This window comes from Micropterus salmoides, unplaced genomic scaffold, assembly GCF_014851395.1.
Source record: "Micropterus salmoides isolate LMB-PRFRI ecotype aquatic unplaced genomic scaffold, ASM1485139v1 Ms_hic_scaffold_2, whole genome shotgun sequence".
NCBI classification, from domain to species: domain Eukaryota; kingdom Metazoa; phylum Chordata; class Actinopteri; order Centrarchiformes; family Centrarchidae; genus Micropterus; species Micropterus salmoides.
The window spans coordinates 38886684-38958772 of record NW_024041150.1 but is presented as its reverse complement, the minus strand read 5'-3'; the positions used below and the strand labels follow the sequence as shown (position 1 = coordinate 38958772).

General features: G+C 39.8%; 3 protein-coding genes and 1 long non-coding RNA gene across 9 annotated transcripts; 3 read left to right on the top strand and 1 right to left on the bottom strand.

Annotated features, from left to right (window-relative positions):
- Positions 1–5014: 5014 nt before the first annotated feature.
- LOC119912520 lies at positions 5015–7820 on the bottom strand. Of its 2 annotated transcripts, XR_005446174.1 has the most exons (3): positions 7682–7815; positions 7091–7172; positions 5015–5938 (listed from the first exon to the last, which is right to left on the bottom strand). It is a non-coding gene; the product is annotated as an uncharacterized LOC119912520 (long non-coding RNA). The 2 variants fall into 2 exon arrangements; XR_005446175.1 differs by lacking the exon at positions 7091–7172 and having other exon boundaries at positions 7682–7820.
- A 178-nt stretch (positions 7821–7998) lies between these two features.
- Positions 7999–17670, top strand: LOC119912519 (butyrophilin subfamily 3 member A2-like). Of its 5 annotated transcripts, XM_038731746.1 has the most exons (10): positions 8169–8199; positions 8954–11036; positions 11384–11725; positions 13911–14198; positions 14283–14414; positions 14702–14856; positions 16032–16175; positions 16453–16560; positions 16629–16635; positions 16809–17670. In XM_038731746.1, the coding sequence occupies exons 2-10, from the start codon at positions 10874–10876 to the stop codon at positions 16886–16888; spliced, it is 1419 nt and encodes a 472-aa protein (XP_038587674.1). In that variant the 5' UTR covers positions 8169–8199; positions 8954–10873; the 3' UTR covers positions 16889–17670. The 5 variants fall into 5 exon arrangements, with proteins under 5 accessions (XP_038587673.1, XP_038587672.1, XP_038587674.1 ...); XM_038731745.1 differs by lacking the exon at positions 16629–16635 and having other exon boundaries at positions 7999–8199; positions 8954–9056; positions 16828–17670; XM_038731744.1 differs by lacking the exon at positions 16629–16635 and having other exon boundaries at positions 7999–8199; positions 8954–9071; positions 16828–17670.
- Positions 17671–24583: 6913 nt separating this feature from the next.
- On the top strand, positions 24584–43422 carry LOC119913301. The gene is made up of 17 exons (XM_038732701.1): positions 24584–24615; positions 27756–27965; positions 28076–28141; positions 28310–28409; positions 28583–28706; positions 33255–33498; positions 33664–33820; positions 34034–34124; positions 34463–34525; positions 34820–35022; positions 35373–35504; positions 35940–36127; positions 36354–36505; positions 36641–36886; positions 37017–37179; positions 38782–38874; positions 43284–43422. Exons 2-16 carry the CDS (start codon positions 27945–27947, stop codon positions 38872–38874), a joined length of 2043 nt encoding a protein of 680 aa, XP_038588629.1. The 5' UTR covers positions 24584–24615; positions 27756–27944; the 3' UTR covers positions 43284–43422.
- An 8640-nt stretch (positions 43423–52062) lies between these two features.
- LOC119911956 lies at positions 52063–63842 on the top strand. The gene is made up of 18 exons (XM_038730929.1): positions 52063–52108; positions 52394–52479; positions 52669–52869; positions 53031–53096; positions 53263–53356; positions 53513–53642; positions 55220–55463; positions 55629–55785; positions 55972–56068; positions 56456–56518; positions 56951–57153; positions 57507–57638; positions 58077–58264; positions 58486–58637; positions 58785–59030; positions 59162–59324; positions 60534–60626; positions 63232–63842. Exons 1-17 carry the CDS (start codon positions 52063–52065, stop codon positions 60624–60626), a joined length of 2361 nt encoding a protein of 786 aa, XP_038586857.1. The 3' UTR covers positions 63232–63842.
- Positions 63843–72089: the final 8247 nt, after the last annotated feature.

Sequence of the window (72089 nt, the reverse complement as noted above, 5' to 3'; positions counted from 1 at the left end):
GGTCAGTGACCTACTTACTATCCACCCAACCACACCTCCACCACCGGACTTTCATGGCCATTTATGTCCCACACACACTGATTTCTACCTGTGACAGTAGGTGTGAAATGACCAAAAAATGCGTTGGACTACTACGCCAAACGACTCAGAAATTGGCGCCTTTTGATGATACCAGGCTGGCGTGATAAGCACTGCTTACTGTAGTGCAACAGTGATCCAGAATGGTCGGACATTTTGTAAACTGTATTTGGAAAGTTCTTGACTTTGATTCCCCTCATTAAAGTGGACAAGGACATTAACAAGGGAGTCCAGGTTTGTCTGCTCCACACACAGTATCTGATCGGCAAGCATGTGCTGAGCCTCCTGCAGTTTGGCATTATAAATAAATATTCCTGATCAGAAGAACAGTGCTGCTGAATCACCAGTTTGTTGCACAGTGAGTGTAAATATTCCGCGCTGGCAGACACACACAAGAGCCCTGGCAACTCTCCTACTACCCATCAGTGAAATATCTCAACAATTATTTAATAGATTGCAAGGAAATTTGGTACACATATCCATGTTTTTTAATGATTAAAATCATGCTGATTAACAATTAAAATGTTCTCCAATACTTTGGTTTATGACCAAACACCTATTAACATTGAGCCTCAGCTGTACTGTGTGGTTTGTGCTAAAATATTAGCCTGCTAACACGCTAAGCTAAGATGGTGAACATGGTAAACACTATACCTGTTTAGCATCAACGTGTTAATGTTGTCACTGTGATCATATTAGCATGTTGAGTACAGTCTAAAAGATGCTCTATTATGGTCATATAGTGTTGTTCTCTTTTTGACAAACCTCAACAAAAATAAGGCCAAATAAAAGTTCATACAATTTACATTAGTATTTCATGTTGTGTGTTTTACAGGCCGGTGACACCTGACTGAGGATATGATCTTTTCAAAGTTTTACAAGGAGGGAAGTCATACTGTACAGTCACACTCAGTAATGTTATAGTAACTGTACCCTTTTAAATTTATCTTTTTTTTTTCTTATGACACACACATATATATATATATATATATATATATATATATATTTTATATATATATTTGTATATAAGTACAAATGTGTTCTTTTTTTACATTTGACAATGCACATTTGGTTGTCTCTCCATCAGTACTACAATGATGTAAATTTGACAATTTGACAAACAAGCACTGCATTCACAGACAGAAAGTAATTAGCACTGTTTGTAATACATTGGTGGGTCTTCTGATGTTCTTCAGCATAGTGCATTACTTGGCACTTCGCTGTTGTTCCTCTTAGTGATTTCTTTTATGCACGTACATTTCTCACTAGTGACACTCACAATGCTGTGTGACAGTATACTGTTCAGAGTGGATTTTTATTTTAGGAACAATTCAGCAAGTGACTGAAAGCTCAGTCAAAATGATATTTGTGTACCTCTCTGTACTTGCACTCTACATCAGAAATATATATTTTAAATACAGCTCTGCTAATGTTGTATAATCCTTGTTATGAGTTGGTGGTTCATTCATTATTCGATCAGCGTCAGACACTGAACCACCAGACCACTGGCTGAATGCAAAATGTTTGTACTTTCATTGCCTTCAGAACAAAAACAGAAGAATTAAGTACGCTGTTTTCAGATCTGGTACATTTAACAGCATCATTCTGACTATATATTCAGGATGACAAACAGAAGAGTTTGTTACACAATATAATCAAAAGCAGTTTTAGGGAGGCTGTCAACATTTGCAATAATTAGCCAAGGTCCCATCTAAATGTAGCTCAATTTGTTTTATTTTTTTCCATCCACTAGTAATATGTGAATATTATAAGTTAAAATGATCAAGATAAACAGCTGGTTCTCCAGTGAGCCAAATGTAAAAATGTTTTGGCAATGTTTCTACTTTAAATTGCTGGCATTTTAACTGAAAAAAACAAACAAAAAACTGACAAACAGGTATATGTACTGACTATTGAACAATTTAAAGCAGTCAAGCTGTTTATAGTATCTGGAAAGAGTCGTGTGGTTCATCTTCCTCCTCCTCCTCTGAGGTCTTTAGCTTGGTTAAAGCATCAGCGTGTATTTTTTTTAAGACGAGGCGGTTTATTAGAGTGTGACAGTTAAACCACATTGTTCTATCTGTTCTGTTTGTTCACACGTCGCTGTTAATAAGAACGGAGCTGCTGCAGATCTTAAATACACTCACTGTGGTCAACTAGATGCTGTGACCTCAAGCAGACACCCTGAGTTTAAAGACAAATAAGTTTCCATTCGCATATTAAACCACTGACATCCTTCACATGGTCCCTCAGCGATGCTTCATTTGGGGCCCGGTTACAGCAGCAAGCAAGACTTCACAACACATTCAGTTCACTTGTAAACCCACAACGCTTTTACAGTGCAGTTTCCTTTACCCTCCTCCGTAACTCTGTCTTCAGGTATATACAAGAATTAAAAAAGTTTTATGCATTAAGATAATGCACAGGATTTAAATTACACTGTGCACTATACAGAAATACTGGACAGTATCAAACTTGCTGGCATGTTTGTGATGTGTGAGTGTACATTATGCATGTTGTGGAGAATTTTTTGCAGCTTCATTTGAAAACCTGTATTAGTATAATACCGTGCCCACTGATTTGTTTACTTGGATTGCTGTCAGTTCTCCAGATTATTACTTTGACTTGTCTGGCAGTGAGGTTGATCATGCCAATAAACTGGAAGCATGTAAAACCAACAGTTTTAACAGTTTTAAATGGTAACTCCACCGATTTCACACAGCAAAGTTTTAACAGGTGTACTACTACATGTCTGAAAATAGCTGTATGAAGCCTTCTGTGGCTCCATCATTCTCACTGTGACAGTTACTCAGTAGCTTTTTTAATAAACTTGTTTATTTTAATATTTTGTGAAAACTGTAATGTTTTGAATGAGTTCTTTAAAAATATTACTGAATGACACTAAGGAGTTAATATTTAATATTTAAGAATTTAATATTACTCTAAATATTGAATCTCTACACTAACTAGGAATGTTGGAAGTCATTGATTTTACTTTTAAACTGCCATCCATCCATCGTCAACCGCTTATCCTGCATACAGGGTCACGGGCTTTACTCAGTATATTTTTTAAATATTAGTTCAAAGTGAAACAAGCACTTGTGTGCTTAATATATAATCTTGAAATAAAAAGAACTCTCAATTTCAAATTCAATGCTTTATTTGAACAAGCAAATAATTAAGGTGGCATTGGCCTCTTTTTCAACACCAACACTGACATCATCATCATCATCGGTGACACAGAAAGGCCTCACATGTTAAAACTAATTAGCAACCATAACCACACGTTGTGGCGAACTGTGATTGGTCGGCTTGGTAGCATCACATTTCTTTAACAGTCCGCTGTAAATAAGCGAGAGAATAACCAACCAAAAGGTCTGCATCCCCCTCGCTTAGAGACACCATTTCTCTGTTTGGGACTGTCCCTCTGATCCAGGATGCATCCCACTGAAGCACCAGAGCTGCATTTCATTGGAGGTGCTGAAGTTAATGTGTGGATTTGTGGTGAGAATTATGCCTGATAAGAAGTGTTTGCAGTTAGTTTTCCACCACAGATGAAGCGCAGCACGCTTGTCTCATCCAGTTCAGTCCCAAGCAGTTCTGTGTCTTTCAGGTGGTTTAAAGGGGATAACCAGAGCAATACCGCAGGCTAATGCACAGCAGAGTAGGTCTATAGGGCAGGTAGATCATCTTAAAAGATTAAGATTAAGACTTTATTCTCAATAGATTCCGACTTTATTCTCATATATATTGAGTTTTTTCCTTGAAAAAATTGCATTATTCTTGGCATGTCACAGAACACAGATATGTGGCAGAGACTGAAAGTTGCTGAAACACAGGAGTTAAATTCCAGGAGTTTGTAATTCAATTCTCATTCAAAATGATTTATTATTGACGAGAAAATGTGCCACATGCACATTTAAAAAGGTTATTTTAATCAAAAATACCTACGTGTGGTGACTCAGCAGGGAAGATATTAAATGAGAAACACAAAATGCCTGAGAGCCTTACTGCATGATATATTATATTTTTAGATTCTGATTTGTCACATGCTGCCTGAATTTTGTGTTTCCCTTTATATAAATAAAGACATTGGTAATAAAAAATGTAACCAAAAATCAGGAAGTGCAGTGTTTAACATTCAAAATGTTCTGGGTGATGGCACAAAATGTGAAGATTTTTGGGCAAAACTTTCTAATATTTCAAGATCAGTCTACTATCTTGACTGGCTGCTCTCTCTTACAGCCATTGACATCACTAATGCCACCTTATATCCCCCGCGACAAAGCACAAAGCCAGCACACAGCTGCACTAAATCAAAATCAGTACAGTACACTGACCTTTAGACGAATCCCCATTTGTTATTGTCTAAAGGACGGACAAGCCCCCATTTGTTATGACCTTGTTCAAGCGGCCACAACAAAAGGTAGATATGGCGAGGCTTAGGTAGACACACCATGGTGAGACTTAACAAATTTGTTTATTTAAACCAAAGTTATCCAAGTTAAGAATTGTGCTAGATTAAAAGTGTTAAAGTATGGGGTATGAAGATCAGTGGTTTCAGTAGCCAGGGCAGGATGATGGATGGGAGTGTGTGAGGGTGTTGTAATACAAGAAACAAGAAAAACACCACTAAAGCAACGTATCCAAAAACCAAACCAAAGGTTGAACCTGTGCAGAGAAACACAGAGGAATCAGTTGACAGGGAGGTTTGTCACCTCAGCCCAGCAGCAGCTTGCTGAAGAATGAGAACGAGGAGTTACAAAAACTCTACAGGGCCATGTGCCCAGAGGTACTGCAATCAGCCTTTGCTCTTCACCTACAAGGAAGAGAGAGAGATTTGCTACACCAAAACATGGCCACACAAGGCGTCACACCTCTAATCATTGTTTCTGTCACAGTTTTTATCCACCCTCAAAATAACCACAGTTCAGAGTTGAAGATTGATGCACCTTTAATTATTCATATTCAAGGTTGAATCTGAAACTGAAAATACAAACCAGGATCTTGGAGCAATTTTATTTAGTTTAAGAGTCTGATAGTTTACATTAGGATGCTCACACCATCTGGCCAATATAGATGCAGTGTAGACTGATGACCACTAGATGGCAGAGCAGTCTGACCAGAGTGGAGTCGGTGGGAGGAGGAGCTGTGGAGGAGAGCGCATCCAGTGAAAGTTTTGTTTGTTTGTTGTTGATTGTTTTAGCTGAATTGAATCATAATAACTGAATGAGGTTTAAATTAAAACACATCTGCAATAATCAGGTCATTTATGCAGCACCTTCCAAACACTACAGTCTTTCAAAATGCTTTACAGACACAGAGATACAAAAACAGATACAAAGAAACTTTATAGTATAAAGGTAGATAATTATTGACCAATACATATTAAAATCAAAACCCCTTTCATGCATAGTGGTTCAACAGTGGACATCTATTCAAAAGCATTTTATTTGAATGGGCAGAGGTTCTGATAGTCTAGTTGCACATCAGCCACTACAGTGGACACTAGTGTCATGTCACACACTGCCACCCTCTGGTAAGCTGTTGTAAGTGCAACTTAAATTTGTCAAAACCAAGATGGCCTACGGGGTTCAGAAACGCTGAGCAGCTCAGGTAAATCTTGCCACTCCTCCAATTATAGGAGACCCCTGCACGTAGATAAAATTTGGTAAGATCTACTAACAACTAAGGAGTAATACAATTGTTAAACTACGATTACTCATCTGTACACTAAATGGGACATACATCGCTGGCTGTATTTCAGTAATAGTCAATAGTAGTGGTGGTGATGATGAATGGCTGCCAGAAATAGGAGAATCCCCAAATGCTAGCAGCAGTGATGGTGGAGCTGAGGATGCTGAGAAAGAGAGAGAGGCTGAGGCGTCAGAAGTGAGGTTCAATATTTTTGCATTGCATTAAACAGTATTAGAATATGTGAAAATATGTGAACACATTTGTTAAACAGTATTAAAAATATAGTTTTCACATACTATATCATTTTATTCCTTGGTTTGTTAAATACATTTCTTCAGTTAAAACCTTATGTGCATGCTGTCCAGAAGTAATAGTAAACATATTAAAATAAAAGACTAGCTTGTAGAACTGTCAGAGCTGTAGCACCAACGTTATACCAGGACGTTAGATGAAAATAAATAAATAAATAAACCTGGACCGGGAGAAATACGTTAGTAACAGCAGTTGATTACATGCACTATAATATTGTGCATTTATTCATGAAAAAGCAAGAGTCACGTTTTTTTTAAGCGCATTTGTTTGGTGCAGTACAGTTGGTAGGCTAATATAGGTTAACCTAAGAAATGATTGTGTGGGCAGAGTTGTTACTGTCAGCGCTATATTTTTTCATATAAAATTGATCTTTAATGTGGTTTCCACCGTAATGAACCAAGCTGTTTCCCCTTTCTACCAGCAGGTGGCAGGATTTAACTGAAGGCCTGTACTGTGTCTTTATTAACTGTTTTGAATCCAGATTACGGATACAGATGTATTTATCTTTGCTCATTTCATTTGGTTTGTGATATTTATGTTTTATTTGCAGCTTAGTTATCATCTTCATCATTCACCGAGAGTTAAACCTGCATGCCCTTCTGCTCTAACCTGGTCCTGCTGTCAGCTTCTCAGCATCTCTGACAGCAAACTCACATCAGAAATGTCCTAATGTCACCATCTGGCCAAAAGAATGATTTACCAGTGTGCTATATACTGTGTAAATGTTTCTTCTCCACATTCCAGTGTGTATAAAATACAACACTCCCATTGTGTCATAATAATAATAATAATGCTTATTTGTAGAGCACTTTTCAAAAACAAGTTACAAAGTGCTTTAACAAGTGTAAAGAATAATACAAAAAAAAACAAGATAAGAGCATGAAAAATTTATATAAAATTAGTAAAATACAATAAAATAAAAGGGATAAAATAAAGTCAAATCAGATCGGGAAAGGCTCTCCTATAAAAGTATGTTTTAAAAGAGTTCACTGACTCAGCCGACCTGATTTCCTCGGGCAGGCTGTTCCAGAGCCTCGGGGCCCTGACAGCAAACGCTCTGTCCCCTTTAGTTTTCAGTCAAGACTCTGGAACAGACAACAGACCTCTGCCTGAGGATCTCAAGGGAAGAGAATCCATACAAGTCTTAAACATTTATTCAACATATATAGCACATACATACGGCATTGAATGGACAATCTATGGCTGCAGAACATTGACTGTGAATCCATAAGCTAAGAACATTTTATGATGTTCTGTTAAGAAAGTCCAAAAACATAATTACATTTTTTTTAAAACATGCTGTCAACGCTGAGAATGTCTTCTCGGGACGTCAGTCAGGCCTCTGAGGCCATATTATAATGTTCTGGCTGATATTGTACAACTGTATGCTAACAAATACAAACAAAGATATCAGACTCTTAAACTCAAATTCATCCTCAGCACTGCTCCAGTGATTATAGTTTATTTCTGTTTACCATTTTTATAATTACTTCTATATCAATGTATATTGTCTGCTATATAGCAGAAGGGAATTACAAACTCGATTTTACTATATAACCTGTTATATTGTGACAAAATAAATCTACCCACCTACCTTAAAGAAGAATAAAGTGAATGTTTTGGAAAGGCCAAGTCAACAGTCCTGACCTTCAAGTCAATGAGCAGGACTGTTCAAAAGTTACTCGAAATGTTTTGTTGCAGTTATTGCTGACATACTCAACTCAGTGGGTGATGGTTGACATGGCCTCGAGCGACAGCTGAAAGTTTACTGGATGTTTTGCAGGCAGAAATCTTCAGTTGCCTGGTAACAGGCTCAAAGTCCAGCTGTTCATAAACACTCACAAGTGAAAGTCCCAACCCCCATACTGTGTTTAAAGTTTAACTGATAAATTAATATATACTTTTGGCAGCTTTAGATTTGAATTAACAGGTACATCAGGTCTCAAAATTGGAGTCAATATAGTCTTTTCATTTATTGGAGATGTGTCCTTACTGATTTAAACTAAATCTGTAAAGCTGCAAACTGTATATGATCACCAGAGCAAAGTTAAGCTCACAGCTTATCGGGGATTTGAACACTTTGGCTGGGCAGCCTGGCACATCATGCAGCAGGTACGTTGTCTTCTGAATTTATTTTTGCCCATTCTCCATGTTTTAATGTTTATAATAGAGTAATAAAGTTATTTTATAGCTTTTGTGTCAGTGGAAATGTAGATAGCAACATGGCAGAGAAAGAATAATACTGTTTTTATTCCACCAAACAAACATATTGTCACATGTAACATCTGTGTTGACAAAAGATTTTATTTATTTAAATAAAAATAAAACTAAATCCACATGTGAGTATTCAGACCATTGTCACCTGAGGATGTCCAATACCAATGCTTTCAGAAAAAGTGTAGTTATTTGTCGCCAAAGGTACCATTCAGTGTCTAACAGAGAGGCACAGGGTTAATATTTCTGACAGGAAAATGTAGATTGTTTCGCTTCTGTTGTTTTTTATACACAATACATAACATACCAACAACATACAGGCCCTGACAAAGTTAATGCATGGATGGATAATTCTGACTAACAGACATGAACTTACCTAATAAAGTCTATATATCAAGATTCAAAAAAGCTATTTTGATTGGTTTAAAATTGCATTTTTAAGTCAGCCAAGGCACATTAAATCACAAAACATTTTAATATTAAAGGAGCACTGAATTGTACTTTTCTACTGTATCTTCAGCTTCACCAGATAAGTAAAGGTAAAAATAAAAAAAAAAGGTCTACTGAGTGCCTGCTCAGGAATGAAATGGATGAATTACTTATTTTGCCTAAAGCATTATTTTAATACACTGTATCACTGGTCCATTTTCAGAGCTACAGGATGCTTCACCAGACAGATGGACTGTCCCTTCAATCTCCTGTCAGACCCCTCAGTGTTCTGGTTTTCCATCTTCTCCTGACACACTCCTGTAGAGGCAACTCCTACACAGGTGCTATCAGAAGCTCCAATTTAGGCTTTTTTATCCAATATAATTACACACACAGTATCATTACATCATTTAGGCAGTTTATGCTATTAAAGGGAAGTTATTATAATCCAATACACCTTTTGTTAAATTCAGCAAAAATTTCCTCAAGATTCACTAGCTCTCCATTTTGTGGAGCTTTGAAAAAAAAAAAACAAAGAAAGTGGTGTGGACCTTCCCCACAACATTATTTCACCTAATTCATAGCTTTCACGTGATGTCACATTCCAAGAAAAAATGCTCCCTTGGAGGGCAAAAAAGACGTTATTTTCCGCTGCCCGCCACCCAAGAAGCAAGTGATACACTGTTACTTTAAGTTTGTCAAAGTTGCGTCGCCAAAATGCCGGATGGTTGTGCTTTTGGGTGCACTAATCGATGACGATTCAAGCCTGAGCTGTGTTAGGTGAGGGATTCCCTAGAAGGTAAACATCATCACAGTCGAGCGCTGGCAGGGACCTGGTGGTTTTTAATGGTGGAAATATGCTGTAACACCAAAATCTATGACCTATCAGATTCTGTGACTATGTTTTCCTAACCATAACCAAGTACTTTTGGTACCTAAACCCAACCAAACTGTAATCGCTTCACATCGTCCACAAAGCCTCAGGCGCTTAACTTGCCATTTGGGTCACAGAATCTGATAGGTCACAGATTTTGGTGTCACAACGGCAGCAGGTGTTGTATCCATATATATACATATATGTTTTTCTTGAGTTGAGAAGTGATCCAAAGAAAATTTATGTCGGTCTTTTGTTTTGCCCTCCAGGTCACCGCGCATGTCACGTGACTGAAAACTATGATTTAGCATCAGTTAGTACTCGAGCACAGGAGCAGTGAGAGAGAGATGTACAACTTCAGTTGCTCAACAGCCCGGGGTCTCCGTTGTTCATAATGTGCCACACATTTTCAATGGGAGACAGGTCTGGACTGCAGGCAGGCCGGTTTAGTACCCGTGCCCTTTTACTACGAAGCCACGCTGTTGTAACACGTGCAGAATCTGGCCTGGCATTGTCTTGCTGAAATAAACAGGGACGTCCCTGAAAAAGACGTTGCTTGGATGGCAGCATAAGTTGCTCCAAAACCTGTATGTACCTTTCAACATTAATAGTGCCTTCACAGATGTGCAAGTTCCCCATGCCATGGGTACTAACACACCCCCATACCACCACAGATGCTGGCTTTTGAACTTTGCTGTTAACAATCCGGATGGTCCTTTTCCTCTTTGGCCCGGAGGATATGACGTCCATAATTTCCAAAAACAATTTGAAATGTGGACTCGTCAGACCTCAGCACGCTCTCCCACTTTGCGTCAGTCCATCTCAGATGAGCTCGGGCCCAGAGAAGCCGGCGGCGTTTCTGGGTGTTGTTGATATGTGGCTTTCGCTTTGCATGGTGGAGTTTTAACTTGCACTTGTTGATGTAGCGACAAACTGTGTTAACTGACAATGGTTTTCTGAAGTGTTCCTGAGCCCATGTGGTAATATCCTTTACACATTGATTTCAGTTTTTAATGCTGCCTGAGGGATCGAAGGTCACAGGCATTCAATGTTGGTTTTCGGCCTTGCAGCTTACGTGCAGAGATTTCTCCAGATTCTCTAAATCTTTTGATGATATTATGGACCGTGGATGATGAAATCCCTAATTTCCTTATAACTGTACGTTGAGAAACGTTGTTCTTAAACTGTTGGGCTATTTGCTCACGCAGTTGTTCACATAGTGGTGAACCTCACCCCATCCTAGCTTGTGAATGACTGAGCCTTTCAGGGATGCTCCTTTTATACCCAATCATGACACTCACCTGTTTCCAATTAACCTGTTCACCTGTGAAATGTTCCAAACAGGTGTTTTATGAGCATTCCTCAACTTTCCCAGTCTTTTGTTGCCCCTGTCCCAGCTTTTTTGGAACATGTTGCAGGCATCAAATTCAAAGTGAGTGAATATTTGCAAAACACAATAAAGTTTATCAGTTTGAACATTAAATATCTTGTCTTTATAGTGTATTCAATTGAATATAGTTTGAAAAGGATTTGCAAATGAATGTATTCTGGTTTTATTTACGTTTAACACAATGTCCCAATTTCATTGGAATTGGGGTTGTATATGGATGAAAAAAAACATCCTGCTTGAGTCTTGACAATCCTCTCTCCTTTTTATAGGTTTTAGTCACTGTGTGGTAATTACTGCTGTCATGATCGACACTGCCGCACTTTTATGATACCTTATGGAATTGAGATAACTTCTATTTGGATCATTAAAACAGACATTTGTCTTTCCAGGTCAGCCTCAGCTGATTGGTCCATCTCAGCCAATTGTGGCAACACTTGGTGATGACATCATTTTGCCATGTCATCTGAAACCTGCAGAAGATGCTTCTGGTTTGACGTTGGAGTGGACGAGACCTGACCTGAACCCCAGATTTGTCCACGTGTGGCGTTCTGGTCAGGAGCTTGTGGGTAAAAAACATCAATCCTTCGAGGGAAGAACGTCACTCTTCATCGATGAGCTGAAGTTTGGAAACATCTTGCTGAAACTCTCCAAACTGAAACTCAAGGATGAGGGAACATACAGATGTTTTAGTCCAGCACAGGGGCTGCAATCTTTTGTTCAGCTGATTGTTGGTAAGTCTATAATGTTTTTGTTCACTTTGCATGTTTCAGTCTTAAAACCTTCAAAAAATGATTTTAGTAGGATTAACACTGTTTCACTAAGCTAAGGCAAAGTTAATAACCTAGGATTTATACTGAAATAAATGCCATTTGAAATCCAGTGACTCTAGCCACCTTTCAGGACATTTAATTAATTTTGATAGTTTTTAATGCACTGGAACTTTCACTTCCAGTAATCAGAATCAGAAATACTTTATTAATCCCTGAGGGGAAATTCTGTGTCACAGTAGCACACATTGCACAAAAGTCAAAGGAACATAAATAAATATAGGACGTTGGTATATAAAAAAGATTATATATATCAGAGTAAAAGAAAATATAAATGAATTGTTATGGTGAACAGTAATAATGAATAAATAGTAACAGCAGAATTGCAGCAGAGAGTATTACACATTAAGTATTAAAGCAGGTATTTTTGCACAAAACAGGGGTCACTGGTGCCAACCAGCTCCTTAGACTTTGTCACGTTGAGCTGCAGATGGTTCCGCTCACACCATGTGACAAAGACCCGCCACAGCTCTGTACTCAGCCTCGTCCCCCTTGCTGATACATCCAACCAGTCATCAGAAAACTTCTGAAAATGGCAGGACTCTGTGTCGTAGTTGGAATGCATGAAGTAGATGGGAAAGAGGAAGAGAGAGAGGATAGTCCTCTGCGGGGCCCTAGTGTTACTGACCACGCAGTCTGATACACAGGTGTTGCAGGCGCTCATACTGTGGTCTGCAAGTCAGGTAGTCAACAATCCAGGACACAAGGGGGGGCATCCACCTGCATTGCTGTCAGCTTCTCACCCAGCAGGGCCGGCCAGATGTTGTTGAAAGAACTGGATAAGTCAAAAAGTATGACCCTCACAGTGCTCGCCGGCTTGTCCAGCAGGAAGATGATGGCGTCTTCAACTCAACTTGGTAGGCAAACTGGAGTGGGTCCAGGAGAGGTCTGACCATGCTGTTCCAGAACAAGTCTCTCCAGGGTCTTCATAATGTGCGAGGCCAGTGCCACAGGTCTGTAGTCCTTGGACTACAGCGATGGCATGTGAAATTTCCAATGGAAGATAATATGACTGTAGTCCCATTGTGATCGGCATTACACCATCTGTTGTTAACTACAACGGCAAGCCCTCCGCCTTTATGCTTACCTCTCTCGGTGCAATCCCTGTCGGCCCAAACAGTCTGAAAGCCGTCGATGGAAAAGTCTCTGCGAAGCTTATTGAACTAGCCAGCTGGTCCCGGGTGTAAACAAAGCAACAATGTAGTTGCTGCGCAAAGGTGCTGTGGCTTACCAAAACTCTCCCAACTTGCATGATTACAGAGAGTCTAGTTTAAATTACAAACAGTCCAAAAATCACACACGTGAGATAAAAAGTAAAAAAGTTAGAAAATATGACAATGAACGACGGAGCAAATGCATGTTGGCGTATGCGCACTATATACACAACATTATTAAAGAAGACCTATTATTGCTTTTCCATATTTTATGACTTATCTACAATGTTACAGTGTTGGATGTTTAAGTTAAACATGGCCACAGATTCAACAGTGAGGTAAAAGTATTTAATATAAATCCCTGTGTGCCAAAACCTCATCTTACCTCCTGTTCTTTCTTCTGTTTTCAACAGCTTTTTCTAATAATGACAAAAAGTGCTACAGACACTGCACTTCAATTCACAAGGTTTATTTTAACGTAAAATAACCAAAAATAACATTTAATAATGGGATGGGTCAGTCAGCAACATCAGTAGTGTAAGTGTGGATGGGAGATCATGGTGTAAAGTGTTGGAGTGTCCAAATAAAGCAAACATGTAGCGAAAACCAAAAGGTGTAGCAGCTGGCAGGGAGGATGAGAGAGAGAGAGAGAGAGAGAAATGATCTTGGAGGTAAAGCTTTTATCTCCTGTGGAGCACTGGGACCAGGTGTTCCCAATCCAGGAGGGACCACTGCAATTAGCTCCTCAAACAGAAAACCATGGCAGTACTGAAACACACACCTTCAAGCCACATGGGCCGTAACAAATGCCATTTGAAATTCAATGACTCATTATAAAGCCATTAGGCTAATTAATTTTGATAATTATTTGATGCACTATAGGAGCTTTCACTTCCAGTAACAGCACTGTTAAATATTTATTTCCTCTTGCTCAGGTGCTGTCTCCTCACCAGTCATAACTTTAGCAGGAATTGTTAAAGCCACCAGTGGAGTGGTGTTACAGTGTGAGTCTGCAGGCTGGTATCCAGAGCCTGAGGTGTTTTGGCTGGACGGTGAGGGAAACCTCCTCTCTGCTGGACCTACAGAGACAGTCAGAGGTCCTGATGACCTCTATACTGTCAGCAGCAGAGTGACTGTGGAGAAGAGACACAGCAACAGCTTCACCTGTAGAGTCCAACAGAAGGACATCAACCAGACCAGAGACACTCACATCCAGGTTACAGGTAGACATTATTAATGATTTACTGTTTTAGTTTCAAATAGCTGAGGTCTTTACATAAATGTCAAGTTATTCGTTATCGTTTCAGATGATTTCTTTGAGGTCCAGTCCAGTTCTCTGTCCACCATTATTGGTTTGGCTGTTAGTTTGGCTGCTTGCATCCTGTTAATGTCTGCAGCGATTGTCTTTTTTGTGTACAATTGGAGACAAAATGAACTCAGTAAGTCACATTAATTTCTGTGCTTTGTGTCACGTTACGGTCACAGATTTCATGGGTAATAGAGAAATTAATTGTTTAACCAGGTAAATAAAATCTCATTTGATCAAAATGTCAGTATTTTAGATGTTATGGGGTTGATAAAAATGTGGTGGTTTCATCTACTTTTATTTCCAGTTTTTAGTTGTCTTATTTTTGTAGCCCATTTTAGACTGAAGTGTGTCATATGCTGTGATACTGTCCTATAATGCAATTAAATCTCTTTTACACCTTAATTCTATTTTACACAGAGACCAAGAGAAGCTGCTGTGATGGAGAAATGAAGAACCTCTCTAAAAATTACAAGTTTGTCGCTGAAGGAGAAAGAGAGCAACAGCAGCTCATGACAGTTGAAACAGTGCAAATGAAGTTTTTGAACAATGGAGAAGGAAAAAAGACCAAACATGTAAGAAACATGAATTTGATTTCCAGTTGAGGGAGATAAAGTCAAAAATAAAGTCTGTTTTGGGCAGGAAGGACAAAACGGCCCTGTTTCAGAAAGCGGGTTTAGTGAAAACTGAGTAAGTTGAGCCCGAGATGAGGAAAACTCTGGGTTTTCGGTTTTGAGAGACCAAGATCAAATAAACTCTACATCAGTAATCCTGACAATTTACGCTGTGAACCTAATCTCCTCGGGAGGAGGTTTACTTGAACAAACGCTGAGTTTCTCTCTGACTCCTCCTGCGGAGCCTGAAGCGGTTGTCTGACATTTCCTCATTCATACTGTTGATATCAAAGGACATATTAGAACACAGTTACGTCTTTAGAAACAATGAAGTCACAGTTAGATAGGCTGTTAGTTGTTTTTACCCAAACATGATCTTGAACCTGGTGCTTTTATGATCAATCTGTTATCGAAGTATGGACAGAGAGTTAGGCCTATCTTTGACAGTGATCCACAAACCGTAATCCAGGCGGAGATGGTGAAGATCCACAGGAAAGTGTAAACTGGCAGGTATACAGGCTGAGACAACAGGTATTCGCGACTTTTACAGGACATGAAACCACTATGATCCAGCTGAGACTGAACTAAACATAGGAATTAAATACTACAGTAAACAAGAGGGCGGAAACACAGAACAGGTGTAGAAAATAAAACAAAACCGTAAGCAAAACTGAGACACCAAACAACTGAAACTGGACTCAAGTGCTATTTTTATTGTCCTGTAAGAGATAACATGAGAAAGATTAGATTGTGTTGATGATTTCTCTTGACATGCTCACTTTGAGACATTCGGGTTTGTGTTATTTTCTAATTGCATGTTCTATTCATCAGTTAGTGTGTTGGTTGTTAACACTGAGAAATCCCGCTCCAGTACATTTACAATATAAAGGTGCTCAGAGTAAACAGGTTAAAGCTGAGCTTAGCTATGTACACATTAAAAGGTAATAAATCACATCCTCCAGCAAATCAGGAATGAGTTTCCATCCAGAGCAGGATAAGTGCTGCTCTAAATAAAAGTATTCTCGTCTCTCTCTATCTCTATTTTTCACTTCCAGTGGGGGAAGATCAAAAGTAAGAAAGAGCTACTTTTTTTGATTATTCTTGAATGAGCTGTGTGTGTGTTGTCTCCCTCTCAGAAAGTGCCAGACTCTGAGAGTTCTCAGTCTCGGCAGCAGGACGGTACCAGCTCAGCCGGTCAGAGCTCAACAGCAGGACATGTCATTGTGGATGAGGTTGACAAGTCGAGGAAATATATCGGTCTCAAAAACACGTCTAGTGAGGTAATGGTGTTTGTGTGTGTATTTTCACTGTGTGAGTGATATATAAGCATGCACAATATAGCATTGAGTTATCCAAGAGTAAACAGGGATATTCCAAAACTCTAAAACTAATGAACTGTTGTTTTACCCAGAATCCATTTTCTCTTGTTTTCATGTAAAGAGGGAGGTGACGTACCCTCATTTATAAACACAATGGATTTAACACGCACTGTAACATTCACTTGTTAGTCTCTCTTTCTATAATCTTCTCCTCTCGTGCCAAATTTCCCTCCTGTAGGACCAAGAACTGGGAGGCTGGACGTTAAAAGTACAAGTCAACGACAGAGCACCCATCTCATACACATTTAAGAAACCACTGAAACTCAGTCCTGGAAAAAAAGTCATTGTGAGTCTTTATTTGTTTCTCAGTTTATGTTGTTGCATCATCATCATTCTTTCTTCCTTCTGTCTCAGTTGTTGTTGAGTTTGAATTGTTTGCATTTTGTTGCTTTGTACCTAGTGACATGCGCAATGACAATGAAGGCGAATCCAGTCTAATCTAATCTAAAAAACTAGAGAAAATGATAACGAAATATTAATAATAAATTATAACTTTGAGGACTTAATGATTTAATGACTCTGCTTGTAAGTCTGTGGCCTTTGCATTTTACAGATGTGGGTTCAAGGATGTGGGACAAATTATCCTCCCTCTGACCTGGTGTGGGATGACCTGAAGTCCTGGAGCCCCAAAGACAAACTGCAGTTCTTCCTCATCAGCAACACTGAAGAGATCCAACATTTCTCAGTTCATAGTCAATGAAAGACAATAATTATCCAGCTGTCGTACTTTTTTATTTTATCTTACCTTTTTGATAACTACAATAATCACTCCATTTAGCTTATTTTATCACCAACATGAAAGGACCATGATAAAAAGTTACCATCACACGAAAATGCTGAACCGTAAATAGTGCTGTAATCCAGCAAACCTGAAAACACTGAACATTAAACATCAGGAACAGCACGACTCAGCACGACTAAAAACACATGTTGTAGTGACGTCCAGTAAACACGAGGTCACATCACGTCCTGATCTGGAATCAACAAAATGAGACCTTTTTTATTAATGTTGAATCAAATCTTATTACATTTTTCTTCCTCTGGTATTTTCAACAATTCAGAACACTTTTTTTCTGAAAGCTCTGAACTCAAGACAAAGACTAAAATAATTTAAACTCTACACCAAAGTGTGAGTTTATGTAACACAGAAACCTTTTTATTTGTTTTTGCTGGATTGAACATTTATATTAAAATGTAGAGATTTTTTTGTTATTCTTTGTTTCCTGTCAATTTAGGACTCTCCGTTCCATGTTTTTGTAATAAAGACATAAAATGCCATAAATTCTTGTTTGATTTAAAATATTTGGTTTGAGAAACATCAACAATCATCCAAATGTTTTTTTTTATTTTTTAGAAAACGTTTTAATATATAAATAAAGATACAAATTTGTATTTATGTGTAATGTTAAGTGATATTTGTACATCTTTGACATTTTGCTAAATTATTTGTGCCGGCAAACATTTGTTTATGGAAACTACACAGCCTTTGTTTCTTGGGTACACATTTTCTATTCAAAGAAATAAATACATTAAATAACTTACACACATATAACAGGTCACCTGGTCCGGATCGTCTTCTCTAACAAGTGATATTGTTTAAAGGGATAGTGTAGGATTTTTTAAATGGGGCTGTATGAGGTTCTTATCCATAGTCGGTCAGCGTGTCCCCAGTTTGAAGAAGTATAGAGTTGTACCAGCGTGGAAACTAAGCAATACACTGCTGTGGGCAGAGTCAGCAGCAAAATGTATTTTAGCCACCTAATATTTTAAAGGTCGCCACTCCACCAAAGCGCATAGGATAGCTACAGTGGCCAATGCAGGACAAAAGATGTCATCGTCTGAGACAGAGAGTAGCCAGTCAATAAATGGAATTTCTTTAGATGGGTTTATTAAGAAATTATTAATTAATTAATTAACTTACTTAAAAGTATTTGTTATTGCAAATATTATTGTTACTTGTCCACCAAATAACGGCAACATCAAGAAATATGCTAGCTCAGCCTCCTGTAATACATTATTTTGCTGTACTAAAATCATGCATTTTGTAACATCTTGGGAGGGTTGGCTCATCTAGACTAACAAACCAAAGTAAAGAAGAACATCTCAAAAACTATCACATCTGGTGCAAGTGATGATCATGGCCACTGACAGACAACATGGAAAATGTAAAAGTAAGAGTGTGTAACAGTGTCAGTGTTTCTGCACCACAGTAGTAGTAGTAGCTCACTATGTGAGCTCACAGCCAGACTCACCTTCTGCCTATGAATGTGTTCTCATATGTACTTTGATACTGACTGTATGAATGAGAAAATTAAACGCTGTGTCAGACAGTGTATATGTTCTGGCAGGTAACTGTCTCCACTACTGAATGTAGTGTATGCTGTCCAATGCAGTGAGGAATGCACAGACCTCTATATTGGGGAGACTAAACAACCACTACACAAACGCATGGCTCAACACAGAAGGGCCAACTCCTCAGGTCAAGACTCTGCTGTCTACTTACATCTGAAGGACAGAGGACACTCGTTTGAGGACCACCAGGTGCACATTTTAGACAGAGAAGATGGATGGTTTGAAAGAGGTGTCAAGGAAGCATCTACACCAGGGTTGAGAAGCCGTCATTGAACAGGGGAGGGGGTCTACGCCACCACTTATCCCCCACTTACAATGCTGTCCTTTCATCACTTCCCAGGAAACTCAACAAACGTAACCTATTGGCCTCAGGTGAAGATACCAACGATGGTCGTTCAGTCTTGGCCACAGGTAGTCTCAACGACTGTAACGACTGTCGTCACAGCAACAAGGAACACTAACGAACCAGCGGTATCGATGACCCGAGATAACGACCCCACTGAGGTTAAATAGCTGAGTTTCCCTGCCAGTCAGTCAGAACTGAAGAAGTCCTTTGGATGAGGGACGAAACGTCTTCCAGTAGCTTCAACCAAGTCCAGTTGCCCTTCATTTTAACCTTCGTTGAAATACTTTATTTTACACATTTTACAAATTATATAAACGTACAAATTTGTTTGGCTGGAGAACAGTGTGTGCCTTAGCTGGAGAACAAGCAACAGTCAGGAACCACACACACAAACACACAACACACACACACAGGTGAAGAAAACTTAAAACAGACTTAAAGTGACCACAACGCATCAACTGACAATTACAAATCAGAGAATTATCAGCTGAATCTGCAGCTCCTCTCAGATTTAAAGAGCTTTATAGTGAGTTCCATCTCATTGTTATCTGTCCGACAGCAACTTTACTGTTTCTGCTCTCATAGAGTCAGAAAAACAGCTGTAAAAAGCCACTGAACATTACCTGCTCAGCAGGAAAAACACAGTTAGAGACTAGCTGGTGAACATAGTGGAGCATTTAGCAGCTACAGAGACAGATATTTCCCTTTGTTCCCTCAAGGGTGGACAGGTGATCCACATATTTCTCTCTTTCTTGATTTCTCAAGACAGAACAAGTTCATGTTAAACTTATATAACAGTAAAGATTATAAAATCCAATATGTATTGTATAGGAAATCACAACTCAACCCTTCACGTCACACTAAATATACAAATCACAACTCTAGGTTGTATTTCAGTAACAGTTTTCAGTCACTTTCATCCACCATTGGTACGTGATTATTAGGAGTTGGTTCGTCAAGATAAGCAGCCATCAGAGCTAATTCACCATTGTGCCATTAAACCATTGCACCAGTCAAAAGCTCAAGATAATCTGATGTTTTTGTCTGCTACTATTTTTCATCTCTTCGATCGGGTGGAAGCTTCAGAGAACATTTAAGTCACATGCTTCAGGTACATCATGATTTATTTGCTGAGTCTGTTCCATTGTACTTTGTTGAATTTTGCTTTTTATCGATAAACCAACTTTTCTACCTCATCCAAGTGTTTCTTTAAACCTGCAAAGAACTGCACTGTACCTCCTCTTCAGGACCACAGACACATGCACTGAGAAGCTCACTGTGCGCATGCAGTCACTGTTGAGTCGTCATGACGATGCAAATAGATTGGAAATCAGGTGTCTTTCTTAATGGGAAAGACAGATTGTTGTATGTGTATCTTGATGGTCCTATCAAACATAGATCATAAACTGAGTGAGAGCATTTGGATACTGTATTTAAACATGACTAACAGAAAGATTCCTTGGCCGTATGGAAACAGGAAAACAGCATTTAGTCTCTAGTAAGACTGAAAATGTTAATATTTTCAGGCACACAGAAACACAGATTCAATACCTCTCACATAACCATTTTATGACCAGCAGATTTTGCAGTTTACAGACTGAAATAGAATACTTATTATTTATTTATTCATCATTCTGTATTTATACTGTATACCACATCCACCTACCTCATGTACATAACACCACACATAATACTTATTTCTTCCAGCATTCTATGTACAATCTAGAGGCAAATTCCTCGTATGTGTACACATACCTGGCAATAAAGCTGATTCTGATTCTGATTCTGATTCTTGGTGGATTTAGGATTTCTTGGTTGTCACAGTGAGGAGGAGGTCCCTGTAAATATTTTACCATTAAAAGCTTCATAGTGCCTCAACCATTGCGTTATCACTACATACTGTGCAGAACATTATATACACTCGCTCCATATTTAAATGCTCCAAATACATTCACACACTGAGCCTAAGTGCTCAAACAGAAACTAACATTCACACACTGGCGGAGCAGCTGCCAGGGGCAATTCGGAGTCCAGAATCTCTCAAGGACACTTGGACATGCGGCCTGGGATTGAACTGCCAATTAACGGCCAACCCGCTCTACCTGCTGAGCCACAGCTGCCCCACGTCAGAGACTTCAAACCTGGAGGGGAAATCTCATCAGTCAACTCAAGTATGGGAACAAGTATTTCTTGTGCAGTTAACATTCTGCTAAACAATTACTTTGAAGGACATGCATTATAATTAACAACATTTTCAAGCCCAACATGCCGCCTTTTAATATACTGACATGCTCAGCCAAAAACATTGTGCAAATTGTTGATAAGCTTCCTGTCATATGCTTTATGTGAATCTTATGTGTTTAACAAAAACATTAAACCTAAATATGGGTTGTAATAAGCTACTTGAACAAAGAAATCTTGTCATTTGTTTTGGTGAGGACAGGCTTGTACATAATAACACCCATACCTATTGTTTTCTATGTAAATCTAGCAATTTCTCCAGAATGGCAACAGTTTAATCAGGTGAAAACATAAACTAATTCTGGCCTGGGCTAAGCCTTGAGACAAATTTTGTCTATGTCACTTTTCGTGACCCGACCAATCACAGCCTCAGTGGGGAGTGCCATTAAATAAAAGGTTGACATGCTACAGTAAACTTTCAAATGTTGAACATCTCGTTGTGATTGACCAGATGGTATTAACAAATTAGAGAACGACCACAATGAAAACCTATATAAATGATAAACATTGGTTGTGTATTTCTTAAATTGCTGTATTATGCTACTACACTAAATTATTCCTCCATGTTGTGGAAAGCACTCCAACATGTGAATAAGGGGATTACTAGCACTTGTTGTTTTCCACTTCAAACACTGTAAATATAAATGTTGCTATCTTATCGTTGACAGCCTTTTCAGAAGCTTATGGCTCAAGATGATGAGTGTCAGTGGTAAGTTAGCAGTCAGACAAGTTTTTACAGTTGCTCCATTCATTTCTGGAGCCTCCAGTGCCTTACTTGGTCACAGTGAGCAGTCTTTGGAATTGGAATAAGACTTTTTACAAAGTCACAAGCAGTCATATGTTGTTCAACTTTTCAGATACAGTATGGAAGCTAATGTGCGTCCAAACTCAGCTTCATAGATGCAGATTATTGACACCGAAGCTTTTCTCGCTGGTGTCCTTCTTTTTTATTTCTTAGCTTAGTTTACTGACTGTTTAATAAGACATGCAATCGGTTAAGCTAATAGTGAATTTTAAGAGTGATCACTGCTGGACCACAGGGGTCGTTACCGTTTGAATAACAAATGTAACCCTCCCTTTGTCTGCAGGTACGAAGACCTCTCTGTACTTCAAACGATCTTCAACTACATTGTCACATCGGATGTCCATTACTAAAATAAAATTCTAACTGACAATTTCTAATCAAAATTTGGGGAACAACATGTATATATTCTAATTTCTTTAATATGTCTTCTGTTTTCATCTTCTTTGCTGTGTTTAACTGGGCTGGTCGAAAAGTGCTGAAGGAAAATTAAGGGAGAATTCAAAACAGGTATCACTAGTGTTGACTCCACCCCCGCCTTACCCCGTCTTCTTTCCTGGGTTTAAACAGCAGGGAGGATGCACATTAATAGAGGGAGAAGGAGAGAGATCAGCAAATCTTTCCACCAGCTGCAGGACCATCACAGAATTCATCTACCTCATCCTGCAACAAACCTCCACGGGGTAAGATAATCTGCAAGCTCCAATGGCAATGACCAAATGTAGATGACCAAGGACAGCGTCAGCATGACGGCTGCAACAACTATCTTCTCAATTGATTCATTTTCAAATTTTCATTTGATTTATTAAAATGTCAGAAAAGATAATATTCAATACAATTTCCTAAAGCCCAAGGTGCTGTGTTCACAGAGGTGGTTTTGTCCCTACAGTTTGAAGACAAAACTCATATTCAATATACAATGCAAGAAAAGTGACATGTTCTCACGTTTTAAAAGCTGAAACCAGAGAATGTTTGAAATTTTAAATTTAAATTGCAGGTGACAATCAAATGTATAGATTAATCATCTGACTGTGTGAGCTCCATTCAGCATGACTTCAAAAAAGTGATGATGGACTTCAAACTATGTTATTTTAATATTCAATACAGCACAGCACAATGAGTCTACATCAGGGTTACAAATATAAAAGGAGGTGGCCTTTAAGTTACAAAAGGCTATACTATAATACTTTTTACACATAAGATATGAATTTCTTTTAATGTTACTGAAAGTCACAGTAAGAGCGAATTCTCATAAGTGAAATTAATTAATCATATTTTTTTGTTGAAATATTTGGATTATAGGGTTATTTGAAGACTTAAATAGTAGTGGTTACTGTAAGCTGGAAATCTTTTGTCTTTTGACTGCCAGCCATTTAAAGACGTCACCCTGGAAAATGTGAGAGACACTTTTCACATTTTATAAACCAAATGATTAATGGACAAAATAATTTTTTAATTGATAATGAAATCGTAATCATAAAATCAGTCAGAAATGGTTATAGACAATAAAATGAGCTCAGATGTGATGTCGTTTTCCAGTTGCAATATTCAAAGATTCAGTATGTAACTTTTAGTGGCATCTAGCGGTGAGAGTAATGAATTGCAACCAAATGCTCAGTCACTGCTCACCCCTCCCTTTCCAAACTCTGTCGACTCTTGAGCTAATACGTGTGGTGCTCAACTTGTCCAAATTTCACTTCTCTTGTTACTAATAATAAACCAGACTACTATTGTTTGTACGTACGTATTCAACATAGTGACGAAACGCGCTCTGTAGAGCAGTTTATTCATTTGGGCTACTGTAGAAACATGGTGGCACAATATGGTGACTCCCGTGTTAGAGGACCTGCGCATTCTAAGAAAATAAAAACATTACGGTTCATTATGTAAGGTCTTTATACACCACTGAAAACTAGTTATGGATATTATATTGCATTTCTGACAATAGATCCTCCAAATTATTTCACACTGGATCTTCAGTCTGCTGCTGTAGCTAGTAATAAAAATAATAAAAACAGAGAACATTTAGAAACATGACCCATCACATACATACATGGAAACAGCAAAAGTCATGAAAGTCCAAAATGTGAATGAACCCTGTCACTGGACTGAGCTTCATTTTCCACTTCCCAGGAACAGTGTTAAACTTTCAAAGTGGCTCTGACTTTGTTTCCAACTGTCTCTCTCTCTCCAGCTGATTGGGCTCCTCCAACATGCTCCGCCCCCTGCTCTACCTGTCCGCTCTCATCAGGCTTGCAGGTAACCGCACACACGGCAGCCATTTTGAAACACTGCTAATAAGACGTGTTGAGGAACAGAAGAACTAACAAAACAAAGTATTATTTTCCTGATATATCTTTGTTTCTAAGAAGAAGCAGTGACGATGTTAAATTAAAAATCTTGATTGGTTGGTAAACAAAACCTGTTTTATTCCTTCATGAAGTCAACTTTTGAATGTGCACCCTTCCCTGTTGTACGCTAGTTCTGACCTCTCATGTGTCTCCATCGACTTCAGGTGCTCTGGGATTTTCTGGTCCTACAGTGGTTGACATCAGCTCATGCCCATCACGTTTTATGGACAGAAGTACAAACAACTCTATGTGAGTAGGATGAAGCCTTGAGAATGTCTTCCTTTGTTTTCATCTTGTTCAAAAAACATTGTGGTGTTCCCTCTCTGTTGTTTCATGAATGTACAGTACACTATATACTTAATGGTCCAGTAAACTGTATAATTTGGGAGGATTATACAATTTTTGAAACCTAAAAAGCACAAATCTTGGTGCCACCAATGATGAATAAAATACATACACATCAAAAAGTAACATATGATCCATTATTATTAAATGATTCATACATAAAAAAGCAATAAATCCTCTTCAATAATGACATCTTGGTCTCTGACAGGAGGAAATATTTCATCATTGTCCCAGTCCATCTCCGAGGCCACTCTAGGAGGGCCAGAAAATTCACCTGCTTAGCCTGGTCTTGAGCAGACTAGCTACACAGGAAAAAAAAATCTCCATGGCTTTCATGAAACCCAAGCCATGGCTTAATTCAGCCAGGGTATCTGGAAAATCCCGGCTTAATCTGGTATCTTGGTTTTGTAAAATAGCCCTCAGCTGGGCACCCCAGATTGGATCACGATTGGTCAACTGCATGACAGCAGCATTTTTAAACCCACAGGTGAACAGTTCATGATCATTCCCTCTGGCTGCATGAATTTTACGCATAATCCATGCCAGACCATCCACAACAGCTGAGGGCTCTCTGCAGCTGCACACTGCTTCCACCAATTCTAAAAACAAGTTAAGATAAAACGATAATAACAACGGGTTCCCGTTTCACAATGACACTTGTTTTGTTTTATAAATCCAGCGCACCCCTTTCCTTCACAGCAGAGCCTCTCGTCCCTCCCTAAAAGCCCAAACTCCCTCTCAGCAGGCTGTGATGTTTAATTCAGCTGGAGCCAACATGACAGGGGATTATAACTGCTATAACTTCCTACGATGACGATGTTGATCTTATTTATTTCCTTTTAGCTCCTTTGAATTTTATCTTTACCGAGTACTCCATATTCCTTTTTTGATGTGTTTAGTGTACTAGTGTTTTATTGTGTATTTGAACACACAGTGGTATATTTGTTCTTTTGTTCGTTTATAGGCTACTTGTTCTTGGAAAGCATTTTGGGTCAACTCCTGACAAAGCTGACTGACTGACTGACTATTCAACATTAACAGCTTTAACCTATGACATTTTACACTATAGGCTAAAGGATAAGCGGCCATAGCTAATGGAAGAATGGATATTATTTATTCTAAACCAGGTGTGTTCAGTGTTCCTTTAACTGATCGGTGCTTGTAAAATATCCACTGTGTCAGCATTTTTTAATGTCATAGAGATTTATAGTTTTCTCACCGTTGGTTTAAGTCACCTCCCGACAAAACACCAAGGTTGTATTTCAGCATTCTGTAACGTAACTTTGTCAACTCGAGAAGTTCACTGTCACCTGCTCTGCTCCACTACACACACACACACCTACATACACACACACACGGAGCCCTCTCCGTGGCCCATCGTCACCCAAAGCTGTCACCTTAGGGGAAACGCAGTGCTGCTGTTGTCCTCTAAACGCTGCTTAAAGTTAATAATGTAGGATATTATATCTTATTTCATGGGCTATTTGGAATTCTGGAGTAATGCACATAGTAGTTAAGTTTATTTATAGTAATATTTCATAGTAGTAAAAAGAAAGTAGGCCTATTACTTTTTAAATGAGTAATGTTTCCTAAGTCAAAGAGTAATCCTGTTAAATAATTGTGATCTCAAAATGGACCAAAATAATTAGCAGCCCTACATGAATATTTAATTTAATTATAATAATATAAATAATAATAATGAAATTATAGAACATTTGTTGTGTGAAACTGCACCTCTGCCTTCTTTCTATACAGGCTAATGCTTCATTCAATACATCTTTTTATTTTTAACTTGAAAACGTGAAGATAATATAAGACAATATGACTTGTTTAGGACCGAAAGTTTAGGACTTGGTCTTGACGTGAGACTTGACTCGGACTTGCCGGTCGGTCTGGACTTGGGACTCAACTTGGCTAAGACTTGAGACTTAAGGCTTGTGCAGACTACACGACTTTCAGCGTCACTACACAACATGCCATCTTGTGACGGGAGTCTTGAAGTCGTTGTGGCGTTCACACTACATGACTGATCGGTGACATGGGGTCACACACTACATGAGCTGACAGCGGCTGTGTCACCCGACGCTGTTCTCCATACCACGTTTTGTCAAGAAAACACAGGTGAAATGTGAAATGGGAAAGACAAAACAGCTGTTGTTTGTTAAAAAGAAAACAATTGTAAAGACAAAGAATCTAGGTGAAAGGATGGATTAGCACACGCAGGTAGCAGGGATCGTCTGAGCTACAGAGAGAGCTGGAGATGAGTAAAAAGTGTTTTGCAGTGAAAAAGTAGCTACCTGCTCTGCCAGCTGCCTGCTTTCATTGGCTGGATGTGGATGTCAAGTCGGCCGACTCCTCCAGATATTTGGCATTATAGATATCTGGCAGACTTCTGCAATGTGTCAGAAATGTGTCGGGGAGCGGTTGTGACACATCGTTGAGGAGTTCACACATATCGACCGCTGATTTACTCCCAATCACAGCCTGATGGTCGTCAAGCTGGCTCGCCGAGCGGCGAATCGGGCTAAAAATCGTGTAGTGTGAACTAGGCTTTACAGGTCCTCTGTTAAACGATGACTTGGTTCCACCTCTGGTGAAGAGCGCAATGTGCTTATCAAGCTTTGTGAGTAGAGAAACAGCAACTTAGTGATTATGAATATTGGTTGTGACAACCTACTTTTGTTGGCCCTAGCCATTATTTAGTGTAAATAGATAGCCTTTGTTGCAGTATAAATTTGAATAGACCTTTTTTTTCTTTACTTTTTTTTTTTTGTTTAAATAGTCGTAGGTTTGCCTAGAGTCTTTTTGTTTGTTATTTTGGGCACTGCTCAACTCAGAGTAAATAAAAAACTGCTATTTGTAAAATCTTTTTGTTTTCTGACCTTACTTGGGAGTGGGAGGAGTTGAGAGCCATAATATATGCTGCGTCCAGGTTCACCCTATAGACCTTGGACATCCTTCACATATGAATCTAGAGGAAACGCAGCAGTTCTATATTTCTTCAGTATCAATGTTATGTTAATTGTTCTCTCTTATTTCAACAGGTTAACTCCTCCAATGTCTGTTTCAACAACTTTTTCAACAACAAACCCAGACAGGACTGTATTGAAGGCTTTCCCGTGGCAGGAACACGTGATCTAGTGATATATCCAGCAAGGACTTTGTATGAACAAACGTTCCATCAAAATGTGCCAACTATAAAGGGCAAACTAGAATGCACAATAGAAATCCAGATGTTTGCTCTTAGGAAAACGGTGAGTGTTGTTTTGTTCTATGTAGATTATGTGAAATTAAAAACTTTTTTAAAAGCTTTTGGGGAAAATGTCCTAATGGTGTCTATATCTCCTTTGTTGGTCCTTTATAGACTGCTTTGGTTCTTGGTAACTTTGGGACACAAGCAGCTATACAAATAAAAACCCCGAGTCCATCTGTGAGTATAACGTAGATCTAAATCTAATCTAAATAAAGGCATATATTGCTCTAAAAAACAAACACAATGTTTATGTTGACAAGAGGAAAAGGCAACACAAAGTATTTTTGTATAAATTAAGTTTTCTCTGCTCTGTGATAGGAACATTGGTTTATACTTGCCATCTAGGTGTTTGGTTTTCTGGTCGATGGTACCACAGTTGATACACTGAATATTCTCACATCACCGTTCTTAGCATACTTAGACATCAGCGGATGCAGACACTCAGGTAAGCAAATTCTCTGGCTCCATAAATCTACTTTGGGGCCCTTAAAGCTATATGGAAAACTAATATTTTATAATGCAGTAATTTTTGTGTGTATTTTTTTTGTGCTTACAGTTTGTAAACTAATGAGTGAACTATGAAATTAAACTAACAGTAAACCTTCCGTCACTTCACAGGTGTTTTGTATGAATATGGTAAAATGGTGAGGTCTGATCCAGATACCTGTCTAATCTGTGATGATACTGCTGTCCTCAGAGTCACTGGCTGTCCACCTGTGGAACGATGTCAAGACTACAACACGTAAATATGTTTCCTTTATATTTAGGGTTGTGATTATACAGGGACTTGATGAGGACTTTTTTATTCATGGAAGTGTTCGCCATTAGAGAGCTTTCACAGTAATGTGAAGCAGCAGCAGCAGATGTTGGGTTTGCGTCAGCAGTAACTCAACACTGCTCACATGGAGCAAAGAGGTCAGTAAATAGTGAGGCTGATATCTGTTACATAAAATTAAGAAAAGGAACGTAGAGGTGAAAATAAACCTCAGAGATTCAGTGATTCAGAGCTGAACACAGACAGACTTGAAATCAGAGCATTTTATGGTCTCCAGCAAAGCCACTTTGAAATTAATTGAGGGTTCAGCATAGTTTTCATATGGGACAGAAACTGTTGTCTGTTAACCGAGTTAATGCATTACAGTAACTAGATGACTTTCAAGACATTTCCCTGTAATAATGATAAAAATGGTGATGATCATGATGATAATAATAATCAAATGTTGATATTAGTGCTGAGGCCTTCGCATGGCTGCTGTTGGTTGACATGTGATCCATGGAAAATACACAAATTATGAAATAAATATGATAAGAGACTTTGACCGCCCCCTTGTGGCCCCAAAGCTCAGCAGTAGCTCATGATGACTATGCAGCTGCTCTATTCTGGGGCCTCATCTGTTTAATATCATCATAATATCTACATGCTTCCACTGGCACAATATATGTTACTGTAATTATGCAGATGACGCACAGGTTTACACGACCGTATCACCGGGGAACTATAATCCGATAGAAGAGCTGAACAAATCCAAGATTAGATGTGCTGGAATTTTCTTCCGTTAAACAAAGATAAAAACTGAACGAAAAGTTTTTTTGTGGCCTAGGGAGAATGATTAAAAGTTAGTGCCCAGCTCCAATCTGTAATGTTAAAATTTCAACGCCTACATTAAGTCATCCGACTATCGCCTGAAGAATGTATCAAGATTAAAAGGACTTATGTTTCAGCAGGATCTGGAGAAGCTTGCCCATGCATTTATCTTCAGTCAATTCGACCGTTTAAGAAACCACTGAGTGGTTTAGGGCCTCTGTCCCAGACGACCTCTCAGGGTCTGGGACAGAGGACAGGTCTGCTTTCTGTCCCCCACAGTCAAAACTGAACATGGAGAAGCAGCGTTCAGTTTTCGTAAACCATATATCTGGAAAAGGCTTTCAGTTCCTTAAAATCAAGGCTGAAGACTTTTCTTTTTGCTGCTGCCTTTAATTCACTTTAATTAAGTGATGCTTTTGATCTTACACAGCACTGTAACTTTTACACTCATGTTTTATCTTGTTATTTATTTTTTATTTAACTCTACCATTTATAAATATCTTTTCATATAATAAAGCACTTTGTATTACCTTTTGGTTCAGAACAGTAATTACCTTCGCACCTCTAAAACGAGAGACAAGTACATCGGAGGGGGACAAAAAAGTCAAATGTAGCAAAGGAAAACTCCCGCACACTGTCTAACTTGCAAAGAATATATTGACACAATGTTTCATTACTAGACCTTCATCAGACAAATGGTGTTACATAGTGAGAAGCCATCTTTTATAGGAGATGACTTATTTGGTCTACACCAGTCACCTTCTTCCTCATCAAATAAGGTAGCCATTACAAAACATTCATTCCATGAAAGAATCTAGATATCTGTATAGGTAGCCTACTGAATGTACATCAAAATAAGATCATAAATGCACTCATACATCCACATACTGGCAAATCTTACTGGTGCCTTATATATCAATACACAAATAACTTAGAGGAAATGGCAAATAAACATAACACTAGATAAATGCATACGACATATGACCCCAAAAAACACAATAGAACCAAAAAACAACAATTACATTATGTAAACTACCAATGGAATTTATAAAATTGTAGAACAAAAACTTGTGGCAGTTCAATTTTCAATTCTATTCAATTTTATTGCAAAATACTCTGTGATGAGATTGACAGAAGCCCTACAATTCCCACCAAGAGCAAGCACTAGGCGACAGAGGCAAGGAAAAACTTCCTTTTAAGAGGCAGAAATATCGAGCAGAACCATGGCTCAGGGTGGGCGGCCATCTGCCTCGAAGGGTTGGGGGTGAAGGAGAGAGAGGGAGAGAGAGAGAGAGAGAGAAAGCAAGAAAGGAACAGAGAGAAAAAGAGAGGGATGGAAGGAGAGAGAGGGGAGGGAGGCAGTCTACAAAACATACACACAGAGGTACAGACAGTAAAGGTGATGTTGCTGTAGACTAAATGAAAAATGGTACATATAAATACAGTAATGTTTATGATAATAATTGTAATGTTAATGATTATAATACCAATAATAACAATAGGACTAGTAACAATAATTGTAGCAGAGGGTGTCGAGCAGGAACACGGGGGCAGCAGGTGACTCGCAACCAAAGATCCAGACTCCACAGCTCCAGAGCCAGAAACACCTGCAGGAAGTGATGAGGAGAGAGGAGAGGGACGAGAAAGCACAAGACTACCGGAAAGGGGAGAAGTTGAGTTAGTAACATGCATTAATGGGATGAGGTTGAATACAGAGGGAGAGAAAGTAGAGGAGAGAGGAGCTCAGTGCATCATAGGAAATCCCCCGGCAGTCTAGGCCTATAGCAGCATAACTAAGAATCAAGGACTCACCTGAGCCAGCCCTAAATATAAGCTTTCCTCAAAGAGGAAAGTCTTAAGCCTACTCTTAAATGTGGAGATGGTGTCTGCCTCCTGAACCCAAACTGGAACCTGGTTCCACAGGAGAGGAGCTTGATAGGAATGCTCTGGCTCCAAGTCTACTTTTGGAGACTCTAGGAACCACAAGTAACCCTGCATTCTGGGAGCGCAGTGCTCTGGTGGGGTAGTAAGGTACTATGAGCTCTTTAAGATAAGATGGTGCCTGACCATTAAGAGCTTTGTAGGTGAGAAGAATGATTTTAAATTCTATTCTGGATTTTACTGGAAGCCAATGCAAAGAAGCTAAGACAGGAGAAATATGATCTCTTTTCCTGGTTCCTGTCAGAACACGTGCTGCAGCATTCTGGATCAGCTGAAGAGTCTTAATGGACTTTTTCGAGCAGCCTGATAATAAGGAATTGCAGTAATCCAGCCTAGAAGTAACAAATGCATGGACTAGTTTTTCTGAATTATATTTAGACAGGATATTCCTGATTTTCGCAATATTACGTAGGTGAAGAAAGGCGGTCCTTGAAATTTGCTTAATGTGAGACTTAAACGACATGTCCTGATCAAAGATAACTCCAAGATTCCTCACAGTGGTGCCGACCAGGGAAACTATATCTTTAGATAATGTGTCATGGTGGTGCTTGGGCCCCAGAACAATAACTTTAGTTTTATCTGAGTTTAACATGAGAAAATTACTATTAAATTAAATTTAGCTAACTGATTAGTTTCATCTGGCTTGATCGATAGATATAACTGAGTATCATCTACATAACAATGAAAGTTTATGGAATATTTCCTGATAATATTGTCTAAAGGAAGCATATATAAAGTGAACAGGATTGGTCCGAGGACAGATCCTTGTGGAACTCCATGCCTAACTTTGGCGTGCATGGAGGACTCACCGTTAACATCTACAAACTGAAATCGATCTGATAAATAGGACATAAACCAGCTTAGAGCGGTTCCCTTAATGCCATTGAAATGTTCCTGTCTATGCAATAGGATCTGATGGTCAATGGTATCAAATGCAGCACTAAGATCTAGTAAAACCAGTACAGTGACAAGTCCTTTGTCTGATGCAATAAGGAGGTCATTAGTAATTTTCACCAGTGCTGTCTCTGTGCTATGATGAGCTCTAAATCCTGACTGAAAATCCTCAAATAAACTATTGCTCTGTAGAAAGTCACACAGCCAGTGGAAAAGTTTTGCCTGTGTGGGGGTGGGTAAATTGGTGCATTTTGGTAGTATTATTGCATTGTGCGCAACCACCACATCTATAATTACCCTTTGGAAGACAGTGTAAGCATATCTGTATGTCCTGAGTAGGCTTAGTTTTGTACTCAGAATTGACGCAGACCAAAGAATTCCTTATATTTTTCCCCCATTAGTAAAAAAAGAGGTGGATCTCGAAAAGTAAATTAAAGTCCAGGGTCCGACTAAGATATGCCAGTGTTTAAAAAAAAGTTTCGCCCTCTTTTTGAGTAAACTAGAACATGTTTTCTTAAGAGCCAATTCATATGCTTGATCAAGCCAATGCAAAGGGTACCCCCGCTGAGCAAATATCTTTTTCATGTCTACTGCCTTTTCAATATAGTTCTCAGTGGAATGGCAGATCCTTCTAAGTCGCAAGAACTGACTAATAGACAGTTGATGAGGTAGGTGATTAATGTAGTTGTGCTATAAAAGGTGGCTTCTCACCAATTGCCTGATGAAGGTCTAGTACCGAAACGTTGTGTCAATATATTTTTTGCAAGTTAGACAGTGTGCAGGAGTTTTCCTTTGCTATTACCTTGTTGGTGAAATGAGCTATACAAATAAACTTGACTTCGGGAATTTGTCTCCCTTCGCCTCCATCAGCTGCGTGTTTGACTACATCTGCACTGTGACCGGCCCTACTGTCATAGACTTTCTCAGCCAAGTGAACTCTGTCCCGGATCGGTGTGCGTACTCTCTACTGTCGGGTCCGTCTGTCCCAGGCTTCCATGTGCTTGGGAACTTTCGGGAACGTCGACGTAAAGATGTGAGCTTTGTGGACAGTGTGACACTGCAACTAGACGGGCCGGGTGTTCAAATTCAAGTGGACCAAGACGGGAGAGTTTGGGTAAGCTGCCTGCAGCCACAGTCATGTGTCAGTGTCCTCCCATCCTCTCATCTTCCTTCTCAGTGATGTTAGAAGCAGTCAGTGGTTGTTGCTGTGAAAACAGCCTGCGTGTTTGTGATGATTGAATCAGTGTTTCCTCCAGTTTGTCTCTTTGCTGTGATGTAGCTGGACAAGAATACGTTGACCCTTAACAGCACAGCTCAGCTGGTTCACGGTGTGGAGCTCTCTAAGGATCAAACTGGAGTCACTGCAAAGGTGGTGCTCTCTAACAAGGTGCTGCTTGTCTTCTTTGATGGCAACACGGCACAAATCCACTTAAAAGGTACACAAACTAAAATCCTCCCACTCACCACACAGAATAAAATGAATAAATGTCACACCAGTGCTCCTTTGGAGCTTCAGAATGTAGACTTCAGATGTAAACTTTGCAGTTCTTTAATGAGCTGCCGCGTTCATCCAGTTTGAAGGCGGCAGCTTACGACTCATTTTGATACTGATCTGACTCGTTTTCTGTCCTGAACGTGTCGAGGACCAGGTGGAAAAGATCCGTCTCTGCAGGGTTTGTGTGCCAACTCCAGTGTTCCTTTGAGCTCAGTGAGGCTCCCTGCTGCTTACAGTGCCAGTGGGTAAGACATCAAAATTCAGTCCCCTAAATATTCTCATCTGAACTATCAATGTTTATTTGTGGATTAACTCTGTATATTTAGTTTTATTCTTTATTTCAAAACTGCAGAAGCCCTGAGCGACCATACATACATGGAAAACAACATTTCAAGCAATAACAATTTTTAATAGGCCTACTTTAAAATATTTGGACGCCTCTTGTAAAAGAAAAAAGGTTGCCCGGCTTTTTGACTTGTGGAGTGAACCAAACATACAAAGCCTGTATGTATCTTTGCTTGAGGTCATAACAATCAAAAATAGTCTTTGTTTTTATATGACCGTATTGTGTGTCATCCTCTAGCTGTGAGGTGCATTACAGTGACTCTGCTGACAGTTTGATCAACTGCACCATGACGACTGAACGGTGAGTAGATGAAACATCTGTTTGTATTACGCTTAATCTCTGTAGTGACATGCTACATCATGGTAAATGAACTGTAATTGTGAAGCACCTTTCTAGTCTTCTGACCACATCAAAGCAGTTTACACCACATATCACGTTCACCCCATTCACACACATTCATACAATGATGGGAGATTCTACCTTTTTTTTTCTGGGAACAAAAATCTGTGTGACTTTTACATTTTTATTTTTTGCTACACTGGCTGGACTTCATCCGTCTTTCTTTCATTCTGTCCCTTTACATCTGTGGAACAGCTGTAATCTCCTGAATGAGGCTCCCTTCACCGCCTGTCACAACTACACCAACCCAGAGCCCTACATAACCGCCTGCACCGACACTATGTGCAATTATCCTCCGGCAGACGGTCTACACTGCCAGTTCCTGGAGGCCTACGCCAGAGCCTGCAGCCTGTACAGCTCCAACACACTGGAGGACTTGATGTCAGAGGCCGGCTGCTGTAAGACTTTAATAAACTCAATTCAGTGAAGCTTTATCAGCCTGACTTTGTGATCATTAAACATCCAAATTAGATTAATTCAAATTACTTTTGCGTTAATATTTTAAAACTCGGAAAAAGAAAGAAGAAAAAATGTTTGCAAGCAGGCTATATAAAAATAAAAGGGAAAAACAAATGTTTTGTCTCTAATTTAAACTTTCACAGTTTTTACTGTAGTAGTTGTAGAGAATTTATTTCAGTGTTCTTGCAGTCATTATGTGTTAGTGACAGCATCAGTAAGTCATCTGCACTTTAGTCTTTAGTGTGATTTAATTATTATTCTCAACATGTCTCTCTGTCTCTGTCCCCAGCACCTCCTCAGGCTTTCTGTCAGGGCAAGATGTGCAATGCTCACGAGTTCTGTGCCGAGAACACGGGAGGTGAACCCAGCTGCTTCTGTCGGGCCATTTTTGCCACTCCGTACATATCAGCAGGCACTTTCGGTACGACAGCTACACACAACGAAGTCACATGACTAAATTGTCCTGATCGTCAGAGACTCAAAGGTTTTCTCAGAGGGAGAACTGTTTCACACAGCTGAGCTGTTGAGGAGGCAGAAATGATGTCAGAGCTGCTCATAACTACAGTAAGAAGTTCAGCACTCAGTTAGACTGAGTGTTTGATCTCAGTACAGACCAGACTTTTACCCTCAGGTCTTCTAAAGTCTGATGCTGAGATAAAAACTGGTAGTTTGGTTCCAACCTTTATTTCTGCCTCCAGATCAGCTCTGAATACAAAAGAAAGAAATGTCACCAAACCAGGATTTAATGGTCTGACTGCTTGTGTCCCACATGGTGTGAGTGATTGTAGAGTCTCTTCTCTGTAACATGGTCGGTGTTTCATGTTGGTTTCCCTCGTCTGTGCTGCTGGACGTTCAGGTGATCCAACGATCTGCATGCAGAACTCTGCTTCAGTTACTCTGGTCGGTTGTCTTCTGGAGGAAAAAGGCTTCAACTATTCGGCCTTGCACCTCAATGACCAAACCTGCACGGGTCAGGTAGACAAGCAGACCCACATGGTGACCTTCAGCTTCAACAGCAGCAACACCTGTGGGGCGGTGGTCACGGTGGGTTCTCTCCTTCACCTCTTTACTCTCAATGAGCAGCCACATCTCCTCCAGCACTCTGCTGAGCTACTCCTGCTCTTCTATAGTCCGGGATCCTCTTGTGGGTTAGGCTTCAGCTCTCACCGCCTTGGTTTCTAGTAATGTTGATCATCTGTGAAGCTTATATTAAGGCTGAAATGCGATGAACTGATGCAGTAATAGCACCTGAATCCCTGTGACCCAGCAGATTAACAACAGCCAAATATTCTACATGAACACCATCAAGAGCCAGAACAGCTCCTCTGACGTCATCACTCACCAGGACCAGGTCTACATCAACTTCTCCTGCTTCTATACTCAGCCAGACGTCAAGACTGTGGCCTTCAGAATCATGGACCAGTGAGTGTTGGCTGTTGATTTAAATTCAAATTACTTTGTGTTGTGAACCCTGTTGTTAGGAAGTTTGTGAGCATTAGGTAGCTGAACTGTGTGTGTGTGTGTGTGTGTGTGTGTGTGTGTGTGTGTGCTCTGCAGCTCTGTGATCCAGCAGATCACATCTGGACCTTGGAATTACACTGTGACCATGAAGACCTACACCGACGCCGGCCTCACACAAGCTGTGGAGTCGAGCACCGAAGTCCAGCTGAACCAGAAGATCTGGGTGGAGCTGAAGACTGACGGGCTGGATGGTGGCTTGGTTACCGTGGTGACCGACTCCTGCTGGGCAACCAATCAGGCTTCGCCCAGCGGGAGACCAAGATACAACCTGATCATTAAGGGGTGAGACACACACAGTGGTGTTAGCTGCTCGCTTGTGTTCCCAGTGAATCAGAAGCAGGTTTTCATCAATTAATGGGAATCTTGATTCCAGAATATAAAGTGTGCTCTGATGTGATGTATTTGTGAGCAGCTGTGCGAACCCCAGTGACCGGACGGTGCAGGTGAAGGGAAACGGACTGGGACCGTCCAACTCCTTCTCCTTCAACATGTTCCGGTTCTCTAGTAACTCTGGTGACGTCTACCTGCACTGCAAACTCAACTTGTGTGTCAAACAGAACAACAGCTGCGCTCCGGTACGCCTCCCTCCCAAACACACCACGCACACTCATGTGAGCAGCTGCTCGTCACTGTAAAACCAACACATTCTCACAAGCTCAACTCACCACATATTAACGCTCATTAATGCTCTGGCTTCCCCTCATGCATCATTTTTGCACATGTAGGGCTCCACAGTCAAGTTAGTAATAATAAATATGCAACGTCAGGTTACACTTACAAAATAAAACTAGTGGTTAACAATTTAGTTAGGTTTAAGAAAACAACATGGTTTGGGTTAAAATAACCTGCGTAATTTACGTAGAAACTACTTAACTTATGCAACATACCTAAAAAGAATCAGTGTTGATTTTTCGTTGCCCACGGGAAATAAACACTGGTCTCCTGGAATATCCCCCATTCCCCAATCAACACTTATTTTGAAAGACCAGATATTTGTTTTTATTGCATTTTGGACTTTTTTTTCTAGAAATGGGGATTGTATATACTCCACCTACTTTGAGCACTCAACAATGATGCAAAAGGGCTTCCCAGTGTGTTACAAACTGACACCAAGGGGTCTTGACCATACATCCATATGTGACCCAAAGAAGGTTAAAGTCAAGGGCAACTGGACTTGGTTGAAGATACTAGAAGACATTTCGTCCCTCATACAAAGGACTTCATTTCTGTCTGTCTGGTTGACAAACTAAGCTATTTAACCTCAGTGGGGTCGTTTTCCAGGATTGTCGATACCGCTGGTTCATTAGTGTGCTTTCAGACCAAACGCGAATTTCCGTCTCGCGCGGCTTTCCTCGCGTGAGTACATTGGATGCAACTAAAATGTTTTTTTTCTGAATGGAGTTCGATCAGGGCTATGTTATGCTAACTTGGTCACAGTAAAGTACAACAATAGCTAGACTAAAGTTACAGACACATGTTTTCTGAACTCACCAGGTAGTGCAACCTCCTCGTGTTCTTTTCTCCCAGCAATGCCCAGTTTTGTCCCGGTTTTTATATAAATATGAAGTATGGCCAAACGACGCTAACAACACTGAACAGAATCTAGCTGCTGAGAAGCTTGAGTGAAGATAAATCAACGTTGTAATCCTATCACGGATGTTTATTAGTCCGAAGCTGGAGCGCTGCTCCCTGGCCTCTAGCCTGATGTAAGTAGACTGCAGAGTCTTAACCTGAGGAGCCCTTCTGTGTTGAGCCATGCGTTTGTGTAGTGGTTGTTTAGTCTCCCCAATATACAGGTCTGTGCATTCCTCACTGCATTGGAACGCATACACTAGATTGCTTTTCTTGTGTTTGGGTGTGCGGTATCGACAATCCTGGCAAACGACCCCACTGAGGTTAAATAGCTGAGTTTCCCTACCAGTTAGTCCGAACTGAAGAAGTCCTTTGGATGAGGGACGAAACATCTTCCAGTATCTTCAACCAAGGCCAGTTGCCCTTGACTTTAACCTTCGTTGGATATACATATAGCAACTGTTTCTTTGGGTAAAGAGTGTGAGTTAAATGTAAATGTAAATGAAGGATGCTGAGACAAAAGGTGAAAAGCTCGCTATGAGCAGCATCAGTCCAGAATGAATGGATGAGTGTGGACATAATCTCTCTTTGCCTTTAACCTGCAGATTTGTAACGGAGGTGCTCGGAGACGCAGATCTGCCAGGGTGCAATATGAAGCCGACTCTTCAGCCTTCATCACCATGGCCTGGACCAAATAGGTAAGACACACTCTGCTGATCACTGTGTTTACCTTCACTAACTGAAATCAACACCAGACAGCTACTGAATAAACACAAATACTTTGACAAACATCAGACTGGCTGGTTAGACCTGGAGACATCGGTTTACTGGAGCTCATTCCGGTGCATCATGACCTCCTGTCCTACTGTTGTTGCAGTTTTTTCAACGGCTTATTTTTTATTCTTGATGTGCATTAAGCAAACAAACAATTTTTACATTAGTTATCATATTAATTTGGTGCCTTGTGTTTATGTTGTGCTGCTCTGCACCATCCAGACAACAATGTGATTTCCTGGTGAGGCTTCATTTGTTGAGATGTAGTGTGTCACTGTGATTGGCTCAGGTGTGTCAGTACAATGAGAGCAGCGATATGATTGGCAGAGAGCATATTTTGTAATGCTGTATGAGTACAATAATAAGCAGAAAGAGCCTCAGTGTGGCTTCAGTCATGATACAGAACTAGATGCTACATCTCTGTCTACGTCCCAAATACCAACCATCAGAGGAGCGAACAGAGTTCAACAGCTTCCTCTTCATCAACCTTCTGCATTAGGGCAGCAGTAGGGCAGCAGTAGGGCAGCAGTAGGGCAGCAGTAGGCAGGTAGGCGGCACACTCTAGTAGTATAAAAGGTTCACTCAGTGACTCTCATGCTTTCACATCAGATGAAAAAGGACTAAATAAGTAAAAAGGACATAATCATGACATGAGCGATATTTAATGATCTGATTTGATGTTGAAAGTAAAATGACTGACAGGGAGAGTTTTTTTCTGCTCAGATTTCGAACCACAAACAACAGAATGAAGAGAGTTCAAGAGTCAGACCTGGTGGTCTCAGTTGGGATGCAGATTTGGAGAAATGACAGCAATCACACATTGGTCTGGTTGTTTTCTCAGGTTGTATCCATGGCAACTTGGACTGATTGACAGGCTGTCGACCTTCATGATGATTCCTGACTTTCCCTGCATCCTGATCCTGAGTGTGTGCATCCTTCAGTGATGGTCAATTATCAACTTAATTAAAACCACATCACTACATAGTGAAGGGAAGTGTGTGTGTGGAATTGGGATTATGAACATGTTATTTGTTCTAAAGTATATCTACACTCTTACAAATAATAATAATCAGACGTCACTAAGGATTTCTAATGATTGAAGTGCAGTCTGTCAGTGAGAGGAATTAGTTGAGGGTTTTGCAGCAGGTCACTGAGCTGTTCATTCTTTATTGTCCTTCAAGGGGAAATTCAATTTACAGCAGAGGGTTAAAAACAAAGAAACATGGAGACATGGGACATTAATTACACCCATTGCAACGTACAACATGTGTTTGTTTGAAAGTATTCAACCAATTCAAATGTTAGCATCACAATCATAAAGTGTATCTGATCAACTCCAGCTCATTTATTGCCTTTGGGACTATGGAAAACTTTAACCTGTTGTTTTTCACCCTCGGGAAGACTCTAAAGAAAAGAGGTGTCAATGTGGACACCACGGTATAACTTTGCTTTCTTCTTTTCTTCTCTTCACTAGTTAAGGAATCATTAATACAAAATATCTTATTTTATAACTCAACATTGCGTGATTGCATCTCAAATTTAACTGGCCAACAAATACATAAAATATATAAATAACAATTAAAAAATCTTGCATATGGACTCCTTGAACTGTCAGTGGAGCCCAAACTGTTACCTTTGTGCCACTGAGAGATGAGATGTGTTGTTTCATCTTCATTATGTTATCCATCAAAAATAAAATGTATGTGGGAAAATTATGGCTGATTTGATTTTGTCATATATTTACTCATTATGAATCTATAGTTGTTTAGGTTAATGTTGAAGATCTAACAGAAACTACACCAACATGAACTGAAACTAGATTTGTGCATTTCCAGAAGACAATGTGTGTGATTGCTGCATGGATCAAAATTTTAACTTGAGAAAAAGTTTAGCACCTGTATATAGATGGAGTTTTAGCATCCTTTGAACAGCTAGCAATAAAATAAAATTAGCATGCGCTGGCTTTTATTTCAAAATTTTTCCACATAAGCCCCCAAACACTCTTATCAACACTTTATTCTCAATAAATACAGAAACTAAAGGTGTGATCGCAAAGCCATTTGCGAGTTGAACCCTGAGAAATAAGACTTGCGGATGTAAATTTTCACCACGGAAAGACAAAAACTCATTATAACTTTATAATCTATTTAGATTATGCAAAATTTAAAAACATTGTAAAAGAGTCGTTTTCTGGCTTTTTTTGGCTGTATTTTTTCAAGATCTGGTCAAACGCTGTTCCTGCGGCACTTGTAATAGTTACAGTTGCTACCCAGAGAGGTTGAAAGGAGAATTACGATTTATTCTCTTTCCAAAACCTAAAATAAATCCAGACAAATGTCGGCTGTGGATTGTTCCAAATGATGTTAGTGAGCTAACGTTAGCTAACTTACTACTGGATGTAACGTAATAAAGCCCTACTGTTCTGCTTTTTAACAATTGTAATAATCAATAGAGGCCTACTCAGCTGTACAGGAACAATGTTGATCCTTAATATCATTGTCTTTTGTCTCAATCGTCGAGGGATGCGGTGGTTCACTTGTACTGTGTGAGTGGTAGGCTTTAGCTTCTATCTTTCATTTTTTCTCGTCTGTTTGAGTCAGTTGACAGCCTGAATACAACCTTCAAATTTATAATGCAACTGCAAAACTAACAATATTTCTCTGGGCAGCGCCGACAGTTTGTCGGCAACAGTAACTAAGGGGGCGGGGCTTAGCAAAGGGTCAATTGCAGAAAAGCAATAACAGTAGTGATCTAAATAAAACTATTTTAATTACAGTAAATTCTGGGATTGTTGAGATTAAGTAAACTGATTGTGTACACCGTTACTGGTTAGTTTTTTATTCATTTAGGTGTTTCTATTTCCTCCCTTCATTCTTTGACTCAAGCTTCCTATGATTCTTGTCTCTGTCTCTCTCCTCCATTTGTTTCTCAGTTATCTTAACCTCTTTCAGTGTCTTCTCCATTAGTTTGTCTGTGTTCATTTGCAGTTCTTGATATTCTTGTTTTCTCTCTCAATGGACAGTGTTATTATTTCTCTGAGTTTTAAGCATCCCTGTACTATGTTACACGTTATATCTAACTCCTTCCCTGTTACCTCTTTCTCTACTGAATTTATTACATTCTCCTCCATCAGTCTCTCTGCCTCCTGCATTTGGAAGGTGGGTTGCTTTTTCTGTTTCTCCAGTTCCTTTGTCAGGTCATATATTTATCTTTCTTCTGCATCTCATGAGCTTCTCTTTGCTTCTTTTTCCTTTCTGTAAATTTTTATTCTGCTGGCACATCTTCCTCTCTGTGTTACATACACACACACACACGCACACAAACATAGACGTTAACCCTAGCCCTAACCCACAAGCAGGTAAGACTACAAGGAACTTAAGCTTTCTTTCAAGATTAAATTATCAAGACAATTATGCAACATCACTTGTTTGAGTTTTTAAGTTCATGTTAAATGGATCTAACAGTCAAGATCATAAAATCCAACATGTATTTTAAGGGAAATTACAAGAGCAAAGACTTAACTCTTCACGACACACTAAATATACAAATCACACCTCTAAGCTGTATTTCAGTAACTGTTTTTAGTCAGTTCCATCTACTATTGTTATTGTTATGTGATTATTAGGAGTTGGCTCATTGAGATAAAGAGTTGGTGAAGCTTATTCACAAATTGTGCCATTAAACCACTGCAGAGGAATGTGACACAACAGGATGACACAATTAAACACTAAACACAAATCTTTTTTTTTGTCTGCTGCTATTTTTCATCTCTCATTGCACTTCAGCAATGGAAACAGCTTTTCTACCTCACAGAAGTGTTCTGTATCTCCTCTTCATAAAAAAGAAATATTTCATGTTATAAGGTCTTTGCATGAAATAAGGTATATTTTTTGATAAAAGTAGTTCACAGAAAAATTAGGCTACTATCCTACACAGGGATGTAATGTATGTTTTTTATATGTCAATTAGAGGTAGAACTTGTTGTTTGAACAAGCTTGTGAAACTCTAACAAGAAAAAGTTGAACACACTTATTTGGGATTTGTGAGTGTAGAGCTGCTTAAAAGAGCAGATGAAAATCGATCAACCGACCAGGTTTTACAGGAATAAATGTTTCAGTAGTAAAAATTATGTCTGTTAGCAGTTTTTTTTATAAAATAAGAAGAAGTCATAACTACCAAGGTGATAAAATGTGAATATGTCTTATTATGATTTACAAGCAGATTTATTCGGTCAGTCAGTTAGGAGAATGAGCACAAAAGAGATTTTGTGTCAGACTGTCAGTTCCTGCATATAAACACTGTTGAAACCAACATCCATTTGTCTGTCTGTTAGCTGGAGGACAACAAACAAGCAGCTAAGAGAAGTGGACGAAGACCAATGAAGAGCTGGAGGAGGTAAATCATCAACTGGAAATCAAGGATGCAGAGATGTTGGCTGCTCTCAAACACACAACAAGCAATAGTCGACAACACACACGGACACACAGTTGAATTCAACTGCTGCACAAGTAAGATCATGGAGTACCTTCATGTCATGTCTTTTTGTCTATCTTAACTAAAATACTAATAAATCTGTCATCTTCTGTCTCAGTTTGGTGATGGGGCAGTGGATAAGACACATGTCTTTTGTGTGAGAGACCCTGGTTCAATTCCCCACTGTAACAATTTTGTTCCTGAGCAAGACACTTAACCCCTAGTTACTCCAGAGGCGTGCGACCTCTGACATATATAGCAATTGTAAGTCGCTTTGGATAAAAGCCGCAGCTAAATCAATAAATGTAAATGTCTTTATCCTCTCTCTCCTCTGAGCTGGAAAGTCTGACAATTAAAGTCCAGAAGCTCAATGAGGAGAAGCAGAAGATGGAGGATAACAAATGAGCAGCAGGTGGAGCTAATTCACGATCGTTCCATTAAACCATTGCACCAGTGAAATGCTCAACACAATCTGATGTTTTTGTCTGCTGCTATTTTTCATCTCTTCGGTTGCGTGGAAGCTTCAAGTGACATGCTTCATATATGTCAAGATTTATTTTGAGTCTGTTTCCATTGCCCTTTGTTGAATTTTGCTCGTTTTTTTTTATCTATAAACCGACTTTTCTACGTTGAGAGGAGAGGCCACAAGTTTACCTGACTGCTGTTCTTGAATGTCACTCTCCTTGAGTTATTTCCTCTTCGCTTTCAACATTGCGATAAAGATATTTGGTAGAGGGGTTAATTGATGTAACAGGAAAGGTAAGGCAGGTCTAGCTTGGAGTCATTAGCTGACCCAACATGTGTGTGTGTTCATTTCCAGCTCTAGTTCTTTTTCTCTGTTATTGTCCTTGTTAGGTGACAGACTGATTAGGGAGAAACAGGTGTCATGCAATGGGTGTTATGGGAATCTTAGGTTCTTTCAAGAATGTTGACAAGACCTCGCTGGCTCCACAGATCAAAGTGAAACTCATGGATAGTATTTGATTCCTTTGTGACAGAGCATTTGAATCTAAACACCAGACAGGCTGGGTGTTCAGGTTAAGATGACCTAAGATGGAAAACCTACAGACACTAGAGGGACAGACAGTAACATAAAAAAGGACCACAAGATGTTATCCTTCAGATTTGGTGTTTGGCATTTTATGTGTTCTCACGTCGTATGTTGGCACTCGGCCGAGTCTCATTAAACCATGCGATAAGTCTTCATCAGTCCCCGAAACTTCTTTATCACACCTGAACCTGGCTCTTGATATTTCTTTAACCAAATCTTTCTGCAACAACACATAATGTAGTGATGTCCAGTAAACACGTCAGTTCATGGTATCAACACGAGACCATTTTTTATAAATGACTATAACTGAATATAATATGAATATAACTTTTTTATATTTATATTCAACAATCTAAAACATGTTTTGTTTGAAATGTGACCAAAAAAAATCTGTATTTATTTCATTATTGCTGTTTACTGTTTATAGTTAACTGATAAACAACTCTTCATTGCTAAGGCATAGTATCTGAAATCTCAAAAACTGAACTGTTAAATAAATTAATACATTCTAAATCAAGATGTGAGCTAACGTAACTCAGGAACTATTTTTTAAAATATTTTTGCTGTAATATTTATTTTTAAAACAAATGAAAATTTACAGAAATCATGTCACAGTTATCTTCTGGAACTTCATGACAGTAAAAATATGCTTTTATTATTCTTTGTTTTGTAATGTTTGTAACACTCCATTGTGATTCTGTTAAAGTGTATGTACCGCACATTTCTTAAATCATGAAATGTGAGAGAAAAAAAACAGAGATCATAGACTGTAATGCATTTGAATACTGTTTGTAAGATGACTAACAGAAAGATTCTTTGGCCCTATGGAAACAGAAAACGGCATTTAGCCTAGTGTTTATATTTTCAAAACCACACACTCACAGATTCAATGCTCGTCTCATAACCATTTTATTAGCAGCAGATTTTGCAGTTTTACAGACTGCAATAGTCTTATATATATACTGTACATATATATTTCACTGAGTGCAGGTGTGGTCTCACAAAATGTTTTATCTACGACCAATTGGATCGAAACACACTTCTACTGCCATCTATGAATGAAAAAACAGTTGTCGTCATATTTGCAGGTCTTTGGACACAGACTAAACCAATGGAATTATGTCTTGCTGTCTACCTTGTAATTAGGAGATAACAAAAAAAAAACATGTGGAAGTCGCCAGTTCTTTTTTTCATTATTTTCATTTAACCAGCAGATATAATTACAATTATTTTTGGGACAAATAAGAGAAACACTGAAACAACTGATTTATCCAGGTCAGCTGATAACAAGAAAGAGCTAGAAAGGGGCGGCAGTGCAAAACATTTAATTGCAGATGTTTTGCGGGAAATACATTGTCACTATGAGGTTAAGGTGTTGTGGTAGCTTTAGGATTTATTGGTTGTCAAAGTCAAGCAGAGGTTGCTGTAAATTATTTTCTCCTTAAGGATGCCTTACCATGAAAAGCTTCATAGTGACTCATCCATTGCATAATCACTACATACTGTGCACAACTTATATATATAAACTTGCAGGGTGAGTTCTGTCAGAGATCTCAAACCTGGAGGGGGAAACTCACCAGATAACTCAAGTATGGGAACATGCCGAAGTACTTTAACATTCTGCTAAAGGTATCTGCTGGCTTTTCAACATTGCGATAATTACTTTGAAAGGAATGCATTATAATTACCCACATTTTCAAGTACAACATGCCACCTTTTACTAGACTGATATTCTCAGCCAGGAACATAGCACAAATTGTTGATGAGTTACTTGTCAGTTGTATTCTTGTAGTTCTGAGGCAGATGATAGATCCTCTGGAAGCTTGATTTCAGAACAACAAAGTTTAAGTTCACCATTTGTGAAAAGTATTTGTTCACCACCCATTAGAACAAAACAAATTTAGCTGAGAGCAGTTCAACTAGACAGAAATCTGAGAGGAAAAGAGATTCAAAACATTGACTCATTCATTTCTATTTCAATAATTTACTTTTTAAAAAAAAGGAAAATTTCTCTCGGATTACAAAGGTAATTACACATGACCATATCCCCGTGGAACAACGATCTCATACAAGCGCTGAGGTGAACAGAACAACTAAATGATTGGATATGTGAGAATTTTCATTAATCACTGGAACTAGTAACCAAGGTAGCGTTACGTGTCATAGTTGTCATCTCTACATGCTACAGGTATGCAGGGAGCAGCGATGTAGACAAGTCAGCGTCCTGTGACTCTGACACATCAAAATACTGAAGGACACAGTAAACTTACTATCGACGCACCCTATTTTTCCAGTGATTATGCTAACATTACATTTTTTACGCTGCGTTGTGAACAACCAATCAGCGTTGAACCGATAGAAATCTGCTCTCTGTGAGCTTCAACGCAGACACACAGAGCAGAGTCAGTGATCATGCTTGAGAAGTGAACCAGGTGAAGTGAAGATAACTCCAAGACTACTCGAGTTGACAACAACTCTTCTCGTTGCTGTAAGGAAGTGCAATAAAACCTTTGAGAGTAAAAAGCCAATTCTCAATCAATGTACCTGTTCAACAACCATAAACACACAAACCTATTGAAAGCTAATATAGCATACTGTATATAGAGTGACATTGCTTTTGATGCTCTATGAACATTGTTGTGTTTTAAATATTAAATTCTAATCCTGTTTTGATTTTTTTAATAATATTTTTTCAAATCACTTTTAGTCATGATAGAGAATGAGTATTGATAAAAAACTGAACCAATAAGCGGAGGATGCAAAGGCCACCATTTCGCAGTGTGTTCTTTGACATGTTAAAGTGAGCCAACGCCACTTCAATATACTATATATACACTATATAATAATAATATACTATATAATCAATATACTATTGGAAATGATTGCCGTTGACCTGAAAACCACAAAAAGGTTTCAGTGTTTCAGTACATCATCCAAAGCGAGCTGACATTTGTCACATGACGTGAAACATGATGTTAACATAAACATTAATATATTTAAAAGCAGCCCATACTGAAGTGGGCCTGTTCACACTGTTACACAATACGGGAAATTTACTCTTCGGTGTAGCGCGATTTTTTCCTGTGCACCGCCACTTCTCACAAGCTGTCGATACTGGACAAGGGGATGCTAACACACAGCTAATTAGCACCAACAAGACTACCCAGACGCATAAGGCCTGTGTGCCGGCTAATAAATCTATAAAGTGGTAGTCCTTCCTGGAACTCTCCTGGTGCAAAGCCTCAGAGGAAATCATTTCCCTGACAAATGGGAGGACAAGTAACAGGATGAGCCCAACGTCCTGAGATTTGTGATGAAACCTGCTGGCCTGCATTATTATCCAGGCAGAGTGGCTCTTCAACCCCTGTTCTTAGTAGGACACAGAGGTGGACACCTCAACTGCAGGACCCTGGATCTCCATCTGATGACCTGGATAACATCCTGTCCTCACACAGAAGGACTGAGAGTAGATCAGAAAGTGACTGTTCCCTCTGCCAAGAGAGAAGAGGGATCAAAACAAGAAAAAGACACAACACAACAAGCCATAAACGTTGAAAGAGAGCCATTTCAGACCTCGCCTTAAGAGAGCTCTTATCATGGGAGACATCATAGCCAAGAGGAAGAGTCTCCACCCCACTCACTAACAGCCACCTGTAAGGATTCACCCCCCCTTGCAGTTCACTGACCACATGAAAGAGCTGGTCACTGCTGGAACCAAACCTTCCCTCGAACTACTCACATTTTCTCTACCTTTAACCCCCCTCAGCATCTACTTCCAACACTGGCTTTAAATCCTCATTTGTCACACTTATGAAAACACCAGTGAAATATTTATTAAGGCTTGCTTGCGCATCTCTCAGCCATAGAAACCTTGAGGAAATAATACATCATCTGAAATTCCTCCTCATGTTGCCTTGATATTCTGCCACCAGGTAAATAAATGTTTTTGATTGCATGGCCTTAGCAGATGAAAAACTTATTGGCACTAAACAACTGATTTAATGTCTTACTGTCAGGATTCGACCACAGCACTGCGACTGCTCTTGTTAAGGTCTTCAATGACAATCATTTAAACACAGACAGTGGTAAAATTTCAGTTTTAGTACTACTGGATGTCAGTGCTGCATGCGTGTTAAAATGTTAAAAACCACAACCAAGCCAGAAATCTTGGCGTAGTAATGGACTATAAACACAAAAGTATTGCATTTTAATGCAAAAGTATTGCGAGAAAAAGCAAAACATACTTCGTAGGAACACAAGTTATTGTGAGGTAACACAAAAGTATTCTCCCCCTAATCCTCCGGGTGCTCCGTACTGCTGGACCACAAGACAAACTACTTCACTTCTCCACTTCTTTAAGCTGTACATTTTGATTTTGAAAAGGTCATTGCTGTTCAAATACATAATGTTACCCTCCACTTGTCTGCTGGTAGAAAGACCTCACTGTTCTTCCAGTGAACTTGAAAATGCCTGCGTCTTTCCACAATCAACCGACTCACAGGTGAAGACTTTCTAGTTGAGTTTCATTCCACACCAGACACCTTCTGGGTATGTTTGACTCTGTTGTTGTGCACTCTGAGATTTACAACATTTTTTTCATCATACCACCATACATTACAATACATTCACATGCTCATGTACGAACAAAGTGTAAAGGTTTCGGCTTTGTTTATGCAAATCCTTTTTGGACGTGAATTCTCTCAATTCTTGCTGCGTTGAGAAAAAATATAATAATCGGACTATTATTTTGTTGACGTGGTTTTTAAAGTCCATCAGTAGGCCAGGATATCTGATTTGGGTTTTACTTTTCAGAGATTTACGACATTCAGTCCTTTTTTCTTTGACAACAAACAGCAATTTGAGTTGAATCCATATTTAAAGCCCCCGTGTGAAGAAGTTTAAGATTTCTGATATTGGTGACTCTTGTATTAATAAAAGACACCGGGGCCCCACAGATCTAACCTGAGGGCGCTGGACTGAAAGCAATGCATAAGTTTGCCCCAGTTATCACTGAAATGGTTTCATTTTTCTACAAACAAAAACTTCTACCGGAGTAATTTGACAGATGCTATAAATTCATTATCACCCTATATTAAGTGGTTATAAAACCAAGGTAGAGGCTATAACATCAAATGTGCATTAAAGAAAACATCATTACTAAGTTAAGATACTATCTGACAATTACTAATTAACTTTTAACACTTTCTATGTCTATCTTGTAATTTATGTGATATTTCTTCTTTCTTTGCCTTGTTTGCTTTTTCATCTTATTGATTTGGGTGAAAATGGGTGGCGTTCACAACAGGTATCACCATTGTTGACTCCGCCCCTGTCTAACCCGTCCTTCCTTCGTGGGTTTGAACAACAGTGGGGATGCACATAAAAACAGAGTGAGTGAGAAAGAGAGAGCGGCTTCCTCCACATATAGAGAGCAACAGACAAAACTGTCCGCTAGCTGCAGATCGGAGACCTTTATCTACCTCATCACCCAACAGACCTCCAGAGGGTGAGACAACCTGCACACCTCAACTAATATTCACTGCTTCAAACACACAGCAGGGCCACAAAGAGAAGGAAAAACAACATATCTCTATCAATGTATTAAAAATAGGTACTAAAGTAAAAATATGACGACCAGATTAAGGTTACCAAGGAGAGTGCCAGCATTACAGACCGCAACGCCCATCAACATGATCAATTCATTTTTTAAATATTTATTTGATTTGTAAAAATGTCAGAAAATACTAAAAAGACATTCCACACACTTTCCTAAAGCCCAAGGTGCTGTCCTCACAGAGCTGGCTTTGTCCTTAATGTTTAAAGACCAATATATTAAATTTACAATAACAAACTGTTATTTTAATATTCAAGGATCGTTTCAGCACTCTGAGCCTAAATCCAGGTTACGAATATGAAAGGAGGTGTGGAAAACACTCAAACTGGCAAATAAGTTACAAAAGGTAAATACATTAAAAAACCTATACTAATAAGACTTTTTTTCCATGTTTCTGAAAGTCACAGAGCTTATTCTCAATTTGTGTTTATTAATCATCAAATAGTAGGCCTACTGTTTACTGTAAGCCTATTTTTGGGTTTTGGACTGCCAGCCAGCCAGTTAACACTAGAACCGCCAGGGTTGTGACCTAACCGCCAAAAATGCCTGATTTTGTGATTATTTCTACTACGTGTTGCTCCAACACACTTTGGGAAACATTTAGCACATTGGCTCTGTATTTCCTATAAACACATCCCCATATTTCAGGCATTTAAGAATGTTTATTCTAATTTATTCATTGTCTTCACCGTGCAGGTAGTTCACCTGTGAAGGGCACGTTCACACGCGGCGGCTCTCTTGATGTCATCCACTCGCCGCTGTTATAGATGTTATAGCCTAGTTATATTCTAAACACAACTTCAATTTAAATGCAGCATAAAATTTACAAGACAAGACTGACTGTTGTAGTGTTTTATAGGCGGTAATAATAGCCTCCTGTTTTGCTTGTTTTTTCGGGCTTCCATCGGGCATCCACAGAGTAACACATAGCTTCAAAAGTTTGAAAGTCCAAATAAAAGTAGGCTATTTATTTGAAAAAAACAATTATTATAAATTCCAAAATTCATAGTAGATTTTTACCCAAGGAAAAATGTATGATGTTCACTTTTATTAAAAAAAATACACATCATTGGAAAAGTTATAGCCGGTCAAAAGGCACAGGAGGGAGCCGCACGCTCTCTTGAAGGGACCGCAGAACGCACCTCTATCACAGCGAAAAACTGTTTGTTTTGATGAACATGTAGAAACACAAAACCTATGAGCAGCGGCTTTTATGCATGTTTACTTCATACAAGTGGATGCTGTCAGATGCAGAATCAACCCAGGACACATCGCTCAGCCCACCGTCAGACTCTCCTTCACTCACTGCGCTGAGCAAGTGTGATGTCTGTAGTGGGAAACACGTTGCCAATAGCTACATATAATGTTTAAACAGTGAAATGAACAGCGCTAAAATGACTGGATTCTCTAAAGGGGTAAATTTTACCCGCTGGCGCTAAAACTGGCTTTATCTTGACATTTTTTAACAATAGTGGGTGCTACATAACACCCGTTGGCAGGTTCTAGTGTTAAATATGTCAGGCACAGTTTTTTGACATTTTATAAACCAAATGATTAATCAAGAGAATAATGTGGAGATTGATAGATAATGAAAACATAATTGTTGGTTGCAGACTAAAGGATGGGCTCAGATGTGATGTCATTGTCCAACTGCAATAGCTGAGCTGTTGTTGTAAATACTGTTACACAGAGCGAGTGAATACTGCAGCTTTTAGAAACATGAAACCTCACATTCATGCAGGGTTCTTAGGGTCATGGGAAAAAAAAAAAAAACCTGGAAAAGTCATGGAAATCTAAAATGTGTATGAACCCTGTCTTTGGACTGAGCTTCATGTTCCACTTGCCAGGAAAAGTGTTGAACTTTGAATGTGGCTCTGACTTTCTGTGTGTCTTCCAGCTCTCTCTCTCCCTCTCTCTCTCTCTCTCTCTCTCTCTCTCTCTCTCTCTCTCTCCAGCTGATCGGGCTCCTCCAACATGCTCTGCACCCTGCTCTACCTGTCTGCTCTCATCGGGCTGGCAGGTGAGCACACACATGGCAGCCATTTTGAAACTCCATCATAATAAATTAGCAAACAATCTCAGGAGCAGAGTAAAATGATTTTAAGTGATAATCTGTCAAACGTGACGAGATCTTCTGAAATCTCTTTGTTTCTAAGAAGCAGTGACTGATTATGTAATAAGAAAAGTCTTCTTGGTTGGTTAGCAAAACCCGTTTTATTCCTTCATGAAGTCAACTTTTGAATGAGCAGCCTTCCCTGTTGTTGTACTCTAATTCTGACCTCTCATGTGTCTCCATCGTCTTCAGGTGCTCAGATATTTTCCCTCCCTGCAGTGTTTAACATCAGCTCATGCCCCATCACGTTTTATGGACAGAAGTACGAACAAATCTATGTGAGTAGGATTTGTTTGTTTTCACCTACTGTCATCATTTACATTTAGTCTGCAGCTGTATAAAGATGATGTGTGCAGACTGAGTGAATGTCAACTGACAACTGATACATCCTTTACATATGAATCTGGAGTAAAACCAGCAGTTCATCAGTATTGTTATGGTAATTGTTGTGTCTCTGATTTCAACAGGTGAACTCCACAAATGTCTGTTTCATTGACCTTTTCAACAATCAAACCAGACAGGACTGTATTGTAGGTTTTCCATTGTTGGCAGGCAAGGCTCTGTTTCAGATAAATCCATTTCCATCAAAGGATGCGGAAAATTATATCCATATGACTTTACCAACTATTACGGGCAACATAAAATGCATAGTAGGTGTTGGAAGTCTGGTGAGTGTTGTTCAGTGTCATGACTAATTACAATTGACCGGTGTTCAGTGTTTTTGATCAGACAAAAATTAATTTATAGATTATCATCAAATACTTTCCTAAAGGTTTTTGGAAAATACCTAACTGTGTCTATCAGTGTCTCCTTTATTGACTCTTCATAGAGTGATGTCTATCTAGCTAACTTTGGGACACAAACAGCTGTAATAATAGGCGGCAGTATTTCATCTGTGAGTATAATAAATAACTAAATATTGCTCAAAAAATACTTGCATAAAGTCTGCACACAGAGACAGTTCCCTGTTACTCTTGTTTAACAAGAGGAAAAGACAAAATTATAATTGAAGTTGTCTCTGCTCTGTGATAGTAACAGTGGTTGTGTTTGTTGCCGTCTAGGTGATTAGTTTGATGGTCAATGGTATCACAGTCGATACACTGAATTCTAACACATTTTGGCAGCTCTTAGACGTCAGCAGATGCAGACACTCAGGTTGGCAAATCTACTACCTCCATAAATCTATTTAGGGACCCTTAAAACCTAATTATTTTTTTAAATATTTTTTATGTTTTGCTTTTGCTTACAGTTAGCAAACTAATAAGTCAACAATGACATTAACCTGATAGTAACCATTCCCTCACATCACAGGTGTTTTGTATAAATATGGTGAAGTGGTGAGCTCTGATCCAGATACCTGCTCCTGTGTAACCTGTGATGATACTGCTGTCCTCAGAGTCACTGGCTGTCCACGCACTGGACGATGTCAAGGCAACAACACGTAAATATGTGTCCTTCATATTTGGAAGACAGAGTTGGGATTTTACAGGGACTTGATGAGACTTTATTTATTCAGGGAAGTGTTCGCCATTAGAGAGCGTTCACAGTAATGTGAAGCAGCAGCAGATGTTCATCAGCAGTAACTCAACACAGCTCACATGCAGCAAAGACATCAGTAAATAATGAGGCTTATATCTGTTACTTAAGAACAGGAACGTAGAGGTGAAAATAAACCTCAAAGCTCAGAGATTCAGTGACTGAGAGCTGAACACAGACAGACTTGAAATCAGAGCCTTTTATGGTCTCCAGCAAAGCCACACATGTCACGTCAATCTGTTTAGTGTGAGACAAGGATTTGGTTAGATGGAGGAGATGGAGCATTTATCCTCCACTGTGAGACCCCAGTTGAAACTCAGTGTTCACCGCACTTTGAAATTAAAGCAGACTATACTGAGCCCATGGAAAATGTTAATAGACCCACAATCAGAACTTCATCTGCATCAGGACAAGGTTCTAACAGCACAGTTATTTAAAAATAAATAAATAAATAAATAATAATCATCATCATCATCATCATAAATACCAAATGCTGATTCCTTCAAGTGACTGCTGTTGGTTGACATGTGAGCCAGTGGTGTGGAAACATAATAATTAAATATTAGGAGATAAATACCTACATTATGACTTTGAGCGACCCCTTGTGGCTGCAGCCCTCAGCAGCAACAGCTCATGACGAGGCAGCTGTTGCTCCATTCTGGGGCCTCTTATGTTTAACATCCACGTGCTGCTACTGGCTCAGATTATGGAAAACAACAAAATATGCTATTAGAATTATGCAGATGACACACAGGTTTACACTACCATATAAACAGGGGGCTATAACCCCATACAAGTGCACTGAACAAATCAATAATTTGATGTGCTGGAATTTTCTTCAAGTAAACAAAGACCAAACTGAAGTCATTGATTTTGGAACAAAGGAAGAATGATTAAAAGTCAGCGCTCAGCTTTAATCATTTATGTTAAAAACCACAAACCAAGCCACAAATCTTGGTGTAGGGGACTGGCGGATTAAAAGGACTTTTGTCTTATCAGGATTTGGAAACGCTTGTCCATGGATTTATCTATCAGTCGACTCAACTACTGTATTGTTTATTGAAAATACTGATTTAATAAGGCACTGAATGGTTTAGATCTCTTGCTGTGTTATGAACCACCCAGGTTCATCTGCGACATGTCTGCTTTCTGTCCCCTTAGTCGAAACTAAACACGGAGAAGCAGCGTTCAGTTTTTATGCACCAATTATCTGAAACAAATTCCCTGAAAACTGCAAGTCTGCTGAAACTCTCAATTCCTTTAAATCAACAATGAAGATTTTTCTTTTTGCTGCTGCCACTGTAACCTTTACTCTCCTTTTTCATCTTGTTTTTATTAAAGTCTTATTTAACTCTCTTTTAATTGTCTTTTTATATGATATGTAAAGCACTTTATATTACCTTGTTGAAATGAGCTATACAAATAAGCTTGCCTTGTCTAATGATGATTGTTGTTGTTTCTGTCTCCCTTCGCCTCCATCAGCTGCGTGTTTGACTCCATCTGCACTGTGACCGGCCCTACTGTCATAGACTTTCTCAGCCAAGTGAACTCTGTCCCGGATCGGTGTGCGTACTCTCTACTGTCGGGTTCGTCTGTCCCAGGCTTCCATGTGCTTGGGAACTTTCGGGAACGTCGACGTAAAGATGTGAGCTTTGTGGACAGTGTGACACTGCAACTAGACGGGCCTGGTGTTCAAATTCAAGTGGACCAAGACGGGAGAGTTTGGGTAAGCTGCCTGCAGCCACAGTCATGTGTCAGTGTCCTTCCATCCTCTCATCTTCCTTCTCAGTGATGTTAGAAGCAGTCAGTGGTTGTTGCTGTGAAAACAGCCTGCGTGTTTGTGATGATTGAATCAGTGTTTCCTCCAATTTGTCTCTTTGCTGTGATGTAGCTGGACAAGAATACGTTGACCCTTAACAGCACAGCTCAGGTGGTTCACGGTGTGGAGCTCTCTAAGGATCAAACCGGAGTCACTGCAAAGGTGGTGCTGTCTAACAAGGTGGTGCTTGTCTTCTTTGATGGCAACACGGCACAGATCCACTTAAAAGGTACACAAACTAAAATCCTCCCACTCACTACACAAAATAAATGTCACACCAGTGCTCATTTGGAGCATCAGGAATGTAAACTTTGCAGTTCTTTAATGAGCTGCCGCGTTCATCCAGTTTGAAGGCGGCAGCTTACGACTCATTTTGATACTGATCTGACTCGTTTTCTGTCCTGAACATGTCCAGCACCTGGTGGAAAAGATCCATCTCTGCAGGGTTTGTGTGCCAACTCCAGTGTTCCTTTGAGCTCAGTGAGGCTCCCTGCTGCTTACAGTGCCAGTGGGTAAGACATCAATCACAACCCACTGAGTGTTGTTGATGAGAGGGCTCAAATGTAACAAGAGTTGGTTTTTGAACTTCAGTTCCCTAAATAATCTTAACATCTGAACTATCAATGTTTATTTGATTGACTCTGTATATTTAGTTTTATTCTTTATCTCATAGCAATGACCATTTTCACTACTTTTAAATTTCTCTTGAGAAAGAAGAAAGGTTCTCCAGCATTTTCACTTGAGGACTGAACCAAAAATTAAAAGCCTATATTTCATTATTATATATTACTATACTATATTATTATTTTATGCTTGAGACCATAACAATCAAAAAGAGCCTCTGTTTTTATATGAACAAGGGAAACAGTCCTGACCTTGTGTTGTGTGTCGCCCCCTAGCTGTGAAGTGCATTACAGTGACTCTGCTGACAGTTCGATCAACTGCACCATGATGACTGAACGGTGAGCAGATGAAACATCTGTCTGTATTACGCTTTATCTCTGTAGTGACATGCTACATAAAGGTAAATGGACTGTACTTATATAAGTGCCTTTCTAGTTTTACGACCACATCCAAGCAGTTTACACCACACATGTTCATACAATGACGCATGTAAGGTGCCAACTGCACATCAAAGAAACTAATTATTCACGGGAGCATTTTGAAGTTCAATATCTTTCCCAAGGAAACTTTGACATGACGTGATGTGAGGAGGGATGGAAGATAAAACCTCTCAATGAACTCAGGTTATCCACCTTTTGATCTGGAGAACATCTGTGTGACGTGAAACATAGTTTTGTTTGTTTTTAACTCCAAATTGTAGACTATAACACAACACTGGCTGGACTTAATCCGTCTTTCTTTCATTCTGTCCCTTTACATCTGTGGAACAGCTGTAATCTCCTGAATGAGGCTCCCTTCACCGCCTGTCACAACTACACCAACCCAGAGCCCTACATAACCGCTTGCACCGACACTATGTGCAATTATCCTCCGGCAGACGGTCTACACTGCCAGTTCCTGGAGGCCTACGCCAGAGCCTGCAGCCTGTACAGCTCCAACACACTGGAGGACTTGATGTCAGAGGCCGGCTGCTGTAAGACTTTAATAAACTCAATTCAGTGAAGCTTTATCAGCCTGACTTTGTGATCATTAAACATCCAAATTAGATTAATTCAAACTACTATTTGCGTTAATATTTTAAAACTCAGAAAAAGAAAGAAGTAAAAAATGTGTGCAAGCAGGCTATATAAAAATAAAAGGGAAAAAACAAATGTTTTGTCTCTAATTTAAACTTTCACAGTTTTTACTGTAGTAGTTGTAGAGAATTTATTTCAGTGTTCTTGCAGTCATTATGTGTTAGTGACAGCATCAGTAAGTCATCTGCACTTTAGTCTTTAGTGTGATTTAATTATTATTCTCAACATGTCTCTCTGTCTCTGTCCCCAGCACCTCCTAAGGCTTTCTGTCAGGGCAAGATGTGCAATGCTCACGAGTTCTGTGCCGAGAACACGGGAGGTGAACCCAGCTGCTTCTGTCGGGCCATTTTTGCCTCTCCGTACATATCAGCAGGCACTTTCGGTACGACAGCTACACACAACGAAGTCACGTGATTAAATTGTCCTGATTGTCAGAGACTCAAAGGTTTTCTCAGAGGGAGAACTGTTTCACACAGCTGAGCTGTTGAGGAGGCAGAAATGATGTCAGAGCTGCTCATAACTACAGTAAGAAGTTCAGCACTCAGTTAGACTGAGTGTTTGTTATCAGCAGCACAGACCTGACTTTTACCCTCAGGTCTTCTAAAGTCTGATGCTGAGATAAAAACTGGTAGTTTGGTTCCAACCTTTATTTCTGCCTCCAGATCAGCTCTGAATACAAAAGAAAGAAATGTCACCAAACCAGGATTTAATGGTCTGACTGCTTGTGTCCCACATGGTGTGAGTGATTGTAGAGCCTCTTCTCTGTAACATGGTCTGTGTTTCATGTTGGTTTCCCTCGTCTGTGCTGCTGGACGTTCAGGTGATCCAACGATCTGCATGCAGAACTCTGCTTCAGTTACTCTGGTCGGTTGTCTTCTGGAGGAAAAAGGCTTCAACTATTCGGCCTTGCACCTCAATGACCAGACCTGCACGGGTCAGGTAGACGAGCAGACCCACATGGTGACCTTCAGCTTCAACAGCAGCAACACCTGTGGGGCGGTGGTCACGGTGGGTCCTCTCCTTCACCTCTTTACTCTCAACGAGCAGCCAAATCTCCTCCAGCACTCTGCTGAGCTACTCCTGCTCTTCTATAGTCCGGGATCCTCTTGAGGGTTAGGCTTCAGCTCTCACCGCCTTGGTTTCTAGTAATGTTGATCATCTGTGAAGCTTATATTAAGGCTGAAATGCGATGATGCAGTAATAGCACCTGAATCCCTGTGACCCAGCAGATTAACAACAGCCAAATATTCTACATGAACACCATCAAGAGCCAGAACAGCTCCTCTGACGTCATCACTCACCAGGACCAGGTCTACATCAACTTCTCCTGCTTCTATACTCAGCCAGACGTCAAGACTGTGGCCTTCAGAATCATGGACCAGTGAGTGTTGGCTGTTGATTTAAATTCAAATTACTTTGTGTTGTGAACCCTGTTGTTAGGAAGCTTGTGAGCATTTGGTAGCTGAACTGTGTGTGTGTGTGTGTGTGTGTGTGTGTGTGTGTGTGTGTTTGTGTGTGTGCTCTGCAGCTCTGTGATCCAGCAGATCACATCTGGACCTTGGAATTACACTGTGACCATGAAGGCCTACACCGACGCCGGCCTCACACAAGCTGTGGAGTTGAGCACCGAAGTCCAGCTGAACCAGAAGATCTGGGTGGAGCTAAAGACTGACGGGCTGGATGGTGGCTTGGTTACCGTAGTGACCGACTCCTGCTGGGCAACCAATCAGGCCTCGCCCAGCGGGAGTCCAAGATACGACCTGATCATTAAGGGGTGAGACACACACACAGTGGTGTTAGCTGCTCACTTGTGTTCCCAGTGAATCAGAAGCAGGTTTTCGTCAATTAATGGGATTCTTGATTCCAGAATATAAGTGTGCTCTGATGTGATGTGTTTGTGAGCAGCTGTGCGAACCCCACTGACCGGACGGTGCAGGTCAAGGGAAACGGACTGGGACCGTCCAACTCCTTCTCCTTCAACATGTTCCGGTTCTCTAGTAACTCTGGTGACGTCTACCTGCACTGCAAACTCAACCTGTGTGTCAAACAGAACAACAGCTGCACTCCGGTACGCCTCTCTCCCAAACACACCACACACACTCATGTGAGCAGCTGCTCGTCACTGTAAAACCAACACATTCTCACGTTCAACTCACCACATATTAACGCTTATTAATGCCCTTTTGCACATGTAGGGCTCCATAGTCAAGTTAGTAATAATAAATATGCAACGTCAGGTTACACTTACAAAATAAAACTAGTGGTTAACAATTTAGTTAGGTTTAAGAAAACAGCATGGTTTGGGTTAAAATAACTTACATGATTTACATAAAAATTACTTAACTTATGCAACATACCTAAAAAGAATCGGTGTTGACTTTTTGTTTCCAACGGGAAATAAACACTGGTCTCCTGGAATATCCCCCATTCCCCAATCAGCACTTTTGATTTTGAAAGACCTAAATTCTCTTCTACCTTGTGTTGAAAAATGTTACCTTTTGAACTGACTAACAATTTCCTAATTTTGGCACAAAGGGGTGAGCCACGACCCATCCTTACTTGCAAAGACTGAGCCTTTGACAGATCATGACACCTCACCTGCTAACAATTAGCCTGCTTATTGTGGAGACTTTTCTCTCTCCCAACTTTTGTTGAGTTTGTTGCAGGCATGGAATTCTGTCTTTATTTATGTTTACAAAAAAACAAGTGTGCTGGTCAGTAAAACTATTTTCATGTTTTTATTGAAATGGGGTTTTGTATATACTCCACCTACTTTTAACAATCAACAATGATGCAAAAGGGCTTCCAAGTGCGTTACAAACTGACACCAAGGGATCTTGACCATACATCCATATGAGACAACTTGGGAGTGAGAGCGGGTAGGTAATACACTTACAACAGGGCGTCTGCAGCCTCGTGGTTAACACGCATCCCACATGATCTGATCCCAATGTAGCTGGGTCGATTCTAGCTGAGGACAAGCCATTTCGTTTTTCTCTCTGCCCTCATTTCCTATCACCTTTCTACTGTCCTCTTCAGAATAAATAAATAATAAATATGCCCCAAATAAGCAGCAAGACCCTTAACCCCTATTTGCTCCAGAGGCGTGCAACCTCTGAAATATATAGCAACTGTTTCTCTGGGTAAAGAGTGTGAGTTAAATGTAAATGTAAATGAAGGATGCTGAGACAAAAGGTAAAAAGCTCGCTATCAGCAGCATCAGTCCAGAATGATTGGATGAGTGTGGACATAATCTCTCTCTGTGTTTAACCTCCAGATTTGTAACGGAGGTGCTCGGAGACGCAGATCTGCCAGGGTGCAATATGAAGCCGACTCCTCAGCCTTCATCACCATGGCCTGGACACATTAGGTAAGACACAGCTCTGCTGATCACTGTGTTTACCTTCATTACCTGAAATCAACACCAGACAGCTACTGAATAAACACAGATACTTTTGACAAACATCAGACTGGCTGGTTAGACCTGGAAACATCGGTTTACTGGAGCTCATTCCGGTGCATCATGACCTCCTGTCCTACTGTTGTTGCAGTTTTTTCAGCGGCTTATTTTTTATTCTTGAAGCGCATTACAAAGCAAACGCTGCTGAGAACACAATAGAGTAGAATAAACACTGAAATGGTGGCAAATAAGTGGGAAACGGCTTCAACTATTTTTACATTATTTATCATGCTAATTTTGTGCCTTGTGTTTATGTTGTGCTGATCTGCACCATCCAGACAACAATATGGATATTTAATGCTGTACGAGTACAATAACAACCAGAAAGAGCCTCAGTGTGGAGCAGTAAGGCAGCAGTAGGACAGCAGTAGGGCAGCAGTAAGGCAGCAGTAAGGCAGCAGTAGGGCAGCAGTAGGGCAGCAGTAAGGCAGCAGTAAGGCAGCAGTAAGGCAGCAGTAGGGCAGCAGTAGGGCAGCAGTAGGGCAGCAGTAAGGCAGCAGTAAGGCAGCAGTAGGACAGCAGTAGGGCAGCAGTTAGGCATCAGTAAGGCAGCAGTAGGGCAGCAGTAGGGCAGAAATAGGGCAGCAGTAAGGCAGCAGTAAGGCAGCAGTAGGGCAGCAGTAGGGCAGCAGTAAGGCAGCAGTAGGGCAGCAGTAGGGCAGCAGTAAGGCAGAAGTAGGGCAGCAGTAAGGCAGCAGTAAGGCAGCAGTAGGGCAGCAGTAGGGCAGCAGTAAGGCAGCAGTAAGGCAGCAGTAAGGCAGCAGTAAGGCAGCAGTAGGGCAGCAGTAAGGCAGCAGTTAGGCAGCAGTAAGGCAGCAGTAAGGCAGCAGTAGGACAGCAGTAGGGCAGCAGTTAGGCAGCAGTAAGGCAGCAGTAAGGCAGCAGTAGGGCAGCAGTAAGGCAGCAGTAGGGCAGCAGTAAGGCAGCAGTAAGGCAGCAGTAGGGCAGCAGTAAGGCAGCAGTAAGGCAGCAGTAGGGCAGCAGTAAGGCAACAGTAGAGCAGCATAGGGCGGCAGTAAGGCAGCAGTAAAGCAGCCGTAGGGCAGAAGTAAGGCAGCAGTAAGGCAGCAGTAGGGCAGCAGTAGGGCAGCATAGGGCGGCAGTAAGGCAGCAGTAAAGCAGCCGTAGGGCAGAAGTAAGGCAGCAGTAAGGCAGCAGTAGGGCAGCAGTAGGGCAGCAATAGGGCATCAGTAAGGCAGCAGTAAGGCAGCAGTAGGACAGCAGTAGGGCAGCAGTTAGGCAGCAGTAAGGCAGCAGTAGGGCAGCAGTAGGGCAGCAGTTAGGCATCAGTAAGGCAGCAGTAAGGCAGCAGTAAGGCAGCAGTAGGGCAGCAGTAGGGCAGCAGTAAGGCATCAGTAAGGCAGCAGTAGGGCAGCAGTAGGGCAGCAGTTAGGCAGCAGTAAGGCAGCAGTAAGGCAGCAGTAAGGCAGCAGTAAGGCAGCAGTAAGGCAGCAGTAGGGCAGCAGTAAGGCAGCAGTAAGGCAGCAGTAGGGCAGCAGTAGAGCAGCATAGGGCGGCAGTAAGGCAGCAGTAAAGCAGCCGTAGGGCAGAAGTAAGGCAGCAGTAAGGCAGCAGTAGGGCAGCAGTAGGGCAGCAATAGGGCATCAGTAAGGCAGCAGTAAGGCAGCAGTAAGGCAGCAGTAGGGCAGCAGTAGGGCAGCAGTAAGGCAGCAGTAAGGCAGCAGTAGGGCAGCAGTAGGGCAGCAGTAAGGCATCAGTAAGGCAGCAGTAAGGCAGCAGTAAGGCAGCAGTAGGGCAGCAGTAGGGCAGCAGTAAGGAATCAGTAAGGCAGCAGTAGGGCAGCAGTAGGGCAGCAGTTAGGCAGCAGTAAGGCAGCAGTAAGGCAGCAGTAAGGCAGCAGTAGGACAGCAGTAGGGCAGCAGTAAGGCATCAGTAAGGCAGCAGTAAGGCAGCAGTAGGACAGCAATAGGGCAGCAGTAAAGCATCAGTAAGGCAGCAGTAGGGCAGCAGTAAGGCAGCAGTAGGGCAGCAGTAGGGCAGCAGTAGGGCAGCAGTAGGCAGCAGTAAGGCAGCAGTAAGGCAGCAGGAGGGCAGCAGTAAGGCAGCAGTAAGGCAGCAGGAGGGCAGCAGTAAGGCAGCAGTAAGGCAGCAGTAGGGCAGCAGTAGGGCAGCAGTTAGGCAGCAGTAAGGCAGCAGTAGGGCAGCAGTAGGGCAGCAGTAAGGCAGCAGTAAGGCAGCAGTAGGGCAGCAGTAGGGCAGCAGTAGGCAGGTAGGTGGCGCACTCTAGTAGTGGAAAAGGTTCACTCAGTGACACTCATGCTTTCACATCAGATGAAAAAGGACTAAAGACAGTAAGAAGGAAAGAATCATTTGATAATCTAATTTGATGTTGAAAGTAAAATGACTGACGAGGAGGTGGGAGTTTTTTCTGCTCAGGTTTCAGACTACAAACAACAGAATGAAGAGAGTTGATGAGTCAGACCTGGTGGTCTCAGTTGGGATGCAGATTAGGAGAAATGACAGCAATCACAGTTTGGTCTGGTTGTTTTCTCAGGTTGTTTCCACGGTGACTCGGACTGATTGACAGGCTGTCGACCTTCCAGGGCCTGGGTGTGTGCATCTTTCGGTGATTTTATTTATCAAATTATCAAAAAACATATCGCTACATGGTGAAGGGAAGTGTGTGTGTAGGGAAACTTGGGATTAATGACATGTATATACTATATACATGTCATTAATATATTATAAAACAAATAACAGAGGAAAACAGTGATTTCAGTACAACTGCAGCATTAACACATTATGATTTACAGATTCCAGTTCAATCAAAACTGTAATTTAAAGACCCAATCTGTGAAGCCGCATGATACCAAAAACTCAAAAACACAATATTAGATCATTTTCACTGTCCACTTTTCTGCAACTCAGGAAATCAACTAAAAGTAAATATGAAATGATTTAATAATGTGGAAAATTTATTTTGTAAACACTGGTTTAAAAGTTTTAAACATATTTTATAAACTTCACATTGTGTGATTACACCTAAAATTTACATACAGACTCCTTAACGTTTGTTCAATCAAAACTGTGACCTTCAGGATGCTGGGGAAATGTGTTGTTTCATTTTTATTATGTTACTATTGTTATCAATCAAAATTAAAATGTTTGTGGGAAAATTATTAAAGCTTATTGAATTTCTTCATCATTTTTTATAAAAAGTTAGGCAACTTCTTGATTTGATATTGTCTTATATTTACTTATTGTGTAAGGAACAATTGTGTGTTGCGTATCACTCGAAACTAACTACCTTAGCTGTCATGCTATCGCTGCCTTTAGAGGATATTGAGGCAGCTGCAGAACCTCAGAAGAGGCCATCTCTTCTTGCCTCTGTAGGTGCAGCAGAAAAAGGGATGTCCCTCAACCAAACCACTTTGATGACAACCAACTAAGGAAGACTGGGGATGGTTGTGAAAAAGGTAAAGGGTAGGCCCAGAAAGCTGCGCAGCTTGGAGATTTGGGGGACAAGCCAGGCCCTCACTGGGGCCACCTTGTTGGGGTCGGTAGACCACGCCCCTCTAACTAGCCTAATTTGCACGCATGATCACTCAATCATGACTGGACCACACACACGCACACAATAAATATCCATCCATCGTCAACCGCTTACCCTGCATGCAGCCTGGACAGTTTGTCAATCCATCGCAGGGACACAATAAATATGACACAATAAATGCCTTGTTCTTTGGTCTTTCACAGACTCCCACTGAGGACTTTGTGGCCCACAACTGATGTGCTTCCACAAGGACTTATGTATAAATAACTTTACTTCGTATAGTGGCGATGTGGATTTTTTCAGTGAAGACAATTTTAAGTCTGGAACTTTTGAAACCTTCTGATTTGATTTCTTACCTCATCATGGGACCTAGAAAGTGGTCAGAGGTCTGTCACAGTGCGAGGAATCAAGATTCACAGATTGTCCTTTTCCTTAGGCTATAGCCTAGCTAGTGGCAGACCTCATTTTTGTTGATCCTCACTGCATCTGCTCTTTGTTTTCATGGATTTGCATTCATAGACCATAAAAGTTGGATAATTTACCATTGCAGAGAGCGAGGAATTAAGTTCATCAGAATCCAAGAAAAGGCAGCATTAGACTGCATGAAATACTCTTTCTTACAGCATGTATAAAGTGAAATCCTTCAATTCACTGCATGAATATTGACAAGATTTACAAGAGAGCAGGCACAAAAGTTTATTTTTATGGTTATTTAAACGCAGAATCATTAAAAATGTTTACATAATCTTAAAAAAATGCGTCAGGACAACATGGTCAAGTCAATCCAAATTAAGTAATTCCGTAATTGTGACCACGTGACAGATGTACGTTGTATAAAATCTACTGTATATCACATAAGCATTCGAATACATCACAATATAGCAAATTCATGTAAAAATGAATGTTATTCATCAGTCAAACTCTTAAAAACACAAAACAGCATAGTATTTATGTAGCATAGCTGGTCCTTAGGAAATTGACTAAGTGAGCATACATTTACTTTAATAGACGTTTACATGGAAGTTTGGAGTCAGTTTGTAGGTGTTACTCTTTTTATCTGTTTTTGTTTCCAAAAGCAAATAATAACGTCCACCAGAAGACTCTGCTCACAACTATAGTTGTGTTTGAGATGACTGCAGATGCCTTTCGCCAACTTGAGTGAAAGGCAGCCGCAGTAAAACATAAGCTGCAGGTGACTGGGTGGGGTATAAAAACACTGCTGTTAAGTCAGACACATATTCTACTTCCAGTAGAGTAGGTGACCTTAGAACAATGACTGATCTCAAGGTGGCTGCAGTCGCTGCTTTTCTTCAGCTGCACCAAGGTGGAACCTTTTGACAATATTTCATTTCAACTTGGTGCAGCCGGAGAACAGCAACTGTAGTCTCCAGACTGTGACAACTGCAGCCTCCTTGCTCCCGCGAGGGTTTAACGTCATGCGACATGGTGACATTTAGCAGCGCAGGCGAAAGTCAAATAAAATTTCTAAGCAGCATGCATCATGTTAAGTCACTGCATAGTACGCTGCATGAAGCTTATGGAACAGCAGCAAACACCTTGTCTGTGTTTTAGGACTTTGACTAACAGTCAGAAAAATGTCCACAAATGTCTTGTTTTGTCCGCAACCCAAAGATATGGAGTTACTGTCACAGAGGAGTATAGAAACCAAATAAATTTACAATTAAGAATCTAGAATCAGAATTTTTACCTTTATTTTTGTACATTATGTACACATTATTATCTTCTACTTACCAACAGAAAGTCTGATGAATGATTCTGTGTTCAGTTTTGGAAGATAGCATCTGTATGTGCCATTATCAGAGAGTTCCACTTTGGATAGTTTTAGTGAAATGTCTCCTTGCTTCAGTTTTTCAACAAACAGTGTTGTTCTGTCTTTGTATGATGGGTTTTGATCAGCCAGCGCAACCTTGCCTTCATGCCATACATGGACAACAGTGGGTTTCAGGTCAGGTCTTGACCACTCTAGAGTCATGGAGGCAGCATCAGTGGCAGGTTCCAGGTGGCATGGCAAGATGGTGTCATCACCTACTGTTGCCACTTTTGTCTGAGACGCAATAAGCACTGTAGGCAAACCTGTGATAGAAACATTTAATTCCTGTTATAAACATGTAATCACATCTCCGGTGGCTGTTTTACTGACGTTACTCACAGATCTCACTGCTGTATGTGCACAATGTCACCAGTTTTTTTCTGTCAGTTCTCTTCATTTTCTTTTGAACTCATTAAACCCAAAATAACTTGAAAAGGATAACATTTTTATCTTTGTCCATTGGCACAAACTGCACTGAAGAATTTAATTCATGCTTTACATGATTAATGAATTTGAGACATTAGCACATAATCCTTTTTGCTAAAAAAATCATTCGCACACAAAGAAATGTACAGTCTGTTATCATATGTGCATAAGTATGTTTTACATATGTGCATGCAGACATAAAACAGGCAAAGACAGACATAAAACACATGTAGATGATGAAAACATCTAACAACACATACACAACATTTAGAAGAATAAAGCTGCAAATAAGTAAAAAACAAAAAACACAATAGAAACAATAGAAACCTGCCAAAGCTGTGGATATGGTGCTGGGATATATTACCTGCAGAAGATTGTATTAGAAGAAGGAAAATGACAGCGTGATGAAAAATCCAAACTCTGAAGTTGCTGAAGCAGTTTCCATCACTCAGGTGACCCATCCCAGAGTCCCGAAGATCAGAAGAAAAAATATAAAAGAACATCTAAAATATGTCTGTTTGATCTGAATTGCAGTGAGCAGCTAAAGAAATGAAACAATTGTAACATTAAAGACAGTTATAAGCTTTACGCTGTGAGGTGAAGTCAGTGGGTTTTTTATGCTGTTTCTCATGTGTTAAACTTCCTCCTAAAAAATGAAAATCTTGTTTGTCTAGAGTACAGTATTTCTTCTAGTCACATCCTGTGATACATTCTGTCTGAGCAAAAACAAAACAAACAGAAAGAGAAACTAAATGACAGGCAAACTAGTGTGGGCTTCATTTCCTCCAATACTTTACTACAGTATTTTAGTTTGTAGAGAGTTTAGTTTGAGTAGTATTTTATAGGGAAATATTACATTTAAAAGGAGATTAACAAGATTAATAAAAGAACAAAGAGAATCTAATGGTGGGTGTGCAACGATGGTTGCACACTAAGTTGCTAATATTTAATATTAACCTAAGTGTTAAATCACAATACTGTGATTTGTAATGTTGCAAATCATTAAGACATTACAACATTAAAGGAAAAATATATATATAGTCAAACTTGCACTTATGTTTTTATTATATGTTCCTGAGATAAAATGACTTTCACATGATCAAATAAAAATTTAGTCAATGCTTTATTGGCAAAAGGCAAACAATTTACACGGAACAGACTCTTTATCACCACCAACACTGAGATCATTTTCACCATCATCACCATCAGAGTCATCGGTTACCCAGAATGCCCTGAAATACCCACAGCATTGCCTCGAGTTCAGTGTTGAAGACTGATACAACTTCCATTATTCATAGTTCATAGTTAAATTATAAGTGTGCCTTTATCAGGCTTTTACTTGTTTTCATTATTATGAAGACCACAGCTTTATTAAATCTGTATTAAAGACACGGCAAGTTTCTATCCGTGTTTTCTTGAAAGTACAAACCAGAGGGATCCGGAGAGTTTTACCTTTCACATAACTCATTCCGGGAGGTCTACTAATATGCTGATTCTTTATAGAGCTTAATTTAATGACTTGAGTGAACTGAGCATTACATTTTTTAACTCATTTTAAGTCAAAAGCCACAGCTCCGCCCCTGCCCAAAGGAAGTCTGGGACTGCAGGAGGACCAGGGGCAACTTTTTTTTGCCTACCCATTCTCATCTCAGGCATCATGACCAATCTTAATGTTGAGATTGATGTATCTGCAGCAAACTGATCCTCCATCTACCCTCCATCTCCCACTCGGACTGTTTTATAGAATGGTTTACTGTGATGTAATATCATGCAAATATAAATGTATTATTATGCAGTTTTTTGTTGTTGCTGTAGTCAGTTTTATTTTAGTAACAATGGTAACAGACATGGTAATAATTAAATCCTGCTGATAGTACATTAAAGTTGGTCTCTGCCAAGGTCGCCTTGCCAGTTAATTTTGGAAAGTTGAAAGATGGTGGTTTGGTCACTAATGCTTATATATTACTTCATTACTAGACACTAACAAATTATGCATCCTTGACTGAAATAAAGTTGTTACTGTCTTGTATGGACAGAATTTTGTAATGAACAATGTCGACTGTTACCATGCAGCTGGCTTACCCAATCCATGGAAGGGTAGAGTAGTTTAAAGGCAAGATTCACAATGTTACAAGTCTGTCTTAAATTAAAAAAAAAAAAAAAAAGATAATAGTAACGTGATCATATGAACATTGAGACAGTTTTTTTCTTTTGTAATTTAGTATACAATTCTCTCTATGTGATTCCCTGTTGATGTTGCACACTTGGACACAAAAGGACTTCCAGGCGTGCATAAGTTTTCAATAACTCCTTTACTTTCGTATTCTGTGAATACAGAAACACAAGCACATCAGCAGAACGTTGTCTCTACGTACAGCAGGCTGTTTACGTCTACTGACTGACGTGTGTGCCCTCCTGTCTAACCCGAAGGACCCCACACGCTGCCCAAAGTGCCTGTGTGAACCTTACACATTATACCCATAAACTGACATACTAAAATATTACAGTTGTTATTGTACAATAGCACATACATCAGATTACTAAAGCAAAATCAAAACAATTAAAACTGCATTAGAATGGGGGGTGCCCACTGTTGTGTGTCCATCAACAAGGCGAACATTACTGTGGGTCCCACATTGACCCGCAGTAGAGGAATCGAAACAAAAAGAGGTCATCTTGCACTAAAAAGAGATTTGATTCGTCTGACTGCTGAAGCCTCGTATTAACTTCAGATTAACATTCAAATGAACCAGGACACCTGTTTCAGTGTTCATAGGAACACTTAGATTGTTGTAGTTGTCTTAATTTTTCTTACTTGGGCTTCAAACTCTTGAAAATTTCCTTCAATTGTTTTTCATAAAGATATGCAATTTTATAACTCCAGTTTAATGTCAAAAAAATGTTTTTAAGTACAAGACGTGTCTTGAAGCCGACGATGGCACAATTATGTTTAATTATAACTAATGTGTAGTTGTACTGACCTAGGGTTTCATTTATAAACGGTGCATATGCACAAAACGGGGCTGCAAATGTGCGCATGTCACTTCTCACACAAAGGTTGTGTTCTATAAAATGTAAACTTGGAAGAATGTGCAGTCCTCCACGCAAACTCTTTGCCATGCTTACGCACATAAACTGGAGAAATGAGAAACAGCGACTCATATGGCAGGATGATAAAACAGTTTGAAATGGATACTACTATGTAAAATAAATAGAAATATTACCTCTAAGTATTATAGGCCAATTAATATAATCTAATATTATATTAAGTTTTATTGTTCATTTGCAAAATAGATGAAAGCCTTTCTGAATAAACAAAATGGCAGCACAACCATTATGCTTAGTAGTAGTTTTTTTTAAACAAAAAATATTTCTCCTCTTTTCAAAAGTGTAGTAGAAATCCTAATCCTAAAAAAATCCTAGCCTAACATGTCAGGAGCAACAATCTAATGTTTCAAATATAACAAATGGATGATGGATGAAAAATTTGGAAAATTACAGTGAAGCCAGAAGATAACCAAATTGTCAAGGTAGGGAAATGTTGCTGCTGGTGTGAGGTGCATCATAGAAATAATATAATAAGGAGTATTTAGTCACACAATAAAAAGTGAGGAAAATGAAGATGCTTGGGAAGTGACTGCAAACAAAATAAATGTCTTCTTGTTGTTTCATCCCTAAATCCAAAAGCAAATGTAAAGAAAAAAAAGTAGTATAAAGTAGTATAATAGCTTATCAAATGTTCAAATCAAATGCATGACGTGCAGTGAGATACAGGAGACTGTTTAACTTCTCTTTGCAAAACAAAAAAAAACATTACATGCAACCAAGTTACTTGGCAGCCGTCAATCTACGCTGCAGAAAACAAAACAAACGGAACTAAGTACACTTCTCTCTAGTACTCACATGTGAAAAGCGATTCAAGATTAAGCAAACCAAAAAAACCTAACAGGGTATTTGGCAAACAGTTGCTGTCAATAATTAACAAGTAAATTATTTGTTGCCCGCTGCTGTGGTTGGGGCAGAAAGAGAGCACTCACGATAGCACTCACGATAGCTTCCAAGCGCCCAGCAGCAGGATCAGCACCCTGGAGAGCGCCATGGTGCACAGCCGTGACAACTTAAACCACCCAAACAACATCATACTACTTCATTCTTTGGCACTGAATGCTCACATAATATATACACATCAAACTAATCACTCTATCAATGGAGCTGATTTTTTGCTTATTGTAGACAGACTAACCTTAAGACTTGATGGACGGATTTCCTAGAAGTAAACGATGGTCATGGGTATTTTGAGCTTCTGAAATTATGTTCACAAACAATTAAAAATGTTAGATTTATTTCTTAGCAGTACGACCCTTGAAGGCAGTTTTAGTTTATAAATGCAAATGCTCCATATTTGTATAGCGCCTTTCTAGTCTTTTCGACCACTCAAAGCGCTTTTACACTACATCTGCATTCACCAGTCATACACATTCATACACTGGCGGAACAGCCAGTGTGAAAAGATTAAGAGAAAAGAAAAGATTATTAAAAAGTACCGCTTTAGGTGAAAGGACCTGTTTCTTTATCTCCAGCTCCCTCTTCTGGGTCTTCACTTCTTTATCAACATCCTCCCTCCCCTGCTGCTTATCCTGGAGCCTCTTCTCCAACTGAAAAGAACGAGATCAGATGACATTTTGTTTTATGAAGTAAATGTTCTGAGATCTGAATGACTACTTATTTTTGATTGGCTAGAAGTTGTGCACTAATATCTTTTAAAATTTATTTGTAGTCAAAACTATTGTTCATGATGTTTTGCTGGCAAAGCAGAGAAATTCTGATAAAAGGCAGTGTAAATAAAAACTACAACAATTATAATATTCATTAGGACACACTTGTGCTTGTGTGTCCTAATGAATGTGCTTCTTTTCAGCCACTTACAAGGATGCCCAGGACAGTTTAACCTTCCTAGATTAGTTTTCAATCAAAGATTATCACATCTTTCTTCACATACAGGTTTGCACCGTATGACCTGAAGGTGCACTGCAGCAAACACAGCTGATTTTGTTCTCTGTGATAGCGTACACAACAATATCTGGATTTAAATTATTGACAGCAGCCTCAGCTGGTCTCCAGCTTGGCCAGGTACTCTAACCAACACAAGTGGCACTGTGGGTGGGCAAGAAGCCAGTGAGGGATGAATGTCTTGCACAGGTTTATACATTGTTTATATATGTAACCCCCAAAAATTAAACAAAAGTAATTTCTGATGGGACCCCCCTGTTAGTAGAACAACAGAATTTGAAATCACTGTCACAAAAACAAAACTAGTAATGCTTTCTTCCTTTTCTCCTGACGGACAGCAGAGGACTTTGTCAAATGAATGTAAACAACTGTTGCCTTGGGTCATTTGCTGAAATGACTGATGCCAAGACGGGACAGGATTAGAGGTCTGCAAGCCCTGTGAGTCCTGATCAGGCTCAGGACAGACTCTGGCTCATTGACCTTCTCTCCTTTCATTGTGCCCATATGTGCGCAGAGCACACACAGGATTCTGTATAACATGTTGTTATATTGATTATATTTTAAACATTATAGATAGCCGAAGCAATAGGCA

Bases quoted from the DNA above. Each gene is read 5' to 3' on its own strand.
- LOC119912519 (XM_038731743.1), top strand. From the start codon at position 10,874: ATGCTCCTTTTATACCCAATCATGACACTCACCTGTTTCCAATTAACC. The intron at 16,176-16,452 runs GTAATGGTGTTT...TCCCTCCTGTAG, and splicing joins TCAAAAACACGTCTAGTGAG to GACCAAGAACTGGGAGGCTG. The intron at 16,561-16,827 runs GTGAGTCTTTAT...TGCATTTTACAG, and splicing joins GTCCTGGAAAAAAAGTCATT to ATGTGGGTTCAAGGATGTGG.
- LOC119913301 (XM_038732701.1), top strand. From the start codon at position 27,945: ATGTTTGCTCTTAGGAAAACG. The intron at 34,125-34,462 runs GTAAGACATCAA...GTCATCCTCTAG, and splicing joins GCTGCTTACAGTGCCAGTGG to CTGTGAGGTGCATTACAGTG. The intron at 36,128-36,353 runs GTGGGTTCTCTC...GTGACCCAGCAG, and splicing joins CCTGTGGGGCGGTGGTCACG to ATTAACAACAGCCAAATATT.
- LOC119911956 (XM_038730929.1), top strand. From the start codon at position 52,063: ATGCTCTGCACCCTGCTCTACCTGTCTGCTCTCATCGGGCTGGCAG. The intron at 58,265-58,485 runs GTGGGTCCTCTC...GTGACCCAGCAG, and splicing joins CCTGTGGGGCGGTGGTCACG to ATTAACAACAGCCAAATATT. The intron at 58,638-58,784 runs GTGAGTGTTGGC...TGTGCTCTGCAG, and splicing joins GCCTTCAGAATCATGGACCA to CTCTGTGATCCAGCAGATCA.